Genomic DNA, 63,158 nt, shown 5'->3' with positions numbered 1-63,158 from the left:
TTGATCCGATAATAAAAGCCATTTCAATTGTCTGGTTGATCACATCCGTCAAGGAAACAAAACATACACAAATGTACTCAGTCAAACATATGTCTATCAAGGATACTTAATTAAAGGGACAGCAGAAGTGTCATTTATAAACTGGTTTCCCTTATAAAAAAAGACCAATGATCTGAATGTGTCCTTTATACGGAGGCTGTTCTTAACATATGTTTGTCTTCTTATTAAAGACTCAAAATTTATTAAATCCAGTTATTCATTTATCTACCTGTATTATCAAAGTCACTATTGCTACCTATATACGTATTGTTCTACTAACTGGTTTATTTATTAACGGACAGGTAATTGATGGTGTTTCTCATTAGTATCTTATTTGTCTAAGAAGCGCTTCATCAAAGGCTTCCACGATACACAGCAATTTTAACAAATTTGAGACAATATTGATTTTAATTGACGACAACGACTCATCCACCAATATTGTACGGGCCAGCTGTGAAGCTATGGACGAAGATCGTGTGGTCAAAACCTGTGTCCACCAAAGCTCGTTTACCTTCATTTGTGTTCATTAAAGCCACATCATCTAAAGACGTTTGTGACGGAAGGGACAAGTAAGCTTTAGGGATGTTGTTTCTCAGGCCTACATATGGTTCCCTCGAATACAAATGGTTAGACTTCACCGAAAGAACAGGTTCATAGTGTGTACAAACATTTTGCAGGTAAATGTTCCTGTCCGAGACATGGTCAATGTTGGGTTTGAATTAAAGCAACTTGAGAGAAGGTTTGGCTTATTGTTCCACGTACTGAGAATACACGAATACACGTATACATATATATATAAGTTAAATTCTGAAGAGTCACCTTGACGTGACGAAAGCGCTAGCTGTTGTGTCGTGTTTTTTATTCTTTTTAAGTGCATACTTTTTGTCCGTAAGGTTCACCTTAAACTTTTTAACTTATTTATATATATAAATTACTGGTTATTGCAACGATATCATTGAAAGTAAACCACGCGCTACTTCTGGCATCCTATAGGGCTATTGTCATACTCTTTTACCGTTTGATTTTCAACATGTTCCAAGCTTTCCTTCAGTTGATTGATTACGTAAATGCGATTGTCAACCAACCATTCAAGACATGTCGATGGGAATGGTCTCATTCATTAGATATATACCATTTCTTGAACTTGGTATATGATACATTATATTATGAGACATCTGAAATTTGTCAGATTCTGGTTAGTCGGACACCGTGCCGTCCGGCGAATAAGTGGGTAGCTAAAAAACATACATGTCAACACTTTAGCTGGGTAACGACGAAAGTTAGTCAGGAAACAAGTTTACCTGTATACTAGTTCATATCCGTAGATTATCCTGTTGATCGCCACAGCCAATCGCTGATCCGGAAATTCTGTGTTATTTCGGCCCGTGTGACACATTTGTAATTTCAACGCTGATTGGTTGTTTGGAATAAACGAGCCAATCAGCGTTAAGATTACAAATGTGTTACATGGGTTTTATAATGGACATTTAATTTTTTTTGATAAGCATGTACAGTAGAATTAGTGACGTAAAAATCGTTTCTGTGATTGGCTGATAATTACTATTGACAGTGGAATTAGTGACGTAAAAATCGTATCTGTGATTGGTGGATAATTGCTACTATTGACAATGGTGACATAAAAATCGTATCTGTGATTGGTGGATAATTGCTAGTATTGACAATGGTGACATACAAATCGTATCTGTGATTGGTGGATAATTGCTAGTATTGACAATGGTGACATACAAATCGTATCTGTGATTGGTGGATAATTGCTAGTATTGACAATGGTGACATACAAATCGTATCTGTGATTGGTGGATAATTGCTAGTATTGACAATGGTGACATACAAATCGTATCTGTGATTGGTGGATAATTGCTAGTATTGACAATGGTGACATACAAATCGTATCTGTGATTGGTGGATAATTATAATTGACAGTAGAATTAGAGACGTAGAAATGGTATCTGCGATTACTTGATATATAAATACTATTGACAGTGGAATTAGTGACATCTGTCAATGTATTTAATCAATACACCACTGACGAAATCATGAATATGCAAACTAGTTTTGTTTTATTCTTGATGTATCGTGTTGTAATTTTAGACACAATTTGTGGTAATATGTTTAATATACTTTCAGCAGCATGACATTAACCCTATGGTTTTAAGTGCCTTAAAGATGTATGCTATGGGATGGTTAATCCCAAAACGACCATAAAACATCAGAAAACTTCAGATTATACAAAGGTAGCATCGACCGCATGGATTTATAATGATAATGGGATCATAATGTAATAATGATGTAATAATGATTTAATTGTAGTAATAATGACTTAATGTAATGATAATATTGAAATTATGACGTAATCGTTTTAATAATGTAATCATAGCGTAATCATAATGTAATAATGATGTAATAATAATGTTATTGTAATAATAATGTAACTATAGTGTAATAATAATGTAATAATGATGTAACAATGATGTTATTGTAATAATAATGTAATTAAAGTGTAATAATAATGGAAAAAAGATGTAATATATAATGATGTTATTGTAATAATAATGTATTAATAATGTAACAATATTGAAATAATGATGTAATCCTATCAATTATGAAATCATAGCGTAATCATAATGTAATAATGATGTAATAATGATGTTATTGTAGTAATACTATATTGATGATGTAATAGTAAAGAAATAATGATGTAATCGAATTAATAATGTGATCATACGTAATCATGATATAATAATAATGTTATTGTAGTGATAATGTAATAATAATGAAATAATGATGTAAACGTATTAATAATGTAATCATAGCGTAATCATAATGTAATAATTATGTAATAAAAGTTAAGTCGAGATCACTATCACCGCTATAACATTACTTATGCTTACAGTCATTGTATCTATACACCCCTGTGAAACGGCAATTGCTGATGAAGAGTCACAAAAAACTTTATAATATCATTAAAATCTGTACATATGTTACTCGACAACAACATGCTTGTAATAAATTCATATATAGTCTGTTCAGCAGATAAAGATGACTGGCCTGTAATTCCCTGTGGCTATCACACAGCCGCGTTCGCTTGGGTGTCTACGTTTTATCAACAATCCACATTCTCACCTCGCCAACAAAGATTTAAAGGTCGACACGTGTCATAAACAAGAACGATCTTTCATCGACGTGAGCAGCTGCACACTTCAAGCACATCACAAACGATTGTCAGAATCTGGCTCAATTGTTATAATACAAGGCAAATCACAACGTTTTCACTTTAGATTGGAAACTTCGACGAGAACACTTCGACAGCGTCAGCTTTCGGCTATAAGTACAGAATACCCTGGTTGTGATCCATCCAAGTCATATCAAGGTTTGTAACGATTACGACAGTGTATAGGTAATGATAGAGCATTGGTGATCCAGATTTAAACAGGAAATATAACAATACAACAGATAATTGTAGTATTCGTTCCAAAATTTTGTCCTATTGTTTTGTATTTGTTTGTAGTGATAGGTTTTTGTTTTGTATTTGTTCGTATTTACATATCGCTAATTCCCCAAAAATATATAACAAAAGTTTGCCAATTCAAAACAAAAGAACAAAACCTCGAAAAAAAAATCTCCAATTCCCACAAATACAAAACAAAAAACTATACACCTTTTGTTTTGTATTTGTAGGAATTGACGCCCTTTTGTTTTGTATTTGTAGGAATTGACGACTTTTTGTTTTGTATTTGTAGAAATTGGCGACATTTTGTTTTGTATTTGTAGGAATTGACGCCCTTTTGTTTTGTATTTGTAGAAATTGGCGACCTTTTGTTTTGTATTGGTGGGAATTGACGACCTTTTGTTTTGTATATGTAGGAATTGACGCCCTTTTGTTTTGTATTTGCGGGAATTGGCGACCTTTTGTTTTGTATTTGTAGAAATTGGCGACCTTTTGTTTTGTATTTGCGGGAATTGGCGACCTTTTGTTTTGTATTTGCGAGAATTGGCGACCTTTTGTTTTGTATTTGCGGGAATTGGCGACCTTTTGTTTTGTATTTGTAGGAATTGACGCCCTTTTGTTTTGTGTTTGTGGGAATTTGCGACCTTTTGTTTTGTATTTGTAGAAATTTGCGACCTTTTGTTTTGTATTTGTGGGAATTCGCGACATTTTGTTTTGTATTAGTAGTAATTGGCGACGTTTTGTTTTGTATTAGTAGTAATTGGCGACCTTTTGTTTTGTATTTATAGAAATTGACGACCTTTTGTTTTGTATTTGTGGGCATTTGCGACCTTTTGTTTTGTATTAGTAGTAATTGACGACTTTTTGTTTTGTATTTGTAGGAATTGGCAAACTTTTGTTTTGTGTTTGTGGGAATTGGCGACCTTTTGTTTTGTATTTGCGGGAATTGGCGAACTTTTGTTTTGTATTTGTAGGAATTGGCGACCTTTTGTTTTGTATTTGCGGGAATTGGCGACCTTTTGTTTTGTATTCATAGGAATTGTCAACGTTTTGTTTTGTATTTGTAGAAATTGGCGACCTTTTGTTTTGTATTTACGAGAATTGGCGACCTTTTGTTTTGTATTTGCGGGAATTGGCGACCTTTTGTTTTGTATTTGTAGGAATTGGCGACCTTTTGTTTTGTATTTACGAGAATTGGCGACCTTTTGTTTTGTATTTGCGGGAATTGGCGACCTTTTTGTTTTGTATTTGTAGGAATTGGCGACCTTTTGTTTTGTATTCATAGAAATTGTCAACGTTTTGTTTTGTATTTGTAGGAATTGGCGACCTTTTGTTTTGTATTTGTGGGAATTGGCGACCTTTTGTTTTGTATTTGCGGGAATTGGCGACCTTTTGTTTTGTATTTGTAGAAATTGGCGACCTTTTGTTTTGTATTTGTAGGAATTGACGACTTTTTGTTTTGTATTTGTAGGAATTGGCGACCTTTTGTTTTGTATTTGCGGGAATTGGCGACCTTTTGTTTTGTATTTTTAGAAATTGGCGACCTTTTGTTTTGTATTTGTGGATATTGGCGACCTTTTGTTTTGTATATGTAGGAATTGACGCCCTTTTGTTTTGTGTTTTTGGGAATTTGCGACCTTTTGTTTTGTATTTGTAGGAATTGGCGACCTTTTGTTTTGTATTTGCGGGAATTGGCGACCTTTTGTTTTGTATTTGCGGGAATTGGCGACCTTTTGTTTTGTATTTGTAGGAATTGGCGACCTTTTGTTTTGTATTTGCGGGAATTGGCGACCTTTTGTTTTGTATTTGTAGGAATTGGCGACCTTTTGTTTTGTATTCATAGGAATTGTCAACGTTTTCTTTTATATTTGTAGGAATTAGCAAGCTTTTTTTGCATTTGTAAGAATTCGCGATCTATTGTTCTTTGTTTCATGGCAATTCATATGAACGCTATTTTTTTATGCAACAAGCAACATTCCGTATCCACCAAGGAAAGAAAATACCTAACTTAAAAAAAAAAAAAAATTCCTGCTGATAGTGAATTTCCTATATACAAGTAAACCCATTAAAAATCTTGTTTATAATATGTTATCATCGTCACATTTCGTTATAGCAAATTATCATTAATATGGAGATCAGAAAAGTTCCTGATGCAGATGGAGAAGTCATGGTTTACAAATTCTGGGATGGCGTTCATTTTCCGGGGAAAGTTCCAGGCGATGCCAAAACACATATAGAATATGTCTTGGGGAAAACATACAAACAAGGGGATGTTTTGCTGGCCACGTTCCCAAAAACAGGTATGTGGATATCAGGTACAAAAATGAAGAAATAATGGCAACATGTCAATATGTTATTTATATATTGTGACATTTGCTTACCATACCAATTGAAGAACTTGTGTTACTGATTTTTGAGTAAGTATGCCTATATGAGTACTTTTATAAGAAAAAAAATGTTTGCCGTTTGAAATGCAATAGATCTATGGGAAGTTAGGGATACACTAGATCTATGGGAAGTTAGGGATACACTAGATCTATGGAAGTTAGGAATACAATAGATCTATGGAAGTTAGGAATACAATAGATCTATGGGAAGTTAGAAATTCACTAGATCTATGGAAGTTAGGAATACATTAGATCTATGGGAAGTTAGGAATACAATAGATCTATGGGAAGTTAGGAATACAATAGATCTATGGGAAGTTAGAAATTCACTAGATCTATGGAAGTTAGGGATACAATAGATATATGGAAGTTAGAATCACACTAGATCTATGGGAAGTTAGGGATACACTAGATCTATGGAAGTTAGAAATACACTAGATATATGGAAGTTTGAAATACACTAGATCTATGGGAAGTTAGGGATACACTAGATCTATGGAAGTTAGAAATACACTAGATCTATGGGAAGTTAGGGATACACTAGATCTATGGAAGTTAGAAATACACTAGATCTATGGGAAGTTAGGGATACAATAGATCTATGGAAGTTAGGGATACACTAGATCTATGGGAAGTTAGGAATACAATAGATCTATGGGAAGTTAGGAATACACTAGATCTATGTGAAGTTAGGGATACACTAGATCTATGGGAAGTTAGAATCACACTAGATCTATGGGAAGTTAGAAATACACTAGATCTGTGAGAAGTTAGGGATACACTAGATCTATGGGAAGTTAGGGATACACTAGATCTATGTGAAGTTAGGAATACACTAGATCTATGGGAAGTTAGGAATACAATAGATCTATGTGAAGTTAGGGATACACTAGATCTATGGGAAGTTAGAATCACACTAGATCTATGGGAAGTTAGAAATACACTAGATCTATGGGAAGTTAGGGATACACTAGATCTATGGAAAGTTAGGGATACACTAGATCTATGGGAAGTAAGGAATACAATAGATCTATGGGAAGTTAGAAATACACTAGATCTATGGGAAGTTAGGGATACACTAGATCTATGGAAGTTAGGAATACACTAGATCTATGGAAGTAAAAATTACACTAGATCTATGGAAGTTAGGAATACAATAGATCTATGGGGAGTTAGAAATACAATAGATCTATGGAAGTTAGAAATACACTAGATCTATGGGAAGTTAGGGATACACTGGATCTATTGGAAGTTAGGAATACAATAGATCTATGGGAAGTTAGGAATACAATAGATCTATGGGAAGTTAGGGATACACTAAATCTATGGGAAGTTAGGAATACACTAGATTTATGGGAAGTTAGGAATACACTAGATTAATGGGAAGTTAGGAATACACTAGATCTATGGGAAGTTAGGAATACACTAGATCTATGGAAGTTAGGAGTACACTAGATCTATGGAAGTTAGGAATACACTAGATCTATGGAAGTTAGGGATACACTAGATCTATGGAAGTTAGGAAAACACTAGATCTATGGAAGTTAGGAAAACACTAGATGTATGGGAAGTTAGGAATACACTTGATCTATGGGAAGTAAGAAATACAATAGATCTATGGGAAGTTAGAAATACAATAGATCTATGGGAAGTTAGGGACACACTAGATTTAATGGAAGTTAGGAATACACTAGATCTATGGGAAGTTAGGAATACACTAGATCTATGGAAGTTAAGAGTACACTAGATCTATGGAAGTTAGGAATACACTAGATCTATGGAAGTAAGAAATACAATAGATCTATGGAAGTTAGAAATACACTAGATCTATGGAAGTTAGGAAAACACTAGATCTATGGAAGTTAGGAAAACGCTAGATCTATGGGAAGTTAGGAATACACTTGATCTATGGGAAGTAAGAAATACAATAGATCTATGGGAAGTTAGAAATACAATAGATCTATGGGAAGTTAGGTACACACTAGATTTAATGGAAGTTAGGAATACACTAGATCTATGGGAAGTTAGGAATACACTAGATCTATGGAAGTTAAGAGTACACTAGATCTATGGAAGTTAGGAATACAATAGATCTATGGAAGTAAGAAATACAATAGATCTATGGAAGTTAGGAATACAATAGATCTATGGGAGTTAGGAATACACTAGATCTATGGGAGTTAGAAATACACTAGATCTATGGAAGTTAGAAATTCACTAGATCTATGGGAGTTAGGAATACATTAGATCTATGGAAGTTAGAAATTCACTAGATCTATGGGAGTTAGGAATACACTAGATCTATGGGAGTTAGGAATACACTAGATCTATGGAAGTTAGAAATTCACTAGATCTATGGGAGTTAGAAATACAATAGATCTATGGAAGTTAGAAATTCACTAGATCTATGGGAGTTAGAAATACAATAGATCTATGGAAGTAAGGGATACACTAGATCTATGTGAAGTTAGAAATTCACTAGATCTATGGGAGTTAGAAATACAATAGATCTATGGAAGTTAGGAATACACTAGATCTATGGGAGTTAGGAATACACTAGATCTATGGGAAGTAAGGAATACACTAGATCTATGGGAAGTTAGAAATACACTAGATCTATGGAAGTTAGGGATACACTAGATCTATGGGAAGTTAGGAATACACTAGATCTATGGGAGTTAGGAATACACTAGATCTATGGAAGTTAGGGATACACTAGATCTATGGGAAGTTAGAAATACAATAGATCTATGGAAGTTAGGAATACAATAGATCTATGTGAAGTTAGAAATACACTAGATCTATGGAAGTTAGGAAAACACTAGATCTATGGAAAGTTAGGAATACACTAGATCTATGGGAAGTTAGAAATACAATAGATCTATGGAAGTTAGAAATACACTAGATCTATGGGAAGTTAGAAATACACTAGATCTATGGAAGTTAGGGATACACTAGATCTATGTGAAGTTAGAAATACACTAGATCTATGGAAGTTAGGAAAACACTAGATCTGTGGGAAGTTAGGAATACACTAGATCTATGGGAAGTAAGAAATACAATAGATCTATGGGAAGTTAGAAATACAATAGATCTATGGAAGTTAGGAATACACTAGATCTATGGGAAGTTAGGGACACACTAGATCTATGGGAAGTTAGAAATACACTAGATCTATGGGAAGTTAGGAATACACTAGATCTATGGGAAGTTAGGGATACACTAGATCTATGGGAAGTTAGGGAAACACTAGATCTATGGGAAGTTAGAATCACACTAGATCTATTGGAAGTTAGGAATACAATAGATCTATGGGAAGTTAGAAATACACTAGATCTATGGAAGTTAGGAATACACTAGATCTATGGAAAGTTAGGGATACACTAGATCTATGGAAGTTAGGGATACACTAGATCTATGGGAAGTTAGAAATACACTAGATCTATGGAAGTTAGAAATACACTAGATCTATGGGAAGTAAGAAATACGCTAGATCTATGGGAAGTAAGAGATACACTAGATCTATGGGAAGTTAGGAATACACTAGATCAATGGGAAGTTAGGAATACAATAGATCTATGGGAGTTAGAAATTCACTAGATCTATGGGAAGTTAGGAATACACTAGATCTATGGGAAGTTAGGAATACACTAGATCTATGGGAAGTTAGGAATACAATAGATCTATGGGAAGTTAGAAATTCACTAGATCTATGGGAAGTAAGGAATACACTAGATCTATGGGAAGTTAGGAATACACTAGATCTATGGGAAGTTAGGAATACAATAGATCTATGGGAAGTTAGAAATACACTAGATCTATGGAAGTTAGAAATACAATAGATCTATGGAAGTTAGAAATACACTAGATCTATGGGAAGTAAGAAATGCACTAGATCTATGGGAAGTTAGAAATACACTAGATCTATGGAAGTTAGGGATACAGTAGATCTATGGAAGTTAGAATCACACTAGATCTATGGAAGTAAAAAAATACACTAGTTCTATGGAAGTAAAATACCAACTATTTGTGTTTACAAATTATCTAAGCAAGCAATAAAAATGCCAAGAGGATTGAAAAAAATATTTCCATGACGATATGTCTCTTGTTTTATAGGAACACACTGGACGTTTGAAATATTATATATGTTGCTGACAGGAAAGGCGGAATACTGCCCGAAGTCTCCTGTTTCTTTGGATTACAGCACACAAGAGGAACAAGAGAACTTAGGATCTCCTCGAATATTGGGAACACATTTCTACCCGAAACACGTGCCCCGCGATTTCCTAGAAAAGAGAGGCAAAGCAATCTACGTTTACCGGAACCCAAAGGATACCGCCGTGTCTTACTACTCCTTCATGAAGCGTTTGAATATTCCAGGGATGACCTACAATGGAAAATGGGACGCCTTTATAGACACATACATGCAGGGCACAGGTAAATGACGGACTGGTCCACATAACACCGAACTCATGGTTGTAAGTCTACCCACTCACCATTACCAGATACTTATACAACAAATAAGTTTCTATCATTATTCTGGGTGTCGCTCTATCTTTTTATCTTCGCTGTTTATCTAATATTATATAAATCACTGTATTTTGGTTTCTAAATTTATCACATGAATAAACTTTTTTGAATATAAGATACTGACAAAATGTTAACGATGAAACAGATTATTACGATACGGCAGTTTAGCTGATTTCTGTTTCACAGTGCCGTACAACTCTTGGTGTGAACATGTCAGTGCCTGGGTAGAGTTCAAGAAAGAAAATCCCGACTACCCCATATTGTTGATATCCTACGAAGACATGAAGAAGGTACTTTGTTTATTCTTTAATATTGATTATACATAATCTCCGGTATAAACAACGAGAGGAAAATTTCTTAGTAAACCAACCGCAATTTTATTTTTATATTCAAATATTTAAAACGAAAGCAAAATAAACAAATCATATATTAACTTAAATATTGATAAAGAGAATAAAGAGCATATGATGATTATTACGAGGAATAATCGTCGTCTGCTTCATCCTCTACACCCGCCATATAAATCTAGGTCAAACCCAGAAATACATAACGGCAACCATCCGGCATATCAACTAGCATTGAGCATGCTTAACTGCATGTCACACCAGGAATACTTTCTTGTGGTACTTATCAGACAGCATCTCTGAAAAATCGGTATTGTAAGTTTTTATCAACAGTTGTAATCTACAACGGAGACAGGGATAATGGGAACAGGTATTTGGAATATAATTATTATATATCCTATATGTATAGTGTAATATATATATATATATATATATATATATACATTGTATATAGCTGCGGGTATTTCTGGCTAGGCGATTGGGTGCCGTAGATCGTGAGTTCGAGGCCCGGTCAGGGCACGAGTCAAAAATTTGTCTTCCCTCGTCATTTGTGTTGCTAAGTTATATATATATGTCAAAAAGTTGTCTTCCTTCGTCATTTGTGTTTCTAAGCTATATCTATTTATTAGCACAATGTATCATATACACTATGTGTTGGTGATCCGAAGATAAAGATTTGAATTTCCTGTCGTAGTTGTACCGAGAGAAATATATATAATATATGTACAATTCGTATCCATGTATGTAAATACATTGCGATCCAGGTATTCTATATCATCTTATAGACGACTTCCACAATGATCATGTCAGGGTATCGGGCCGACCATCACTGCGCCATTGAAACGTTCTTTTTTAAGAACGCCGATGTGGCGCAGCGGTATAGGCTGCGGATATTTCTGGCTAGGCGATTGGGTGCCGTAGATCGTGAGTTCGAGGCCCGGTCAGGGCACGAGTCAAAAAGTTGTCTTCCTTCGTCATTTGTGTTTCTAAGCTATATATATAAGTAAAATAAAATAAAAAAAAACTCTCCGTTAGCGCTTTCGTCGCGTCATGGCGACTCTTCAGAATGATTTTATATATATATGGAGCAAAGAAGTAATTAAAACAGTGTGAACAATAAGGCTTGTTAAAATTTTCGAGGCAATCCGCCCCTTTATTAAAACACAAAAAATTACAAATACAATCACATAATATTATATTATTATATATAATTTGTAATCACTATATCAATGACAATCGCTTTATTGACTGACGGGTGCCTTGCTGAAAAATTACACATTTGATTCAGGAAAGAAGACTCCAATTTTGAGGATTTCTAATCGTTTGATATATCGTGTCCATGCCTATTGACAATGGCGACTGTTTGATTGCATTTTGTTTTACATCTTTTGTATGAACCAAAATACATATTTCTGTACCTACATGAACTTACTGTATAATTGGTTAAATTCGTGGTGATCTTATTTTTTCCAAATTCGCGGCTATCAAATATGACGCCAAAATAAATATCCAGCGAGTTGTTGTATACTGCATAATGTTTACAAAACGTGATAGCGAGAACTTCATTTTGTTTTATTATTCTCTTGACTAGGATCTGAGACGAAGTGTCCAGCTGATTTCTGACCATTTAGGGACTGGTCATGACTCTGCTTTGTTGGACGCCATTGCAAGTAAATGCGAGTTCAAGGAAATGTTTAAGGAGAAGACTGAGAACATCTCGGAGACGGATAAAAAGATTTCGCTTGATGGTAGTAACCCTTTCTACAGAAAAGGTACAAATATTTTTCTTCTCTGCATTTTTTGTGATAAATATGCTATTGCAGTCTTTATCTTTACGACAGTAGTCAAAAAAAAAAAAAAAAAAAAAAGGGTGTTCGTATACGTTTTTACCTCATTGAGGTCATTTAAAGGTTGATCTACCCACGAAAGACATACTTTATTGACATAAGGAGGGACATACACACTCAACACCACATACTTTGATATTACGTCATCTGGACTGCATTGTAAGGTAGGGAAGTTTGGCTGTCTAGGGAACCTGTCCGTGTTTTGGTTTGTTTTTGTTTAACGTCCTATTAACAGCCAGGGTCATTTAAGGACGTGCCAGGGCTTTGGAGGTGGAGGAAAGCCGGAGTACCCGGAGAAAAACCACCGGCCTACAGTCAGTACCTGGCAACTGGCCCACGTAGGTTTCGAACTCGCAACCCAGAGGTGGAGGACTAGTAATAAAGTGTCAGGGACACCACACCTTAACCACTCGGCACCGCGGCGCCACCTGTCGGTGAAAAAGATTCTTCAGGATATAGCATGTATCGTTAAAGTAGAGGGTATCGACACATCAGAATAATCCACGTTGCCACTATTTCATTGGGGTTATTTTTTTTTTGGGGGGGGGGGGGGGGGGTTTACATTAGATAAGGATATGAAACATTCGTAATGTCATCGAATTCGATACACATTGTTACGAGAAGGTTTAGACTGCAGTATGTAGATACCCTGAGCAAATGATCATTATAAGATATTAAAAGCATGTGGAATTATTTAAAATACGTTACAGAATTTTAAAAATATTTTTAAATATTGTTATAATTTATATTACCTGGCCGACTGTGACGTAGTAATTTATATTTCAGGCGATGTCGGGGACTGGAAGAATTGGTTCACGGTTGCGCAGAACGAACGGTTTGACATGACGATGAAGAAGGAGGTGGACAAGATAGACCTTCCTGTTGAATACACGTTGACGTGAAAGTGATACCATATGAAGCATGGATAAAATGGCGAATGAATTGTTCATACTAGTGGTACCAACCGGAAGTGAAGTGAACTTTCACGTGAATTGCTCTCCATTTGTCTAATTTTACTTGAATGATAAACAGTTTCTGATGTACATTTGAATGAAGGGTTTGATGGAATTTGATAGAATGAGAATTTTGATATAATATTTCGTCTTAAGCATTGATGTCATTTTTTTTTTAGTTTCATCGGGGTATGAAACAAATTTTGTTTGCAAACTGTATGAATCCGCATAGCGGATTTACAGAAGTTTGGAAACAAAATTTGTTTCATACCCCGATGAAACTAAAAAATAGTTGACATCAACGCTTATAATTAATTTTTGAAAAGGATTTTCTAATTTAAAACATGTTTTATGTACAATTTTACCGGTTTTAAATGGGATTCTTTTTCTCAAATCAATACGCAACGTCAATTGTCGTATTGTGACGTCACATTTTTCGCGCCATTCTCGGAATTTCTTTCATAGAAGAATGAAAAGAATTTTTCGACCAATCACATTTGAGTATTTACCATGAAAACAAAGAAAAATTAATTATAATGTTATGATTATGAAACTTGTGCGACATTGTGATTTAACCTTCAGTGAATAAATCCCCTAAACAAAGCTCTGGAGTCGTTGTGATTTGATTTTGAATCTGTAGTTATGATAGTTCGCTATATCGTAGGTAAATCCTCCCAATACGCCCACTGCATGTGTTTCACAATGTTTGGTCTGCGTATTTTAATGCTATCCCAAACGAGAACTTCATAGTTTTCTGTGACAAGAATAGATTAATTTCGCATGCTTCTAATAACTTATGGGGCCGCGGTGGCCGAGTGGTTAAGGTGTCCCGACACTTTAGCACTAGCCCTCCACCTCTGGGTTGCGAGTTCGAAACCTACGTGGGGCAGTTGCCAGGTACTGACCGTAGCCCGGTGGTTTTTCTCCTGGTACTCCGGCTTTCCTCCACCTCCAAAACCTGGCACGCCCTTAAATGACCCTGGCTGTTAATAGGACGTTAAACAAAAACAAACAAACAAACAAACAAATCTAATAACTTATAACGATGATTTACGCAACACATTTTAAATGTACATATTGCGGTCTAAAATCTTTCGTAACAAGTAGCCCTACCAAGCTGTTAATCTGAGAAAAAACTTCTCAAACGTAATCAGCGATTTTTTCCTGGATAAATCAGCACGATCAGACAACATATAGATGTTGTTTGTTCAACTGCGACGCTTATAATGGCTGCATCCAATCAAAAACGAAAGAATTATGTAACTAAGGAAAAAATGTCCATCTAGCAAACATATTACGAATAAATAATTATTAAGTAGATAATTAAATGATGCATAAATGAGCCTAAAAAAAATTTATTGTAATTTTATTTATCTAAATTTTGTCTCTATAAACTGTAAAAAATTACGCATAATGAAAAAAAATTTCCGAGGTGAACACAGACGCACTTCACAATTAAAGACAAGTTGCGAAATATCATTGTAAATCTTATTATGCCATTGTTTAAATATCAATATATTCTGTGTTTCTTCTTACAATAGAGCGTGTTTTTTAACCTCATTACAATACGACTGCTTTATTTTGTAAATAGAATACAATTAATTATTTGCATTTACTCTTATGGCAATATTTGTCATTATCAAACATACAAAGTGAGATAAAATTTGATGTCGTAGTACGAATATTACTATGAAAATAATAATTGAAATTATTTGTTATTCATCAATGGTAACTGCCTGTTATAATGTACAGCAAAACAATGTCACGGTCCAGTGACCAAGACTCTGTATCCAGACTTACGAGGATGATTGATATGTTGTGAGCCTCGTATTAAAAGGAGGTGCTCAATGATGCTCTTTTTAAGTCTTACTATTTTCTGACTATATAGGGCCGTGTACCCCAAGACTTGTCTCCTTTGGTTAGTTTATATCGACGAGGTAGCACTCTAAATTGAACAAGACCAGCGACTTTTGCAAAATGAACAAAGTTGGTATAAGAGCAGTGATCCAATATTTGCATAAAAAAGGTTTAATACCTAAGGATATCCATAATGATATGGTAGCAACACTAGGGAAAGATGCCCCTTCATATGCTACAGTGTAAAGGTCGGTGGCGGAGTTTAAGCGCGGCCGACAGAGCCTTGAGGATGACCCCCCCCCCCCCCCCGTCCTGGAAGGCCTGTAAATGTTGCAACCCTAGAATTGGTCAATAAACTTCATGATATTGTTATGACAGACAGATGAGTCACAGAAGGATATATAGGCAGTAGAGTTGGCATTTTACAGGAAAGAGTACATTCCATTTTTACCGAGGATCTTGCAATGAGCCTGATGGGTACTAAGACCAGGCGCACATTATGGCGTGCTAATCTTAACCGTTTTGAGGTAGATCTACCAACTTTCTTCAGAGATTTATCACTATGGATGAAACATGGGTCCAACACTTTACCCCCGAGGCCAAACAACAATCAAAACAATGGAAGCACCCTAGCTCTCCCCCGCCAAAGAAGGCACAGACTGGGAAGCTTATTTCCTCGGTTTTCTGGGATACAGACGGTATTCTGCTGATAGAATATCTCCAAAATGGACAAACAACCAATGGCACATACTATGCTACACTTCTGAGGCATTTACGGAAAACGATGAAACTTAAGCTCCGCGAAAAGCTCACAAAAGGTGTGTTATACAATCAGGACAATGCTCATGTTCACAAGTCTGTCACTACCATTGCTGCCATTCACAGTTGTGGCTTTAAATTGATTGAACATCCGTCTTATTCACCCGATCTCGCTCCATCAGACTTTTATCTATGTACATGTATTTCCAAAACTGAAAACAGCTATTTCAGGCACCCACTTTCAGTCCGATGACGACGTCATACACACAGTGGAGGACTTTCTGAACGGCCAAGAAAAGGAGTTATATAAAAGTGCCATTGAGGCCCTTAAACACCGCTGGAAAAAGTGCATAGATACTGAAAGGGATTATGCTGAAAAATAATACAATATGTCCGGCAAAATTCAAATCCTTCAATATGAGTCTCACAACATATCAATCAGCCCTCGTAGCTTAAAACAATTTGCGTCGTTATCATTACAATAAAATTTGTTGGGTGGCAGGCTATTGTCCACCAACCTGATAGCTACGACTTCATTGCACAAATCCAACACCTGAACATATAACCATATACTTATGTTCGGAGAAACAAATAATGCCAAAATACAGACACAAACTCAGGTAGTACTTTATTGATAACTAAAATAATAAGTTATTACAATACTTCCACCAGCATTCTTGGATTACATAGAAATTTTACTTACTTGTTACAATTCCATGCTATAAAAAAAATATTCGCATTAAGAAATACTGACCATGAACTGAATAGACGATTTCACAATCACGGATAATAAATACATTTGATAACTTTAATCTAATCTTCTACATTTGAGAATGATAATGGACAAACTAGGCTGGATAACAGAAATATTAACAATAACCCAGATATCAAAGAATAGATCAATCTAGAGTAAACCGTTAGCTCATTTAGATTGTTTTGAGGTACTGATATTAACTTCACGATTCTCTTTTAACTTTCTGAAAAGAAATACGTTAAAATGTTTTCCAATATGCACATACACATCTCAATGGTGAACTGTCAACGGTGAAACAAAAATATAATAAAATATTAAGATAAAAGTCAGGTCAGTCGCAACTTAGTTTAACACAGATTTAATGTTACACCACGTAGTCAATCTAAATTGTCACCTCATCAGTAAATATTTAAAGATAATCATGTGATATAAACTAGAACGCCTTTACATAGGGTGAACAAGTGAACACCGCTGACACATCACAAAGGAGGTCGGTATCAAGTATGTGAACTGTAATGCAGTTTTTTTACTTTTGTTAAAAAGAATATAAATATTATGAACAGCTAGCTATTTGGGTTGATTCTAGATTGAAACATATAACTTTTTAATCAATATTCTAACGAATGCATTTGACCCAGATTTAGCAGAAACCACGAAGAAGACAGTCGTCCATACGAAGCTGGAAGGCTTCTCTGAGGTTTTTTCCCATGGTCATGACCTTGTTTGATTTTCTCTCAGTTATACAACTGGAAAACGAACAATAAACAAAGCATAAACAATACTTTTATTTACAAAGTTTAACATAATGCAAATGTATGTATACATTATGATATATTTTCCATTTTATGTCGTTATTGGACTGTTGTGTCAACAATTCATAGCAATATTACAACAATGTTTATTTGTTTGCTTGGTTAATCGCCCTGTGAACAGTCAGGGATAATACGAGGCGGCGTCTCCTTGTAGTAGTCGGTGACTACCTCAATGAACAACATACGATAGGCTCGTCGCAAGCCGTCAAAACAAAAAGAGCAAGTGTCAAACAGGCAGGGAGCGTCGAACCAGGCACCATGGATCTTCGTCTGAGATAACTTGGCCGTCGCTGTAACCCTCTGTGGTATCCAGGCCACTGTTGACATAAAAAAGCTTAAATTAACACGTCAGTCTAGCTCTATCTAAGGCTAAAATTGTGCTAAAACTATGTCGTTTTCCTTTCCCCTCTGATCTCAGAATTATGTGTATTATGGCGTTTTGAAAAATAAAAGATCTAATACAGGGCTTTCAACTTTTGCTAAAGCTGCACATAAACAACAGCCAGATATCCTGGAAAGAGTATGACTATTAAGTACAGTGAGCAGTAATAAACAATTGCCAGTCTTCCGATGTGAAATTGTTTCATTGGTTTAATGATTTATTGGTACAGTCAGGATACCAGACTTCGTTGCCATGGAGATAAGAACGGTTACTGATGCAGATGGAAAAATTATGGAATTTAAATTCTGGGATGGCGTTCATTTTCCCGGAAAAGTTCCAGGCGATGTCAAAGAGCATATAAAATATGTCATGAATAAGAAGTATAAACTGGGAGATGTTTTGCTGGCCACTCTTCCTAAATCGGGTATGTAGACATAAGGAAAAGAAAGAAATTGTACAATTACGTAAAAACAAAATACAATCCGAATAATGGCAACGTAAAGCTGTTTCATTCTTCTCGGACTCCTCGCTGATGTAGGAGCAAAAAGTGTACAAACCCAAAAGGGATAAAGGGAAGTTGGAGAACTGGGGAAACAATTGAAATCCATAATTCTACGTCTATACAAATGTTACAAAATATTGAAGAGGGGGTGAGGGATGGGAATATACAGCCTTTAAGATCAATATTAAAATCAATAATTTGATCTGACAGCACTCATAATCATACAATTGATTTATATTATGTAGAATATATATACGTTTTATTTGATGTTAACTTGAGGATAAAAACGCATACCTATTACAGATTTATGTCACTTTCCACACCTGACGGGAACCCACTGGACACTTGAAATATTACATATGTTGCGGAAAGGGAAAGCGGAGTACTTTCGGGAAGTTCCGATCACTTTGGATTTTAGCACTCCAGAAGAACAAGACAAAGTAGAATCGCCCCGACTAGTGGGTACACACTTTTGCCCAGAACACCGGATTTCCTACAAAACAGGGACAAAATCATCTACGTTTACCGAAATCCAAAGGATACAGCAGTATCATACTACGCCTTCGTAAAGCGTCTGAAGATGCAGGGAGTCGTATACGACGGATCATGGGGAGCCTTCATTGACAAATACATGCAGGGTACAGGTAACTATCAGTAACAAGCTGACCTGTCATACAAATATCATGAAGTTCAGTAACGTACATGTAGGTACCTTTAGGTAACACACTGATGTATCATAAAAGATAGTACGACATTCATTCACTTAAAATCTTTAAGTACACAATTGACCTATCATAAAAAATAAAACGAAATTCATTTATCTACATTTAGGTACCTATAAGTAACAAACTGATCTATCATTTAGTGTGGTCAGGGCGCACAGTGGTAACACGCTTGTCTTTCACCTAGGCGGCCGGGGTTCGACTCCCCGATCAGACGTGAAAAGGTATGGGGTCATCTGCCCGATCACACGGGCTTTCCCCATGTACTCTGGTTTCCTCCAACACTAAGACCCCCTCGCGCGCTTCCATCCGGGCAAACAAGAATGATAAATATAAGTAAATATAACTTGTTTCGAAATTGTTGTAAAATGAATAAAGTATTCTTTTACATATATCGTTTAAAAACAGCTTAAGATTCATTAACCTGTACGTTCTTGTCCTTAATAGAATGTCATTACACAGAAATTCCCGTTTATCCAACTGTAAGTTTTAAATTTTTGAAGGGGATGCCCTGGCCGTCTTTCTGCATTTTCTCCAAATTCTTATCTAATATTACTGCCAAAAAAGAGACAATCTCCATGCTCAACTGTTGTTGTTATTCTCCTCTCCGTTTAGTCGTAAACCTATCATACAGATACTACAGTTGTATATCAGATAAGGTATGGCATTAATCAGATACAGATAAAGTCTTCAAAAAATAAAATAAATAAATAAATATATACACTGTATATCAGAGATGTTTTGACCTGACAAAAACAGAACGTCATTTCAAGTGAAATTAATTCCAAAATAATATTCCTTTTAGCCTTTATATTGCGTTAAAGAGAATTTATGACATGCTAGTAACCCTTTGATTTGGACTGCATTTTAGACGTCATAGTTGATGTTATGATTTTACTATATCTGAAAAATTATGTTTAAATAAATCAAAATCCTCATGTTCGGATGTTGCAGTGGCATACAACTCCTGGTGTGAACATGTCAGTGCCTGGTTAGATTTCAAGAAGGAAAACCCCGACTACCCCATACTGTTAATATCCTACGAAGATATGAAGAAGGTAATATTTATAATATGTTTATTCAGATAGTTAGCCCTGATTGTGTATACAGTGTGCTTTGGAAGTGATCAATCATGGATTCTAATACCTGTTACTGTTATGCATCGATGATTATAATCACTCTTGTGCGCGTAGTGATTTGTGCTTATAAAAGACGTGACTTAACCGCATCACACACTGAAAATGCATAGCAGTCTCTATAAAACTCCTCAAAGAAATAAAGTGCTAAGGTAAAGACCGACGGAATACAGATGTTTTATTTCATTGGGTCTTAATAAACGAAACATATTAGTATATGCTATTGAAGCACATGTATGCATGGGGAATGTTGAAAGTTTGAGGTTGAAACAGCCGGAAGTTCCAAGAAAGTTATTTTTAAATGCAAAAAACAGTACATGTTAACGTTACTATGAGTTGGACGAAAACCTGTAAGATTTTAAAAAAATCTTTGATTTGTTTTCACTCGGATAATTATATGTTTGCTACCACCCACGATACAGTGATAATATATACAGTTCGGTTTATGGTTTCTTTGGTAAATTTTGTTAATTTTTTTATTGCAAACTCAGTAATGTTGTAGCCATTTGTTTTTGATAAATTAGTCTTGACAGAATAACATATATACCTTCTCTTGACTAGGATCTGAGACGAAGTGTCCAGCTGATTTCTGACCATTTAGGGACTGGTCATGACTCTGCTTTGTTGGACGCCATTGCAACTAAATGCGAGTTCAAAGAAATGTTTAAGGAGAAGACTGAGAACATGACGGAGTCGCACAAACAAATGTCGCTAGACGGTAGCAACCCTTTCTACAGAAAAGGTAAAAGTATCACTTGTTTTTATATTTTTGTCATCTGGCGAATGCCTCATGACACGTCATCGGCAAAAAAAAAAAAAGAAAAAATAATCAGCGGTTTACGAAATTCTGCTTCTAATCTGAGGGCAAAACCATGGTTTCAATTTTTGCAGGCAACATCACATTTTTGTACACACCTACACTGAATAGAAAGCAACATCACATTTATGTACAAACCTACACTGAATAGAAAGCAACATCACATTTCTGTACACACCAAAACTGAGTAGAAAACAACATCACATTTCTGTACACACCAATACTGGGGTAAAATTTTAAAACCAAATAAGGAGGCCTGCGCGAACCACTAAGATTATATGGGTAGTTTGTATGGATAGCTGATAAATAATACTATAGATTAAGCACCTATCTGTTTGTCAGAGCTCACACTTACTCTGGTATTGCAGGCGATGTCGGTGACTGGAAGAATTGGTTCACGGTTGCCCAGAACGAACAATTTGATATGACGATGAAGAAGGAGGTGGACAAAATAGACCTCCCTGTTGAATACACTTTGACGTGAAATTAACATCATCAAAATGATTAATAAAACCGAAATCTGTAGGGCTCGTTTAATTTCTGATATCGAAGTAATTATGATTTAGCAACTGTTTGATAACCACTCCAATGTACATTGACTACAGTTTTGCGTCATCACTCTGTACATGTTAATGAGCTCCTCCAGGAAAAGTCATTTAAGCATTGAGGTTGATTTTTTTTTTCTTTTTCATCGGGGTATGAAAAGAATTTTTTTTTTTGCAAACTGTATGAATCCGGGTAGCGGATTCTTACAAAGTTTGCAAAAAAAAATTCTCCGATTCTCCGATGAAAATAAAAAAAAAATCAACCTCAATGCTTATAATTAATTTCAGGTAATTGCTTTTTCTAATTCAAAACATTTTTTATGTACAATTTTACGGGTTTTATTTGGGATTCTTTTTCTCAAATCAATACGAAACGTCAATTGTCGTATTGTGACGTCACATTTTTCGCGCCATTCTCCGAATTTCTTTCATAGAAGAATGAAAAGAATTTTTCGACCAATCACATTTGAGCATTTACCATGAAAACAAAGAAAAATTAATTATAGCGATATAAATCCATCTGCTATTATATTGTTCACAATGACACTGTTAGCTTCTGCAACGTATTGACGTCCATGTTTCTTGTTGTCTTCAGGAATACCAAATTTAATTGATTAACAGTTAAACTGAGCAAAATTGTGTTGCCATACGAGATTTGTTGCATGACGTGTCATGCCAAAAATGCCCTTATATGCAAACCGGAAGTTCATTCAAAGGGTAGATGTCAAATGATCCTCGTGACCAGGTTAGGACAGCAATAAACGGGGAATTTTTAACGTCTTTGTGCCAGTTTTATTTGGCTTTTTATTGTAGGTTGATGAAGTAAATACTTTACATGTAATATGAATATTTAATGGTATGCTGTCATCAATCAATAGATACGATTAGTTAATCAATAAATGTTTTGTCACCCTCTGTGAGGGTGGCCTTATGGCCTTATTCATTCAACATAGTTGTTGAGTTGTTTCTTATTAGTATGTAGTTACATTGGGAAGATTTCTGGGAGTTACTTGAAGACAACACCAATGGTAGAACACGTATCTAAACACTAGGTAACGGAATCGGTTGGATGAAAGAACGGAATTTCGATAAAATATTTGAATGTTTGGTTGGATTTCCTGCCCTCGATACAAATTACTTATCTGATTGACATAGGAAATGGAAAGATGTTGTAAGCGTTATCAATCACAGAAGGATAAGTCAGGAATGTAACATATCCTTGTCGTTCATAAACCATTGTGTTAAAATCAGTATGTATATTGTAATAAAGTAGCTATTGTTTCGATGAAAATCCTGTACAGCTCTTAAAGACATTGTCAAAATGTTGATATTATTATCCGCAATACGCAGAAGAGAAAGACAAATTGAATTAATTGTGTCAATGATCATTTTGTGTATACTAAATTATGAAAGAAATTGTAATTGTGAACCCACATATTTAACTAAAATAAAATACTAATATAATTCTCTGACGAAAGTAATATAAGTATTTTGTACCGGGATTATCCCCATAGTATGATACACACCCGGATTATACATTTTAAATCTTGTTCCAAAGGTTTTTGTTGAAGAAATGACTAACAACTGGTAACATGTTAATTATTGAACCATGTCTACTTTTGATACAATACATATTATAAATTAAAAACAGTGTTATTATATATACAAAAATATATATACAAATGCTTCACAAAGCATTCTCTTCCATAACATATACAAGTGTTGATTGCATTCAGTTCGTGATTATTAAACATCAAAACAGTAATTTTATAACAGTACTATTGTAGACTTTTGATTTCGGTATATATATGGGTTTATTTACCTGAAAAAGTATCATCCTCGGACTTCGTTCTCGGTCGATATTTCTTTTCGTGTTAATAAAACAATTTATCGACCTTATCACAAGGCTATAATAGTTCATGTCTAGCTGCGATAGTTGTAACATATGCCAAGCGTACATTGGAAGTTGACACATTGAAATCACACGATCATGATTCAGCGTCAAGTGCCGACTTATTTACTGATAAAACAGATGTATTTGTAACTTACAATGCCCGAGTTAGGCTAGATATTAAGACATACTATTGACTTTCTCCATGCCGAGCTGTCGCATGGAGTTTTACAATCTAACGTGTGAAGAAATAATCACTTCATTCGCCTTATGGATTCATAACCGTCCACAAGGAAATCGACATCGCCCGTCCTCGCCTTTGGTCCGAAAAGGATATTTTCATTGTCCATACTCGCCTTGGTCTGAAGAGGCTTTCTTCGTCGTCCTATTTTGCCTTGTTCACAGTTCGTCTAGGTAGTCTTCGTTATCAACGAAGAGATAGACATCTTCGTCGCTTGAGGTTAAAAGAAACTTTACGTCATCGTTTTCAACAAAAGATGGTATGTATACATCACATCGCTTTTTAGGATATTCAAAATAATTATTTAATAGAAGGATGACACAGCTACAGTTTAATTCATTCTGGCTATAATGTAACTCTCAGTTAGTTTAGGGAATGTGCTGATAACATGTGTGTCTCCATCCTCTGACAGTGCATGGGTAGACACTGCTGGGAGAGTTCAGTCCCCGAGGTTGGTGTAGCCTGCCGGTCACGTTTTGCTTCATTTGAACATTGATACGGTTGAGATAAAATACATGTAATTGGTGTTAATTCGAAATCTAATTTTGGAAATTATGAAATAAAGGTACTTATTGGCTATTTCACCTCCCAATCTAGATTCTGATATTTCTTTATGCTTATTTTAGTTGCCTTTTAGGTGTAAGTATTTCTAGCCCTTAGCATCTCTGCCGAGTCCTAGAAGGACGAACCAGCTGTATGATGTCCCCGATATCGCTGACGAGTCCTGTAAGGACTAAACAGCTGTATGCTACCCTTAGCATCACTGACGAGTTCTAGAAGGACGAACCAGCTGTATGATGTCCCCGATATTTCTGACACAAATTACTTACTGATGCAAATTTGATTCCCCAACATTTTAAAATTCGAGATAGGTCAATATGTGTTAAAGCCATGCGATTTTCACTCATCAAATATTATTTGTAATGTGGCCCTTAGAACATTAGTCAGTAAGATTGGTGACGTCACTATAGCGATCACGTGACTATTTGGCTGTATATTCCCATATCAAGTATACTCTATGTGACAGGTTGGAAGGATGCGAAGTAAACACAAATTGTATATACTAGTCACGCTTTTTTCTTCTTTTCTGATGAACAGATTAAATCGATAGACGTGGAATTTGAGTATTTTAACAATGTCAGTGGTATGTGATATGGCTCTGACTAGACGGGCCAGGTGTTACGGCTGGTATTGATCCTCTAACAACAGGATAAGCTCTCAGTCTCCAACTCGTTACAGGTCCATTTACAGTGTTACGTATTTTATGGAATTTTGAAAGATTTGAAATGGTGGTACGTTTGTCATGGTACATATTCTTTTGTATAACACAAGGATTAATGGAGATTCATGTCGATGAACCTGCAATTGTTAGGTAGTATACTTAGTGTACCTCTGTAATACCCTCAGTTTATTATGATACTAAAATTTCAATTAAATACCCTTTGGAGCTCAGATACTTAACTTACTAACTAGGTACAACTTTAATTATGATACAAGCATAACTTTTGGTTCGAAACTAGATGTAGTGTCTATTTCACTGAACAACATCATGAAAGTTTCTTCCGTGTTCCTGAAAATGCGAATATATGCCTTTAATTTCCATTATACAGCGGGAATGTATAAGTGTCCATGTTGGTCAAGCCGGTGTTCAGATGGGCAATGCCTGTTGGGAATTGTACTGCCTGGAGCATGGTATCCAGCCTGATGGTCAGATGCCCTCAGATAAAACCATTGGCGGGGGAGACGACTCCTTCAACACATTCTTTGCTGAAACCGGTGCCGGAAAACACGTCCCCCGGGCTCTCTTTGCTGATCTCGAGCCAAACGTAGTCGGTAAGTGATGCAGACCTAGTTAACAATTCCGGCCCTTAGTCACCCTCCGGTCTACTCCTTATCTCCAATGTAGTAGGTAACGCCCTGTGATTTCTCTACGTCTTCTACTTTGTGAAATATTTAATATATCTTATCTCTCCGTTGAAAACCCTGATATGATTTTTTTTTGTTGCATTTCTTTGCTCTCCAGTCTGCTATTTCTTTCTTTCTTTATTCTGTTATTGTCTTATTCACGTCGATTTTCAAATAGCCCTGCTGCTGGTTATTCCAAGGACTATTTCTTTCTTTCTTTGCTTTCTTATTGTCTGCTCTAGTTTTTTTTAATACACCAATGGTATTAGTTGTTCGTGAAACAAATTAGAAAATAAAAAAATAAAATCAACAAAAACAATTAACATGACAAAAGAATTATGTTGTTTTTTATTTGTCTCGTAATGCATCCTTTTTTGTAATTCCGTGTTTAGACCCACAATAGATATTCAATGTTATGTTGTGAAAATATCATAATCCTTCTCGTTCGGGTACACCAGGAACTGTACTTTACTTGAGGTTAAAGCTGTGCCTAGAGTTGATGTTGTATTTTTGTTAACCGACACTGATGGTTTATCTCCAGATGAAGTTCGTACCGGAACGTTCCGTCAACTGTTCCATCCCCAACAGCTGATCACGGGTAAAGAGGACGCTGCGAACAACTACGCCCGGGGCCACTACACGGTCGGCAAGGAATACATTGACCAGGTTCTAGACCGGATCCGGAAACTCACAGATCAGTGTGAAGGTCTGCAAGGATTTCTACTGTTTCACAGCTTTGGTGGAGGAACAGGGTCGGGATTTGGTTCGCTTTTGATGGAACGCCTTAGTGTGGACTACGGAAAGAAATCCAAACTTGAGTTTGCCGTTTACCCTGCCCCCCGTATATCGACCGCGGTGGTGGAGCCCTACAACTCCATCCTTACGACACACACAACGCTAGAACATACCGACTGTGCCTTTATGGTCGATAACGAGGCTATCTACGACATATGTAAACGTAACCTAGACATCGAACGTCCAACTTATACAAATCTTAACCGTCTGATAGGGCAGATCGTCAGCTCAATCACCGCCTCTCTTCGATTTGATGGTGCTTTGAACGTTGACCTGACAGAGTTCCAGACCAACCTGGTGCCTTATCCACGTATCCACTTCCCTCTGGCAACCTACGCTCCTGTCATATCCGCCGAGAAAGCCTACCACGAGCAACTCACAGTCGCGGAAATCACCAATGCGTGCTTTGAACCGGCTAACCAGCTGGTGAAGTGTGACCCCCGTCAGGGTCGCTACATGGCCTGCTGTGTCCTCTACCGAGGGGACGTTGTACCTAAGGACGTCAACGTCGCCATCGCTTCCATAAAGACGAGAAGATCAATCCAGTTCGTCGACTGGTGTCCAACAGGCTTCAAGGTCGGCATCAACTACCAGCCTCCAACCGTGGTTCCGGGAGGAGACTTGGCCAAGGTCGAACGTGCCGTGTGCATGTTGAGCAACACCACCGCCATCGCCGATGCCTGGGCTCGCCTTGATCACAAGTTTGATCTGATGTACGCCAAGCGTGCTTTTGTTCATTGGTACGTCGGGGAGGGTATGGAGGAGGGAGAGTTCCACGAAGCCCGAGAGGATCTGGCCGCACTGGAAAAGGATTACGAGGAAGTCGGGGCGGACTCCTATGATGAAAACACGATTGACGAGGAAGACGAGTATTAATAGGGATATTTCTTTAATATGAATGTCATCTTTTATTTTGTCCTCTATTACCCAATGATAACGCTATAACGTTTGCTTATTCAAGGAAATACTACGTAAAATCACAATACAATATCTACATTGTGCTAGTTGCTTACTTGTGCCCTGTTGGATATGAAAACCGAGATCTCTCAGATAGCATCACCGATAAATACCCCTGAATCTGATCATAGCGTCTGTGCTGTCTTTATCAAAAATATATTTTGAGAAAAAAATAATGATTGACTGATAGGGTATCTTCAGGAACAGTATGTCGTATACTGTGACTTCTTGTTATGATTTCAAACGTGTATAATAACTAGTAGTGTTTACAAGGTAGAAATTAAAATATCAGCAATTCTTTCAGTAATTCAGCAATGCATTATTGATGTATGTGTAGCAAGCAATTCGTATTTCTGTTGCAACCCTACCAATGGCAGCGTTCTGGAAAGGAAATCGCAATGTTCAAGACTTGGCATGTAATAAACATTTTTTGATTGACATTTTTTTGTAGATTTTATGAACAACTAGTTTTATTTTAATCTTTAATTAAGTCTACTAAAATTTCGAAACAGGTCATATTTATGAGGGCTGTTATGAGCCTCATATTGAAGGATTTGAATTTTGCCGAAGATATTGTTTTATTTTTCAACATAATCCCCTTCAGTATCTATACACTTTTGCCAGCAGTGCTTCAGGGTATCAGTGCCACTTTTATAGAACTCAATTTCTTGACTGTTCTTTATATCAATTGAAATTGTCTAATTCTTTTAAATCACATAGTATTTTAACAGAATTAGACCATTTCAATTGATATAATGTACAAATTCTATAAGAAAATCTCACTCATAGTTGTAATTTATTAAAATCTAAAAATGGATAAATTTGAGATACGGCCCTTTACTTCTAAGCACTCAATGTTGGAGATACGTCCTTGTTCTTCTAAACAATTGACATGATCTCGTCGTGAAAAATTTATGTTAGTGACGGTACAACATACAAGGGCAAAGACAGGTACGAACATATGTATTGTGGACATGGGTACACTTTACTACACAAATATCGAGAGGCGTGTGTGTCGAAAGTCAGTATTAGCAACAACTGTTTCCATTTTTGCCCATCCCAGTTACACCTTGATTTATCAAAAGTCAGTGTTAATTGCAAGCCTTTTCATCCCTCCATGCCCCTACGCTGTGTTCCTGTCTTTCCTATATTACCACGAACTCGGCGATACCAAGAGAAGTGACACAGAATTGAACAACCTCCAGGAGGTCAAGTATGACAAAGAACAGGGAGGTCATCTTCACTGGATTGTACACAACCTACTTGGTATCAGTTTTGAGATGGTTGGGAACACACGAACGGCTTTGACGGAATACGGAATTCCCTAGGTGATCAAACAACATTTAAATCCTGCAAGAGAGAGAATAGAACGGTTGCAATAGTCACAACAAAAATAACATCCTCAATATAAAGAATAATGATGTACAAAATCATCACCAAAGGTCATTAAACGAGACATATTTTCTGTAAGAATGACCATTTGTCGATGTTCATTAGATGATAAAAACAATCCTGATCAAGTATTTACTGTAATACGTACAAATAACGGGCATATAAGAATATGGTAACATCAACAATTGCAATCAATATATCGGCAAAATTCTTACTAAATTAGAAAAACAACCGTACTCACACGGTATTTTTTTATTCGTCAAAGGTAAAGATATAATGCACACAGCATCAAGAAAAAATAGAAAGTTCCTGGTGCAATTATATAATTTTTCGGCCGTTTTGGTAACTGAAACCTACAAGGTATATGTAAAATGACACCAACTATGTCCGGATATTGTGAAAATCATTGGATGTGGGTATATTGTGAAATTAATATTTTTGGGTATATTTTATCATAGCGTCTCGATTGTGAATGTTGATGTACAAATGCATTACCAAAGTCATTAAATCGAGACATATTTGTTGTATACTACTTTTGGAGGAATGGTCACACTTTTCTTTTCAGAACTATCCTGATTAAGTATTTACTGTGTGACGCCTAACGGACGGGGAACATTCAAATCAGGATGTTGGTGACATTATGGATGAAAATTTAAAACAAAATAATATCATTTCGCCTATAGACATACTGCCAAGAATATTCAGAGAAAATTATATGCCTGATGCAGTTTAATGTTATTCGGCCTACACTGAATATTATACTGAATTTATCTCTAAATGTGGAAGTCGCCTTTTTTACGTATACGGTAGTATGCCCGCAGTTGGCAACGAATGTTTCCTATGGTTAGCGCGTTAGCTCACTTTACTGATGAGAAGCCAAGAGGGGGTGGCATATCTATGTGAATCCTCGCTCACTTTACTGATGAGAAGCCAAGAGGGGCGGTATATATATGTGAACCCTCGCTCACTTTGCTGATCAGAAGCCAAGAGGGGGTGGTATATCTATGTGAACCATTACTCACTTTACTGATGACAAGCCAAGAGGGAGTGGCATATCTTTGTGAACCCTCGCTCACTTTGCTGATTAGAAGCCAAGAGGGGGCGGTATATATATGTGAACCCTCGCTCACTTTGCTGACTAGAAGCCAAGAGGGGGCGGTATATATATGTGAACCCTCGCCCACTTTGCTGATCAGAAGCCAAGAGGGGGTGGTATATCTATGTTAACCCTCGCTCACTTTACTGATGAGAAGCCAAGAGGGGATAGTATATCTATGTGAACCCTCGCTCACTTTACTGATGACAAGCCAAGAGGGGGTAGTATATCTATGTTAACCCTCGCTCACTTAACTGATGAGAAGCCAAGAGGGGTGGTATATATATGTGAACCCTCGCTCACTTTACTGATGAGAAGCCAAGAGGGGGTGGTATATCTATATGAACCCTCGCTCACTTTACTGATGATAGGCCAAGAGGGGGTTGGGGTTGGGGGGGGGGGGGGGGGGGCTTGGTATATCTATGTGAACCATTACTCACTTTACTGGTAAGAAGCCAAGAGGGAGTGGCATATCTTTGTGAACCCTCGCTCACTTTACTGATGAGAAGCCAAGAGGGGGTGGTATATCTATTTGAACCATTACTCACTTTACTGATTTTCTCCATACTTTGTATATATGATCATTGCTTAATTTGTTGACAATGATAATTGGTTATTTAAGCTTAATTCAATCAATTTTTCGGGAAAAATATTCCTTTTGAGATACCTATAGTTATTTCGGAGTTACACGCCCAATTTAAACTAGATTTTTCAAGGATTTCGACCTATTTCTCTGACAGATAATGGATTGAAAATAAGAAATGACTGCTAACTAATTTTAAATAAGACTAAAGGTTACACACTTTATCTCTATAGGCACTCACCAAAGCATGGGTTTGAGATTATCTGTGCATTCTATCATGCTCCGCCTCTGGATTACACTTCTATCCTAATCCGTCCGTACAATTTGTATGCAACGTTCTGTCTGATAAGCTGTCATTTTATTTCATCCTTGAATAAATATTTGTTAGAAAACATGGAACATGTTAATGTAGAGGTAAAGGATGCGATCTTATATCCTTTCTGAGAATACAGTCCTGGAAAATCTAAATCATCAAAGCGCACTGATGATTTACCACTATGCAATGCCATTTTTGTGTGTTTTATGGATAAAAGGACATCAAAATTGTTTATCATTATTGTTGTTGTTCTTTATTTACATCTGATAAACAAAAACAGAAGGTTCATACAGCATCAGTATTTCTACTCGCGGACTTAGCAATACAAGTCTTAATCCGTGTTTCTACAGTATCATGTCAACACATATTTTAACTTGTTTCCGAATCCCATTCAGATTATGATTGTATGATTGTGTATTGTACATGTATGAATTGAAAGAATAACATTATTATTACATATTGATAACACAGGAATTACGCAATTTTTAACTTCAGAAAGACTGAATACATATCTACAAGTATCTACTTATAATTTAATTTTGTATGAAACACGCATTTTCATTGGCTGAAATAATTTTGTTATACCTCCATAACAAAATTTTTGACGTTGCGAAATGTAACGTCATTTTTGATGACGTTGCGTAATAATTTATCACAGAAAAGAGTTCGCCAAAGAAAGTGAAATATCTTGGTGTGTATAAGACGAAATTAAATTATAAGGATTAACATTAATTATTTTTTCTGTTATACAGTCATAACATAAAAACTGGAGTGTATTCTCTTCATAAACCGCTTCGCGGTTTATTTAGAGTACACTCCATTTTTTCTGTTATGACTGTATAACAGAAAAAATAATTTATGTAAATCCTTAAAAATTGTGTGAAGTTTTAGGGTGTCTTCCTGTGCGTATGATATCAATACAATTATGTATGTGGAAATGTAATGTATCTAATTATGTTAAAAATAATTAAGGCGATTATTAAACTTAAATGTTTAGTGAATATCTATCGGATTGTTGTCTACGTTGATATTGATTTTTAATTTTGTTCTGTAAAAATTAATGTAAAGAATCATTTTGGAATGAAAACAGTGCATTCTGCTGAAACGAATAAACTAAACAAAATCAATGGCATAGAGTCAAATGTAAAAGTATTTGAACAACTTGAATTGAATAAACAATTACATACTCGCAAGGTCCTAATGAATCGCCAACTCAGTCAATCGCCGACTTTCTAAAATATTTTAGTGTTGAATGGGTGTAAAAAACAACTGATAATAGAAAAAGAAAACAGGAATAGCTTTAGATTAAGTTTCTTCCTGGATACCATCTGTAATATATTCGTAATACTGAGAGGCAGTAATGGGTTAAAGAAATTGGACAAGCATGGCGAGCTCCATACGGCTTCCAAATATTGTATCTAAGAGAGATGTTGATAGTTAACTGTATGTAGGCGGTAACAAGTCGTTAAAACTATGCCTTGATGAAAAGATAACTGTTACTGTTGGTCAAAAGTACCCATGACCTACGATCCCCCTCACCCCTCATCCCCCCCCCCCCCCCCCCCCCTCCCCAAAAAAAGAAAAAAAAACAGAAAAGAAACGGAGTACAAAAAAATATCCAACGTGAAGAAAACCCTCGTCATTGTAACAAAAATCCCGGCAATAAAACATTGTATAATGTCCTAACAATTACCTGGTCCAGGATAATCGAATTCAGAGGCGTTACCACAATAACGACCATTGGCACATCTCTTGCCATATATTTTTTATTTTTTTTTTTGGTTTGAAAAAGCCACGGTAGAAGCTCAAATACGATACTTTTCCCATATCCAGTTGGCAAAACAGCGATTGTATCGTTTCCGTTATATAAAGCTTGTAGCGTTTCTACTTGTTTTTCTTTCAAACAAAATTAATTCTCATTTTTGACATTGCAAATTTTAAGTCCACTTCAAAATTCTGGCGACAGGTATAGTCCACGGTAATTTGGTCATCGTCCGGCGAATCACCTGAATCCATCATTTCAATGTGTATTCTTAGGGTGAGGACAAAACCCGGAATGCACTCAGGCGTGAAGAGATTTTTCATAATATTTTGTATTTATTAGGACATATCTCCGTTATTACTGAATGGATTTTTGTTCGGACACCAGCAGTAAAAGGGTTGATTTATCCCCTTTAAAATGGTATAAGTAATATTTAACAGTATCAAAAATTAGAAGTGAAAGTGGTGGCCGGAATGAACCCATATGGAATAAAAATGTCAATATTTACAACTGTTTTCGTTAAAATAAATACCCATATCTCAAATATTACTGAACAGATTTTTGTTCGGGAACCACACAAAAACGGAGAATTTAGTACTCTTTCATATGATATAAACTGTTTGAATACATGTTCGATATTACTTTCAAAAGTGGTGGCCGGAATGAATTGATGTGGTGTGAAAAAATAGCAAAATCGTCAAAGTTACATGTAAATTTCCATCTTTATTGGTCCATAACTCTTTTATTACTTAACCGATTTCTGTTCGGAACACACTCTGGACAAGATAATTTTATAGGCTTTAAGCTGATATAACTTTTATTAATATTCATTACAAATTCGGTGCAAAAGTGGTGGCCGGAATGAACCTAGTTGAAATTCACGGACGCCATTTTGAACAAAAGTTGAATGTAAAAGCAACACAAGCTACATGCTAGTTCTTTAGTACAAGGGAAGTAACTCGAGCAAGGAAAAATTACCTGTAGAACTTTTAGCCATTCTGTTAGAATGTTACCAGGCTCTGCGACGTGGACGCAGTTCTACTTAAGAGCCCATTATTATTATTATTATTTTTTTTATTTTTTTTTTATTCTTTTATTTTCATAGAGTCAGTTTATTTTTGCTTTATTGTTTTATTTAAATGAATTTAATTTTTTTATTGTAATCTTTTTATTCTATTTTTGTTTCATTGTTCTTCAGACTCTGTAAGATTTGCACACTCTTTATGTTTCCACGTTTTGCAATGTACCCTACCTGTTCTCCAGTCACAGCCAATCATTTCATCCATCCAATCTGGAAACCCACAAGAACAACTACAATTTATTGTGATACTGTTATCACTTGCCTTTTTTAGTTGTGATGCTATTTTAACGAACTGTGGAAACGGCATGAAATAACCTTTATCTAAACACCAAATTAAGTGATCCCGCATTTGATTTTCAATGAAATTAGTTTTTTGTTTGAATGAATTACCTTTAAAACAAAATTCTACCATATTAGCTATTGCAAAAAGCCCACAATCGTAGCCATTATTTTGATCCTGTACATCTAAAATTTTGACTGGGATACTACTTTTATTATTACCGTAAATACTACAAAGCTGAAGTTCGATTGACGGAGTATTAACTGTATGATTTTCTTTTGATGCTAAACTGTCTAGAATGGATATATCCCCATTACTTGTTTGAAAACTTGTAACCCAGTGGTCTCTTCCATTATGGTGAATTTGAACAGAAGGTGAAACTACAGATTGAAAAGCTATTTGGTTTTTCCATTTGCATTTATTTGAATCATATACTGGAGCTAAGTTTGTCAACTGAAAACCATTCAAACCAGGAAATTGTTTAGACATTATTGATTGTACTTCATTTATAATATCAGAACAAATCCATTCTTTATTGGAAATTTTAAGTTTATGGCTTTCATTTAAGTTATTTACCCATGGGTTTTGTAGCGACTCTGTGCTATCAGCGACTTTACGTTTTTTAACAAGTTGTACATTATCTTCGCTAATATTACATGTATCAGAATCTTCTCACTGAAATCTTAATTTCTTTTTGGAACACGTGGTTTCCTTTTTTACAGGACTTAAAGTTTCCTTTTTAATAGATTGATTTGTAGGAGTCTTTATTTGTTGAATAGGAGTTTTTGATGGACCTAGATTTTTCGTAGATTTTGGCGTTTTAGGTGGCGTACTATCTACCATTATTGTATCATTATCTTGATTAAGAGTAACCGAATCAGGTGCCGCAATTACATCCCTATCATAATCGTTACATCTTGGTTTTTTTCTGCCTGATTTTTTATCGTTTCTTTTTAAACTGTTTTTAGATAACTGTTTTAAACTAACGGTTCTGTTACTGTCTACAATTTCATCCCCCATTTTCATCCTAGCAGCCATGATATGGTAACAAGTTCCAGTAGACGGACATTGACAAGTTTCCTTTGGATATAATGTAACTGCATATTTAGAATTGTTGTTCCCACATACAACGAACGCTTTTTGATTTTCAACAAAAGTGACACCATTATTTTCTAAAACTAATCTAGCTAAACATACCTGAGACAGATTTTTATTTGATGGTTGACTTTTATTTTCTAAACCTTCTTGAATATTATCAGTTATTTGTTGTTTGTCGGTTTTGAGATCGTTTGATATGTCTACTTCTTTAGATTCACTAACTTTACTAACATTAGGTTCTTGAACTGATTGACTGTCTTGGACTGGATTATCTTATAAGTAGTATATAATTGGCTTCCTAGTTAACAGTCATCGGCCAGCGTAAGCTCATCTAAAGATTATTTTTATATTCATCAAGGTGTGAACGAGCCGCCCGTTACCTGGTCATGGTGACCGGTGTAACGTATAGGCCTATATAGTATGTTGTTTTAGTATAGACGTAGTGTGGTATCGGCTTGGACATACTCGTAAAATGGCGTCCGTGAATTTCAACTAGGTTCATTCCGGCCACCACTTTTGCATAGAATTTGTAATGAATATTAATAAAAGTTATATCAGCTTAAAGCCTATAAAATTATCTTGTCCAGAGTGTGTTCCGAACAGAAATCTTACACTTACACTTACCTCCGAGCCTACGTTCGCAGACGGAGGCGAGGTGTTCCGATTGACTGTCAGCCCTGATTACCAAAACAAGCCTGACTGGTTCACTAATAATCATTCCCTCAGACGTGATGGTAAGTGTTATGACATCGTACTGATATTATAAATTCTTGTTGACTATATCACAATCTGCTGCATCAATTGTTGTAGTACTCCTATTAGCAAAAGCAAAGATGTGTTTGACATTACATCACGGGTATATACGCTGTATATAGAAGTATGACTGTGTTGTATGCTATTTTCGTTCAATGCGGTCACAAGAGCTACTGTGATCCTGTCCAGTGACTTCCCACGATTTTTGTTGTTTTTTTGTTTGTTTTTTTTTTTTATGTTTTTTTGTTTTTGTTTTTGTTTTTTTGTATATAATGTCTATTCTCTTTAGTTATTTGTTCTTTGCTTATACTTTCGTTTTATTGATATATTAACTGTCCCCATGAGTAACCTACTTTCAGAATATAAAAGGAATTACTTGTCATTGTCGTTTACAGATTCCTATCATGATCATGTTTCTCTATTTTTAGATATGGGATACCTGTATACTTGGTGTGGGGAGGGCGGATAGTGACATTATTTTACATTTCAGTTGATATTCACTGAGTTCATCTCCGTGCAATACACATCATTCTGCAATAGTGATTCTTTGTTTTTACCCTGTTGTGACGTCTATTCAAATCATGGTCCACATCGTTATAGTAATGCCTTAATTATATCTCTGTTTGTCACATCAATATATGTATATGTTCTTTGAGGAATAAAACTGATGATATCTCACCTCAATGGCTATCTCTGACACAGGCGCTTGCATAGAAAATGTGATTTTCAAAAAAAAAATATTTGACAGTGGTATGTGTAATTTGTTAAGCTCAAGGCCGGAAACTCCGCCACGAGCGAAACGGCAGACCACTACACTTCAATCGACTAAAAAATACTTTTATTCAAACTGACATGGCGCACACTATATGCCACCGTCATCAGAAAACATTCATCTTTAACCTACCGTGCCACTCAATACGAATTGTTACATCCAAAACACAATAATCCTTGAAAACATCGCCGAATTCCTCGCTCAGAACGCCATTTTTCAAACGGCTCCCTCAGCCTGTCCAGATGATCGTCAGTCGTCAGGTGTACTTTTGGGGGTCATCTCCGCATGCATTTTGTCCGGAAAATGCTTCGGCTCGCTGAAGAGTTTCGTCTAATTTACGATTATTTGAAGAGTTTCGTCGATGAACGATGATTTATAATCATAAATTATTCATTATTTTGAACGTTAGAGTACCATGCACCGTATTGGAAAGGGGGGGGGGGGGGGGGGTCCAGTAATTTAGTGGTAATGCGAGCGCCATTGGCGGGAGCCGAATTTTTTTTGGCGAGGGGTCTGGGGGCCAAATGAAATGAACAAATGATTATAGCAAATTTTGCAATCTTTCGAGAATAAGATTTTCGATAAGTTGAAGAGGGGGGGGGGGGGGGGGGGGGGGCATAAATTGATTCACACAGAACGTCACTATCGTATCGTTTCTAAATAATTAACGGTTTTTAAGGCTATAAAAAATTTTTCCTCATCCGAAAAGGGGGGGGGGGGGGGGGGGGCCTGACCCCCTGGACCCCTCCCTCCCCTTCTGAATCCGCTAGTACACAGGAAAAGCAAAAGAAGTCAAGAATACCTATTCTGCAATCACATTCACGTAGTAGGCGTAGGCATTTTATACATGAAATTAAAAAAAAAATGGTAAAAGGGAAATGGATTCGCATACTTTTGTCACAAAGGTAGAACAAAATGCTTATTTATTGATTTACTTTTGTCAGTTTACTGAAATCTGGACAAACAAAAAGAAAAGTGAATCACGAATAAGACTGTCATCAGGTTACTGGAACGTATACATGTGTACCAACACTACTTACTTCAGACCTGTTCATTTATTTTTGCACATTTTACAAATATCATGTCGTCGTCAAATACGAAAATCATACTTCAGACCTGCCAAACAATTTGTACGTTGTGATCGATGATCCATCATCAATTTATTTTCATTTCCCACAATGTTAGATTTAATGTTTGCCAGAATTTCTTCGAGTTCAATCCAAATTTTATGAGTACATACAAGACTCGGGACTTGCCTATAGATCTATCACTGTATGATTATCGAAATATTGAGGAGGAGTTCCTTCAGTCATTTTGTTTTAAACCCCTTTTTATTCAAATTTTCGAAACAGAATTACTTTTTACTTGATTTCGATTTTAATACACTCGACATCAGTTTTCCCCTTAGTGTCTACAATCAGGGGCGGACACAAGATTTTCAATTAGGAGGCGTGCGAAATTAAGGGGGGGGGGGGGGGGGGGGGGGGGGGGTCCGCGGGTCAAATAGTTTAACACATTGTAAAGTATTCTTTGTAATACTGATTATACATTAATTACACTTTGCATCGCTCGCATATATAAAAGTTAAGTTATTGATGAATTACCTGATTAATGGATTGTGATAGCATCAAACGCTACTCTAATAATAATCAAGCTGGCTGAAGTGCTTATAGAATTATGAAACTGAATTGAAATGAGAAAGAAAGGAGAATACAATGTACTTAGGGGCAGTAGTAGTTATTTTGTGTCAACGCCAGACTTTTATAGTATTTTAGGGCAAACGCCAGAATACCCAGAACAACCTCTTATTCTTACCGGTATTGTGTGTCGTCTATATATTTTTTAACTAGTCATGTAGGGGGTCCATTTTTTTTAAATTGAAGATAGGCATAGCCTTAAATAGATGGCAAGTACAATAAAAAAATCAAAATATCAAACAACTATCAGCTATTACCCCATCCAAATTTTATCTTCGAAAAATTTCAACTGATACTGCTTGTTCATGGTATACGTATGATGTCCCGGCCCTGTCTTGAACAAGTTATTGAGCACCGTTATATGCAATCTTTTTGATTGAAAACGAAGTTCAACAACTACCGAAATGATGCAGTTGAAGAAAAGGAAAAGACGATCTCATCACTGCATGGCCTTAAAACATGCTATCTTATTAGTCCGTGATATCGCAAACGACGTCCTGTGCATGCACCTGTAAAATAAAGTATGCCGAGATGACCCCAAAAAGTGCACCTGGTGACAGGCGAATATATATTCGCATGACCTTTCAACCCCGTATGTAAATGAAGAATCTGGACAGGCTGAGGGAGCCGTTTGAAAAATGGCGTTCTGAGTGAGGAATTCGGCGATGTTTTCACGGATTATTGTGTTTTGGATGTAACAATTCGTATTGAGTGACACGGTAGGTTAAAGATGAATGTTTCCTGATGACGGTGGCATATAGTGTGCACCGTATCAGTTTGAATAAATGTGTTTTTAGTCGATTGAAGTGAGATGGAGTGTCGTTTCGCTCGTGGCGGAGTTTCCGGCCTTCTGTATTACACAGTACACATGTCACTGATATCATTTTTTTAATTCTCATTTTCTATGCAAGCGCCTGTGATCTCTGACACTGACATTTCACTCGAAAGTAATTACTAAGTACGTTTGTGGTGATGTTTTGATTTACTGCAAACAGAATCTAATTGATAAACGAAGATAAAATCTTACTGACGAACTTTAATTAATCTGCATTGAATTTATGTAACCCAACCTTCTTGGATATATCTAAAGACACCAACATTCTATTATTGATTACGAGAACAAACTCCATACAAATGATGATATTGTTGTGAATCTACATGACGAGCTAACTTCTCTAAACAGGATGGATATATCAGATCTTACCAAAAGTGATGTTCGGTCGTGTGTGACCATAATAAGAGTAATCTACACCTGGTCAAGTTTATATACGGTGTATTAACCTACCTATACTAGCGTGGTATTATACTACATTCGCCATTGTCGGCGTGATGTACCTTATATACTGTCTTCGGTCATGTTTCACAATATTAGTGTCATCAGTAAACAGGTAATAATTGTACTTAGTGAAATCTATTTATAGCTTCACGGTTGTGTGATAGTTACAGGCTAGTTCACGGTTAGCTGTGCTCATAACAGGGTTGTTTGAAAGCAGATTGTGATCACTTCTTCTATTGTCATCGCTTTATCAACCAAGGAACCATCTAACGAACTCCATCTCTGCTCCTGATGACTCTTTTTTCAATGGATGTCTTTGATTTTTCTATCCTGGTAATGACTAGACATGTTTCTAACAAACTGCATCAAACTAATGTGTTTATATTTTATTTCATATGCATACTACAAACTTAAACTTGGGTGCATTTTCATTTATTTTATCTATAACAAGAGGACTGCACAGAAACGTGAATAGACATTTGGTCTGTACAGTTCACCTAGGTACACTGCCATATCCCCCCTTTTTTCTTTCCTTTAAACAAAATTACCTCATTTTTCCTATTCATAAAATTAACCATTCAATATATGTCCTGTTTAACATGTTTATTTGATGATTATTTTTGTAATTTGCTCTCCTTATTTTCAAACCAATGCTAATATGTCTATGATCATAAACTTATAGAGTAAACTGAATCAACAACTGGAAACACAACCATGTAAAATTCTTACTTTATGAAAGAATATGTTAGATTTATTGGTACCAATCAAGAGTTATGATTAAATTCCGATCTATTACATAGTCTGTGAGTAATAGAAGAAAGCTCACCAAGAAAAGTTAATAAGAAATTATTGTTCGTCAAATGAGTCCTAGTATTAGAACTTAGTAAATATAAAGAACATTCATGACCTCCTTTAAGATGTTCCCGAGATAAAATATGATAACCTTAATCTTGAGTTGTCTGTTAAAGTAACAACAAAAAGCTAAGAAATAAGATAGAAATGTAAACAAATTTCAAATTGGCTTGCCCCTAACCTTTACTAAACTATGGTAATTATAACTATTGTTTCCCAAACCTTCCTAATATCTCATATTCGCATATCTAAATATATATTTCTGACCTGCGCACATACGAACGTTTCTCGTTATAATTAGTATTTTCTTGATATATATCCCGTTTTCTCATTTTGAAATTATACCCAGTCTTTGACAAAGATAAAAATGGCGGATGATGCTGATGAAGCAGAAGAAGTTTTTCTTTCCGGAACACCTGGTCTACTTATCTTTCATTTTTAATGGACTTTCATGTAAATAGAGATTATGTTCTTATTTGTCCTCGCTTTATTAAGTTTGAATTAGAGTATTGGTTTTTATTTCTACATCATTATTCTCTTATTGTCTTTGTAGAAATTACTAGAAGTTCAATAAAGAAGTCATGGCTGAGCTCTTGAAACAAAATTTGGAAAACTTCCATTCAACTTTCGAATTTGATACAATTTATCTGGATAAGGACCGAGTCAAAATCATAATTAATAAGCTAGATGATGACCGGGAAAACACAACAAAGACTGAAGACGAAGATATAAAGATAACTAACTTTCTGTCATTTTTGTATTTTCTGTTAAATGAGAACAAACATTCCATAAAACTTGTTGAAGAATCACTTCAGAAGGATCCTGATAATATAATAGCCAACGCAAACAAAGCCAGAATTCTACTGGAGAATGGGGAAATTTCTGATGTCGAAGAAATTATATCAAAACTTCAAGATTTAGAAAAGCGAAACGACTATGGCAAAAGAAAATGTTATGCCGAAGCGGATCTTGCGTACGCGTATTCAAGGTCGGGTCCTTGGTACCAGCAAAAGGCGGTAGATCTGTACAATGACATTGTAGACGCATATCCAGAAGAATATGCATGGCAGTTTGGACTGGGTTTGACGTTACTCAGACAGACTCATCACTTTCATTCACAGGCAGATGTCGGAAACGAGAAGATAATGGTAGATGCCACTGAGAGGTTGCTAGCTGCCACGAAATCTGACGATCCCATTCTACGTGCGAATTCATATGCTAGACTTGGAAGAGCCGTATATAATATTTGGAAAAGAAAACATAGCGATCTACCAACAGAAATAAAAAAGTTGACGGAAAATGAATGCTTTGAAAAAGCATTGAAAATATGTCCAGAAGAACCATCTGTGCTACAGATTTGTGGTCAGTATGCGCGGTACAGAAAGGAACTAGACAAATCCGAAAAACTCCTCCGGAAATCACTTGGAATCAAACCAACGCCTCAGGGATACCACCATCTTGCTCTTACATTAAAAAGAAAGGTAGACATGAGTGGAGGATTCATCCATTATTCTAAGTCTGACGTAAAGATAGCCAACTGATAAGGTCACCACTAAAGGTTAAAGTTCATCCCAGGAACACATTTCTTCAGGAGGCTATAAAACTGATCGATGAAGCAGAAAAACTAGACTCCTATACTTTAAATATGCAGTACGATAAGGGCATTATATACCGAATGTTAGGCGAAACTGCAAATGCTTTGGAGGTTTTCAAAAATATAGTTTCTAAAAGAAAATTCCTTCCCACCAAAACCCTCATGACCAATGTATATGAACAGCTTGGACTTTGTCTTCTAGAACTGAGTGATTTAAAAGGAATGCCGACAGATATAAAGAAGAAATACAAAAAAGATGGTCAATCTCATCTTTCTCACGCCCTTCAAATTCAATCAGAAATAGTAGCAAACGATCCACCGTTCAAATTTGGGTGGAATTCCTATTCGACACTCAAAGAACTGTTGAGTGATGAAAGTGAAGGGAAGCCAAAACAACTGGCCGTTCTACACATGCTCATGGCGGATCACAGAGATTCAATCGCCATTTATAAGGAAATAAATGAGAAAGACAAAATGGAGCCAGACGACTGCAAGAACATGCTGGAATGCTACATGAAAGTTGGCCAGTTTGAGGAATGTGTTACCCTTTTAAGTTCATGGGAGTGTACAACAATTTTTGCGAAGCTTCCAGAGTCTTTGATCTTTGATGTGTATATCAATGGCGCCTTTCACGCCTACTCCACGGATAACGCACAACTAGCCTACAAACACTTCAGACGAGCATTTAAAGTGTACGACATGTTCAACAAAGTCACTTACATGCCAGAGGTTGACGAAGAGGATGAAACTAAAGATATACTAATATTACACTCTTGTTCACAAGACTGGAGATGCACATTTCCAGGAAGCCTAGGAACTATTCTAGAAGACTGCACGGAATTACGGTATACCATCAACACTGACGACGTGCTCGGGAATGCAATCACTACGGAATCCATGGTTTCCATGATGAAGAAGATACCTTGTATCATTATCATGACCCACGACAGTGCAGACAAATATGACCAACTCTATGTCAACCAGGCTATAAAGTTGAGATCAGAGAAAAGCGGACCTAAAGTTTTGGTAGTGTCAGACGACAAATGCAATGTACCTGATGTTGCCAGAACAATGTCTTTCATTCCGATGGCTCCTCCGTTAGAGGGAATTACCATCCGGACGCCTCCACCGTTAGAGGGCGATATGCGAAAGAAAGTCCAGACACCAGATCAGGTATCAGAGAAGCATAAAGAATGGATGAAAGACTTCATCTATCTTCTGAAATAATATTTAAGTATCAACACCATCAGTACTGTTTTACGTGATCGAATGCGTCACCAAATGCTTTATTGATAAACAGTTTGTTTCACGTCGTCATTTGCTACAGCACTGAATAGTTTCGTATCATCATTTACATCACTAATAACAGTTCCGCGTCATCACCTGTTACACGTGAGTTGTATTTGTCATACCTTTTTTCCATCAATGAACAGTTTCGTTGTATTAGTTTCATAAAAGAAAACTTCGCTTCGTCGTTTGTTTCCCGTTGGAACAGCATCCAGCCATCACTAGTTTCATCAGTTTCGCGTCATCACCTGTATTACCAGTGAATAGTTTATTTTCGAGTGTTTGATCTATAAACAGTTTCGCTCCATCGCTTGTTAGAGTGGTTAATGATCCCATCACTTCTTTCACCAAAGAACAGTTTCGCGAAATGTTGTTTAAGGCAAATTAATTCTGGAACTAAACCTGATAAATACTTTATTGCAATCTTATGTAAGTTAGTAATTTAAGTCTTCTCATATCCGGCAAAGAGTAATTATGAAAGATTGAAAAAAAACTTATATGACATTGCGATTTTATTTTCACATGGTCACTTGATACGACAATGAGGTTATATTACAACCGGGTCATCCGATATGACCTTTAGATTACCTTACCAACGGGTCAACTGATATCATCTTGGAATTACCTGATCACTTGGTCATCTGAAATGGTCTTTGGATTACCTTACAACCTGGTCACCTGTTATTACATTGGAATGACCTTACCACAGGGTCATCCGATATGACCATTGGATGACGTTTCCACCTGGTCACCTGGTATGACATTGGAATGACCTTGCCATAGGGTCATCCGATATGATATTTGGATAACCTTATCACTTGGTCATCTGAAATGTTCTTGGGATTACCTGACACAGAATCACCGCATATGACCTTAGGATCACCTTACCAACGGATCATCTGTTGTCAACTTGGGATCACCTAACCGCCGGATCATGTTATCACCTTTACCTAATTCATCATGTCTGGCGAAAAGTATACAGTGATAAAGAGTTGAATTTCTGAGGACAAGGAACAAGAGATGGAGATTAACTGGCATAATCTTAATGTTACTTTAATGTAACATGGGTCCAACGTGTTTTAATGTTTCAAAAACATCTAGTGTCCCGATGTTATAAGCCAATAGTGTCTTGGATCAAATTTTATCACGTGTGTTCAATTGAATGACCTTGAACCGATTTCAAGATCGTGGAGGTCAAATGTGTCCAAAGATTTCAACGATTTTGCCTCATTAATTAGATTATTGCTATCATGTCAGGTGCATTCTGGGATGAAAGTCTGTCAGATTTGCTGGAACCTTATATAACTTTCAATGTACTGGGGTAAAAAGATTTTTAAACAACTTTTATTACTGAAAGATAGTTTCAAGATCATTACATGTAATTTTAACTAATAAAGTAAAGACTTTTATACGAAAGAATAAAATAACTAAAAAGTTTAAGAAATATCCTTCCAGTAAAAGATATAAATTGGTATTCATATGGGTATTGCTAAGTGTTTGTTATACAATATCATAAATATGTGTTATAAATTAATTTTAGCTTGAACATATCGTATTTATGTGTATCAACATCGTAATAAGCAAAACGTGTATGGGACTATATTTTGTATTGCCTTGGCGACGAGAATAGCTGACTGTCTGCTGTTCCGCTACCGTGCACACATGAAATGTAAGATAAGTATAACAATGTTACAAAATGACGCACATACGTCACACCGTTGCGACCAAATTTTGCAATCTGGCGGCGAAGTTTTAAATTTGGTTAACGTAAATGTAAGGATCACTTCATTTGCACGAGGTTCACTTCCCTTCATCAGTCCATGCAAGCAACAAAGTTGACAATCAATCCTTAGATATAATACAATACAATGCAATTCATTACAATACAATACAATATGATGGTATCCAGGTCAACAATACGGGAGTTATGTTCCGTACAGACAAAGTGATGCTATTCGTGTCCACAATACAGGAGCTATGTCCTGGTGCTTCTAAAAGGGCAAAATACTTTTATAGCGTATTCGAAAGCTAAGGGTCGTAGGTTCGATCCACTGAGGAACACCGATATCACCCGACTTCCTGTAAAATTTGGTTCCGTGACCATGTGACGTCAGTGGAATTGCCAACGTAACGGTTGGTATTCATCCACTTTGTGGTATTACAGCTGAGGGTGATACCATATACACTGTACTGATATTTATTGTTATGAATTTAGCTTTAATTTAACATTTGATATTCTTACAAATATTCGTCTTACACGATAATAATAACACTATATATAAATAAGTATATGTATTCATGTGATATATACGAAAATAATGTATGATGTGTGAAAACATGGGGTGCCATTTTACTTTGTATTACCAATTAGTGACATCACTTAGTCGTTAAAGTGATATGACTTCTTCAAAACGTGATATCACTTGTTCAAAAAGGGATAACTTTAAGATAGATGTTGGTTATATAAGCTATTCAAATGTTGACAAAGTGATATCACTTAGACGTTTAAGTGATATAACTTATTTATCAAGTGATAATATTTATATTAATATTGATTATATAAGCTATTCCAATGTTGAAAAAGTGATTTTACTTACACGTTATAGTGATATCATTTAACTGTTTGAATAAGTGATATCACCTTGACTTTAAGTGATATCATTTAAACGATTAGGTTATATCACATAAACGATTAACTGATATAACAAACTATATTTGCCGAGTGATATCATTTAAGTTTTGTTAAAAATCTTTCAGCCGATCCCCCCCCCCCCCCCCCCCCCCCCTCCCTAGTTTGAAACTTAGAATCAGACATCCTCGAGATCAACAATATTTATAATTTTTAATATTCTGGAGATAGGGGGCGAGTCTATTGCATAGCCTCAACTAACTAAAACATTTGCAGGGCACCAAGAGGGGTAATATTCTGTTTAAGCATGCGCAGTGTTCTGCTTACGAGCGGGAATATATGCATTTGTCATTTTTCATTGTTTTGCATTGACTTAGGTATTCACAAAAAAATGGATGCAGACGCTATAAAGGGAAAGGTCTTAGTCTGATGATATATTTTAGAAAAATATTACACCTGATGATATTAACTGTTTTTCTTATTGTTAAACTTGACATGAATAAATGAAACACTTACAGCAAGCCAACAAATCTTATTTTCTTTCAGTATATAATTACCATACCACACATAATTATATATTTCATTTTTTTAGGTATTTTTCAGACATGGTATTTATTTTGGATTTTTTAAAGCAAAATAATCTATCAGACCAATTATCTTTGTCTTCCGATTTTTTTATCCTTCATAGCCTGCATAATTAACTTAAAATAAAATGAACATGAAACAGGTAGGTTTAGGTTACCATCTTGATGTATGAATACAACTACCAAGGCGAAAAATTGACACAGCATTTTAACAAGATGAATGTGTTTATATTTGGAAAAGATATTAAAAGAACTATCACAGCCATTACATAATATATATTGAATTACTCGAACAGGGTGCTGATGTCTGTACAAGGTACAGGTGACAGTCATTAAGTGTCCACACACTCCATAAACACTTTAGTATCTGTCACCACTTACCGACCTTTCAGAAACTGGACTCCAGAGAAAAGGAAATATTTCTAAGTGTTTTCGTTAGATATTTTCTAATATTATCATTTATATGAGTACTTGACTCTAGAAAAGGAAACATTTTGAAGAGTTTACTTTAAATACTTAAATTTTTAAAACATTTAGTATAATCTCGTATACATCTCGGCCTATTAGTTCACACTGTATAAAGATGTGTGTTACTCAGTAATGTGTCTCGTAGGTATGTAGTATAACAGATATTCCACTATTTCTATGCGCATATGATATAATAACAAATCATGAAGTGCAATAATATCTGAATCTGTCTACTTCAAGTTAAACATCGTTAAAACGATTACATTCCCTCCATGATAACACTATGTTAAGAAGACATACCTCAACATTACAATTAGCAAAGTGATCTAACATTATGGGGATGTATTTATTTAGTTGTGTGAGAGTAATCAGTATCCAGGACCATAACTTTTCAAAGAAATAAGTCTAATATTTAATATATCACCGTGATGTCATACAAAATACACTTGATATTGTGACGTCAGACGGAATGACGTCATTTTGTGACCACTTTACGAACATTGTTGTAATACTTAATCATGGACAAACTTTATTAGAACACCTGATCAGGGACTCACTTAACCTTGAAACATGATCAATGACTCACGATAATATAATACATGATCAATGACTCACGATAATATGATACATGATCAATGACTCACGATAATATAATACATGATCAATGACTCACGATAATATAATACATGATCAATGACTCACGATAATATAATACATGATCAATGACTCACGATAATATAATACATGATCAATGACTCACGATAATATAATACATGATCAATGACTCACGATAATATAATACATGATCAGGGACTCACTATAATATAATACATGATCAGGGACTCACTATAATATAATACATGATCAGGGACTCACTATAATATAATACATGATCAGGGACTCACTATAATATTATACATGATCAGGGACTCACTATAATATAATACATGATCATGGACTCACTATAATTTAATACATGATCAATGACTCACGATAATATAATACATGATCAATGACTCACGATAATATAATACATGATCAGGGACTCACTATAATATAATACATGATCAGGGACTCACTATAATATAATACATGAACAGGGACTCACTATAATATTATACATGATCAGGGACTCACTATAATATTATACATGATCAATGACTCACGATAATATAATACATGATCAATGACTCACGATAATATAATACATGATCAGGGACTCACTATAATATAATACATGATCAGGGACTCACTATAATATAATACATGATCAGGGACTCACTATAATATAATAGATGATCAGGGACTCACTATAATATAATACATGTTCGAGTATCAATCTATCATAATGCATTATCAAGGGTTCACTATGATATATACCAGGGGCTTACTTAAGAAATAATTAACGATGATTCGTGTATTGTTGCAGGATATACAACGAGGACGAGGATTTTTTGCAATTAAATTCATAACGAAGGCCTGAGTTATTAATTAAAATGGCAAAATATCCGAGTCCGAGTTTTATATCCTGCAACAATACACAAATCAAAGCTGATTATTTCTATTCTACCATGTACTGTTAAGTTCAGAGATCTATCTCTTCCTACTAGAAAAACGGCAAAGAAACCCCGGGAAATATGTCGCTACATGGCTGTTACAAGTCACAGGAAACGATAAGGCGTACGTGCTAATGAATATTCAAAAGCTGACGTCAGTCCCAAGCCAGTTGACGGTAACATTACGAGAACTTTCGGGGATGTCGGCCAGCAATTCATGTAGAAATGCTCTCCAAAGGTTTCCTCTTGAAATTGACCTTACAACATATTGATCGGCAACGTCTGCTCTGATGGATAGAAATTCATCTGGCAAATTTCTCCGTTGTAAATTACACGGTCTCCGACGTTCAAACGTTTTTGCGCCGCCATGTTTGTTTACAAATGCACGATTTTGCAGGGGAAAGAATGTAACCGCCGTGACTCACGAGCGTGTATTATTGACACGAGAGTGTATAATTGGCAAAAAATTCACGGTTTTAAACCAATAAAAACTGGCGTTGCATAGCAAACGTGGAAGAATATTGTATTATACATGATCGGACACTCACTATAGTATAATACATGATCAGATCTCACTATGATATAATACATGATCAGGGACACTGTAATATAATACATGATCAGGGACTCACTATAATATAATACATGATCAGGGACTCACTATAATATAATACATAATCAGGGCCTCACTATAATATAATACATGATCAGGGGCTCACACTAATATAATACATGATCAGGGACTCACTATAATATAATACATGATCAGGGAATCACTATAATATAATACATGATCAGGGACCCACTATAGTATAATACATGATCAGGGACTCTCTAAAATATAATACATGATCAGGGACTCATTATAACATGACAATGACTCACTGGACTCTTATATACATGATCAGGGACTCACTATTATATAATACATGATCAGGGACTCACTATAATATAATACATGATCAGGGACTCACTATAATATAATACATGATCAGGGACTCACTATAATATAATACATGATCAAGGGACTCACTATGATATAATACATGATCAGGGACTCAATACAATATAATACATGATCAGGGACTCACTATAATATAATACATGATCAGGGACTCACTATATTATAATACATGATCAGGGACTCACTATAATATAATACATGATCAGGGACTCACTATATTATAATACATGATCAGGGACTCACTATAATATAATACATGATCAGGGACTCACTATAATATATAACATGATCAAGGGACTCACTATAATATAATACATGATCAGGGACTCACTATAATATAATACATGATCATGGACTCACTATAATATAATACATGATCAGGGACTCACTATAATATAATACATGATCAGGGACTCACTATGATATAATACATGATCAGGGACTCACTATAATATAATACATGATCAGGGGCACACGATACTATAATACATGATCAGGGACTCACTATGATATAATACATGATCAGGGACTCATTATAATATAATACATGATCAGGGACTCACTATAATATAATACATGATCAGGGACTCACTATAATATAATACATGAACAGGGACTCACTATAATATTATACATGATCAGGGACTCACTATAATATTATACATGATCAATGACTCACGATAATATAATACATGATCAATGACTCACGATAATATAATACATGATCAGGGACTCACCATAATATAATACATGATCAGGGACTCACTATAATATAATAGATGATCAGGGACTCACTATAATATAATACATGTTCGAGTATCAATCTATCATAATGCATTATCAAGGGTTCACTATGATATATACCAGGGGCTTACTTAAGAAATAATTAACGATGATTCGTGTATTGTTGCAGGATATACAACGAGGACGAGGATATTTTGCAATTAAATTCATAACGAAGGCCTGAGTTATTAATTAAAATGGCAAAATATCCGAGTCCGAGTTTTATATCCTGCAACAATACACAAATCAAAGCTGATTATTTCTATTCTACCATGTACTGTTAAGTTCAGAGATCTATCTCTTCCTACTAGAAAAACGGCAAAGAAACCCCGGGAAATATGTCGCTACATGGCTGTTACAAGTCACAGGAAACGATAAGGCGTACGTGCTAATGAATATTCAAAAGCTGACGTCAGTCCCAAGCCAGTTGACGGTAACATTACGAGAACTTTCGGGGATGTCGGCCAGCAATTCATGTAGAAATGCTCTCCAAAGGTTTCCTCTTGAAATTGACCTTACAACATATTGATCGGCAAAGTCTGCTCTGGTGGATAGAAATTCATCTGGCAAATTTCTCCGTTGTAAATTACACGGTCTCCGACGTTCAAACGTTTTTGCGCCGCCATGTTTGTTTACAAATGCACGATTTTGGAGGGGAAAGAATGTAACCGCCGTGACTCACGAGCGTGTATTATTGACACGAGAGTGTATAATTGGCAAAAAATTCACGGTTTTAAACCAATAAAAACTGGCGTTGCATAGCAAACGTGGAAGAATAGTGTATTATACATGATCGGACACTCACTATAGTATAATACATGATCAGATCTCAGTATGATATAATACATGATCAGGGACACTGTAATATAAAACATGATCAGGGGCTCACTATAATATAATACATGATCAGGGACTCACTATAATATAATACATGATCAGGGACTCACTTTAATATAATACATGATCAGGGACCCACTATAGTATAATACATGATCAGGGACTCTCTAAAATATAATACATGATCAGGGACTCATTATAATATAATACATGATCAGGGGTTCACTATAATATAATACATGATCAGGGACTCATTGTTATATAATACATGATCAGGGACTCACTATAATATAATACATGATAAGGGACTAATTGTTATATAATACATGATCAGGGACTCTCTATATTATAATACATGATCAGGGACTCACTATAATATAATACATGATCAGGGGCTCACCATAATAATATTATACATGATCAGGGACTCACTATAATATAATACATGATCAGGGCCTCACTATAATATAATACATGATCAGGGACCCACTATAATATAAAACATGATCAGGCACTCACTATAATATAATACATGATTAGGGACTCACTATAATATAATATATGATCAAGGACTCACTATAATATAATACATGATCAGGTACTCACTATAATATAATACATGATCAGAGACTCACTATAATATAATACATGATAAGGGACTCACTATAATATAATACTTGATCAGGGGCTCACTATAATATAATACATGATCAGGGGCACACGATACTATTATACATGATCAGGGACTCACTTTGATATAATACATGATCAGGGACTCATTATAATATAATACATGGTCAGGGACTCACTGTAATATAATACATAATCAGGACTCGCTATAATACAATACATGGTCAGGAACTCACTATAATATAATACATGATCAGGGACTCACTATAATATAATACATGATATGGGGTTCACTATAATATAATACATGATCAGGGACTAACTGTTATATAATACATGATCAGGGACTCTCTATATTATAATACATGATCAGGGACTCACTATAATATAATACATGATCAGGGGCTCACCATAATAATATAATACATGATCAGGGACTCACTATAATATAATACATGATCAGGGCCTCACTATAATATAATACATGATCAGGGACCCACTATAATATAAAACATGATCAGGGACTCACTATGATATAATACATGATTAGGGACTCACTATAATAGAATATATGAGCAGGGGCTCACTATAATATAATACATAATCAGGGCCTCACTATAATTTAATACATAATTAGGGCCTATCTATAATATAATACATGATCAGGGACTCACTATAATATAATACATGATCAGTGACTCACTATAGTATAATACATGATCAGGGATTCTCTATAATATAATACATGATAAGGGACTCACTATAATATAATACTTGATCAGGGGCTCACTATAATATAATACATGATCAGGGGCACACGATACTATTATACATGATCAGGGACTCACTTTAATATAATACATGATCAGGGACTCACTATAATATAAACATGATCAGGGACTCACTTTAATATAATACATGATCAGGGACTCACTATAATATAATACATAATCAAGGACTCACTATAATATAATACATGGTCAGGGACTCACTATAATATAATACATAATCAGGGCCTCTCTATAATATAATACATGATCAGGGACTCACTATAATATAATACATGATCAGGGACTCATTGTTATATAATACATGATCAGGGACTCACTATAATATAATACATGATCAGGGACTCTCTATAATATAATACATGATCAGGGACTCACTATAATATAATACTTGATCAGGGGCTCACTATAATATAATACATGATCAGGGGCACACGATACTATTATACATGATCAGGGACTCACTATAATATAATACATGATCAGGGACTCAATATATCGTTATACATGATTACTATAAGAACTACGGATGATTTCCCATAGACGATAATGTTAACGTTTACCACTGTCCTGCTTAAATGGAGTTTTCAACACTGGTCCACTAGCCATAATCTTGAAGACTGTCATTTCGGAAACCTGTAAATAGAATGATTAAAAATATCACCAATTTGAATTTTTTTTTATATGGGGGCCCCCATCTTGTATTGAATTCAGCACCAAAATTTCACTTAAATTTATAACAAAATACACACTTAATTAACTCCTCCCGACAAAAACAGGCTAGAAAAAAAACTGTTTTTCTATATATTTTACATCTACTTGTATTGGCCAGCCCACACATAAAACTTTGGAAAATTCTCTCACCTAAATATCCAATCAGTAGGCCCCGGTGCATTCACCTTTCTATTAAATCTTCTGCCCAAAAGGGAAAAACTCACAATCTATTTTTGATTTGTTTCTGTGGTCCCTATAATACATGTTTTATACATGGTCTGGAAAAGTTGGGTAAGTGAACATCTTTTCTAAGCGCTCGTCCGCAATCGCTATATAAGGTCATATAAAACATTACGTTAGTGTTCGTGGAGTGATCCGTTCGATCGACGTGTTCACGTGACCACTTGTATTTTGTAAATGTTCTTAAAAAGCGAATGACTCGACCTCCGCACACTAGAGTCAGTGGATACAGTGACCGCACGTTGGTTATAACTGTTTACCAGGGCTCAGTCAGAATAATTGACATTTTTATCTCATTTCCACAAAGCTGCTGGAACCAATCATAAGACAGAAGAATTCGTGCGAAATTTGAAAAAACAAAATGGTGAAGCACACATAGGAACAGAAACCAAAATGGTGAAATAAACACCCGGTCAACAACCAAAGTGGTGAAACATACATCCTGATAACAACAAAAATGGTGAAATAAACATCCGGATAATAATCAGAATGGTGAAATATACATCCTGATAACAACAAAAATGGTGAAATAAACATTCAGACAACTTTACTGATGAAATATGCATCCGGACAACAAACAAGCTGGTGAAATATACATCCTGACAACAGCAAAATGGTGAAATATACATCATGACAACAACACAAATTGTGAAATAAACATCATGACAACAAACAAGCTGGTGAAATTAACATCCGGACAGCAAAGAAGCTGGTGACATGTACATCATTACTTTGATCTTTCTTAGCGCATTCCGGTAAGTTTGAACTATTTCTAATGTAGATCGATGGGGACGTCCATTTTATAGATATATAATTAGTTTGACCCTGTCTCGCCCTGTGGATATCGGGTGGAACAAAAAAAATAAAAAAATTCTCATTCTAACCCAGAAATGTTGGAATCAACTAATTCAATCGGATTTTCTTGTTACTATAGTACTGTTTGAAAAAAATCACAATATACGTTTGAAACATAATTCAAATTCGTACATACAAAAATGTATGACCGTGATCACAATGTGAAATTATAACAACAAATCCCATTGTGTGACGTCGATCATGACTATATAAACGACATTGTAGTGTTGTCTGCTGTAGAATAATAAAATAACAGGAACATAGTGTCAAGCGTTTTTCCACAGATGGTTGGAGGGGAAAAAATCATTCGCAAAACAAACAGCTAGCCTCGACAAGTTTTTCTCATTTGAAGGCAAACTTCTATAGATTTGATATTGACACCGTACATAATCTTATTTCGTGTTTCATTTCTAGAGATTTGGTATTAATACGGTACAGACACACTTTTATTCGTTTTTTTTTTATTTTCCTTTCTTAGGCACTACAAACCAATAAAACCACAATGTACGTTACAGATAAAAATCAAAGATTAGGTTCCAATGTAAATGATATTTATGAATATTGCGTTCAGTATTATTGATAAAGCAGAAACTGATTGTCAACGAAGATCCGTTGTAAAATGATTTTCCTTTAATTGATCATAGCCAGGCGACAGTTTTCGGCCTTTATCAGTTACTTACGTTGTAAACTGGAAATCGCCGACAGGCTTACCAACTACAGGGAGACGAGAGTTATCCTCATATATATTACACCGTAACACCTTAATCTTGCTTGTACCAAGCACTTTCATCGACATAAGAGTGCATGTTACCAGTGCATAACGTCGTCTTTGACTGGTGGATACAGCGGAACAATAAACACAAAATGTTTCTCAGTAAAAGTGTGCCTTTCTACAAGAATTGTATAGTGAATAAAGTAAGAATTAATATGAATATATTCCGATTTTCATACTTTTCTTTCTTCACTCTTTTCTTTCTTTCTTTCTTTCTTTCCAGCTACATGTTTCTCTATTCCAATAAAGCTTTTATTCAGAACAATTGTGTTTTATTTTATTTCTCAAACTTTGAAACATAAATAAATAAATAAATGAATATATAAATAAATAATTAAACGGGTGTACAACTTCTCATTTTCTCCACTGTAAGTACTTCTTTAATTCATCTTGTCTTCACTTATAACACAATCACATCTTTAGTGCAATGTAGTTTTATCAATATCAAATAGTCCAGCATTCCTAGTTTCTCTATATTTCAGTGATTGCTCCTTTTTATGTGTAAACTGAAAGTAGCATATCTTAACCTGAAGTAGTATTTATCAACTGGATTTTGTATTTATCAATCAGAAGTTGTCCTTGGTTAATATAAAATAATTTTAATCAGGTAAGGATGAAGTTTCAGAGATATAATATAATATCGTATTCATTTTTTTTTTTTTTTTTTTTGGTAAAACTTAAATGTTCAAACGATCGGGAAAAAGACAAATGCTCATGATTTAAAGCTTAGAAAATAAGTTTATTTCATAGATTTTGTATTTGTTGTACAATCTGTTGTTTTTGGCAAGCATTGTCAACTTACTTGAAATAAAGTATATTAACTTGATTTGATATTTTATTCATGTATATTGGATATGTGTCACTGCTTGCAAACAAAATCACTTAAATAGCTCTCGCCAGCATATTTGACAGCACATGAAAACTCAATCAATCTTTCTGGAGAGTTTTATTGCACTGTTATCAGTACTGGTTATAGTATTCTCCGCCAGAAACATTGTCACTTGCCCCTGTGGTAAACTCCTGGTGCTGGATTATCTAGTACAACTTGCCCGCTGACAAGTTAGTTGGTATTTTGTTTCGCGCTCCATTATAAATTCTTTCCGACGTAAACCAATCAAAATTGATTAATGGTATGTATACGCATTAGCCAACCGAATGAATTATTAACAGAAACAAAGCGATATCGTTGATTATTACAATAATTGATGTATATATCTGTTTCAAGTTCATTGCCTGTGATTATTTGTAAATTTTCTTATGTCTTCATAAATCGCGGATTGCCTCGAAAATTTAACAGTTGACTTTATTCATCACATGCACGTATATAATGCTATCGATTTTCAGTCACAATAGGATAACTTTGTTTATCTTTGTTAACTTTGTTTATCTTTGTTAATGTATGGTTATTGTTAGTACTAAACTAATATGTCGTGTCTCTGCTATGTAATTACAGATATATGTAACTAAGATGGCTGATCAGGGTGAGCAGTACGAGAATTCCTGGATTCTTTATCACGTCCTCGATAATTTTATAGGGAGCCGCGAGATTGTTGCTGCAAGCAGAAGGATGACAGTTTTAATGGATCATTTCCTAAATCAATATCAATCGGATTTCGATCAGTTTTCTACAGGAAGTGCAGCAGAAGGAATGAATATGCAAGGTTCGGATAGAGACTTGATGATTACAGATAAAATGTGATAGTATTGTGTCCCGACCCCAGTGATACACCAGACTGCAGGGATAAAACTGTTCTGATAACGGGAGACGCTGATAGCAGACCTGGTTATGTAACTCTGAAAATATGTCATCTCATAGATGGTGTTGACGAATGCTTTTTACAATCTATTGTTCCTGCTGGAAAAGTACATTTCATATCAAGTGAAATGTACAAAGTGTATAGTATTGATAGTCAAAGAGAATTTTATCAACATGCCGTTGATATTAATGGTCCAGCTTCTAGTATGAGGATTGAGCAAATTAATCTGTTGAGAGATTTTGATATGGTGCGCTCATTCCGGTGTTATAATTGGCCAAAAGATGCAGATGAGTGGGTGACCAGGCCCCGTATTCATAACTGGCCAGATCAAACTTTGAAAGATGAGATAGTACAAGGTGGTTGTCATCTTGTCCCTGTGGGAGACAAAACGTCTGCGGACACATTCCTACAATGGAGGATTTCGTTCACAACTGCGGAAAGGAAACTTGTACATTCTTTCACTCATGTACAATTTTTAGTGTACGGACTTCTCAAGTACTTCCTCAAACAAATATCTGAAACATTGAAACAGTTAGTAGGAGATGTAGATATTCTGTCATCCTATATTATGAAAACTGTTTTATTCCATGCAGTAGAAAGCACACCCGATTCGTTTTGGCAAGGAAAGCATATATTTTTCTGTTTCATGTTTTGCTTAAACATTTTGATATCCTTGGGTGAAGACAGGATATTGTCCGAATTACTTCATTAAAGGAAACAATATGTTTCTTGGAAAAGTTCATGGGGAAAATCAAGAAAAGCTCCATCGTTTTCTCGTTGATCTCCATAATAAGAAATGGGGATGCCTTTCCGTTGGAACATTCATACAACCATCCATAGAGAGCGTATATATACAGTGAGGAACGGATCGTTGAAATTTGTTCTACGGCTTTCGACATTATTAGACCTGGAATGGACTATACGTCAAACAATGAATATTTACTTTTTTTCAGAATTGCTACATGCGTCACTGACAATCCTGTCTGAATCAAAGTCAGACATGGATGGATTTGTAGGTTACGCTTCTTCTGTACGGGCTCTGTGTTGTACAGGAATGGAGACATTAGAGAAACATATTGCAGCGACCGGAAATAAAGAGAAGTACAAATCGCTCAGGAAATCCAAGAAACTTCTGGCACCACTTGCCTCAATATGTACAAGTCCAGGAGAGTTAACATTAGCAACATATTACTACCAGACTGGAAATTACAGTAAAGCCCTGGAAATATGTAGAAACACGATTGTGTCATCGAAATTCTATTTCCATCACTTTTCAGAAAGATCTGTCAGTTACAGCCACATACGAAGTTTCCGTGGGCGTGAATATACTCTGCTACAGAAATGCAAGGAGTTTTTCATATTTAATGTCATGTTCACAAAACACACTTCACAGTTCTGCCCATCAAACTTACGTCAGGAAATCAAACAAATCTATGATGGACATAGTCTGGCGATACCCCCACTCCCATTCGCTGTGTTTCTATCTTTCTTGTGTTACCACGAACTCGGTGACACAAGGAGACGCGATGAGGCATTGATTCATCTTGGCATGGTGAAGCATGACGTGAATCAGGGGGTTGGCCATCACTGGATTGTACACAATCTCCTGGGTATATGTTATGAGATGGTTGGAGACAAATTAAGATCTCTAAAAGAATACAGAGACTCTCTTACTGTTAGAGTGTTTGGTCAATATCTGAACCCTGCCAAGGAAAGGATAGAACGGCTACAACACTTCAAGACATACCAAACCAGTACAAGGGAAAGCCATACTGAGACTGAAATACCATGGGGCATCAAAGTACTCTGCATTATAAACTGTGTATCAAAAAGGGACATGGGAAGTTTCAGATGAAGGTATTACCGGGATTAACGATATCTTATTGATATCATATTAATTAATTAATGCATACACTGTTTGAAAACAACACTTACATTAGAATATGTCATAACTACACCCATTGCACAATTGTTATGGTATCTGATTAACTTGGTAACAGTGTATTCTTGTTTTTGTGTACACATCGCGTTTATAAACACTTTAAAATCCTTTTATTGATCGTTTTTGAACTGTGGTGATTCTGATTACACCATTCTATCGTCTGTCAATCCAAATTATCAGCACTTGCAACCTTTTTCTGGGTTTTTTTTTGGGGTGCTCAGCTTTGTCTAAACTGGGTGAGGCAGATGCTGTCAAAGAAAGATTAATAACCAGGGGTTTGAGTAGTATGAAATAAAAATTTGGTTATCGTGAAATACGAAAGGAAGTGAGATATCACATTGATTGTGAGGTATTAACCAAATCTGCCCTGCCTGTCAGTGATCCTAGATATGATAACAAATCTGTAAGACAAAAAGGTTTAGTTTCTTTCCTTAATCGTAGCCATTTGGATGGAAAGGTCGCGACATCAATTGTCGAAGCCTTTGGTACAGGGGTAGGTCAGTGTCACTCGGTACGAATATTGTCACCAGCAGAACTAAACAAATAGACATATATAGTGTATGGTTTAGTTTAAAGAGATGTATGACTACAGATTGATGGGAATTGATCGGAAAGGAAGAGAGATAATTAATACTCTCTAGAGAATGCGAAAGAAGGGGAGATAACCAGTAATTTATAGAGGTGTGAAAGAAAGGGAGATAACCAGTAATCCAAAGAGATGGGCAAGAAATGGAGACAACAAGTCTATTGAAGGGTGAAAATAAGGGAGATAACCAGTAATCCATAGAGGTGTGAACGTAAGGAAGATAACCAGTAATCCATAGAGGGGTGAAAATAAGGGAGATAACCAGTAATCCATAGAGGTGTGAACGTAAGGAAGATAAACAGTAATCCATAGAGACGAGAAAATAAGGGAGATAACCAGTAACCCATAGAGGTGTGAAAATAAGGGAGATAAACAGTATTCCATAGAGGGGTGAAAATAAGGGAGATAAGCAGTTATCCATAGAGGGGTGAAAATAAGGGAGGTAACCAGTAATCCATAGAGGGGTGAAAATAAGGGAGATAACCAGTAATCCATATAGGTGTGAAAGTAAGGGAGATAAACAGTATTCCATAGAGGTGTGAAAGTAAGGGAGAGAGTAAGGGAGTGACCAGGATTCTGTTCAAGGTATTAATTGCAATCATAGAATGTCTTTCGATATTGTTTATATACTTCGTGTGGAAAACTGGATATTTAATAAAATCGTATTTAATGGATTCAAATCATACAGATTATATACATGTACAGTGAATATGCATGTATATAGTGAACATACATGTACAGTGAACATAATGTACAGTGAACATACTTGTACAGTGGACATACATGTATAGTGAACATACATGTTTAGTGAATATACACGTACACTGAACATGCATTGACAGTAATATACATGTACAGTGAACATACATGTACAGTGAACATACATGTACAGTGAACATACATGTACAGATAACATACATGTACAGTGAACATACATGTACAGTGAACATATAGTGAACATACATGTACAGTGAACATACATGTACAGTGAACATACATGTACAGTGAACATACATGTACAGATAACATACATGTACAGTGAACATACATGTACAGTAATATACATGTACAGTGAACATACATGTACAGTGATCATACATGTACAGTGAACAAACAGTTGCTTTTAATTATCATTATTTATGTTGTTTGATGTGATGAATGCCGTACAGACCTATATATATGTTTGATTTTTTCTTTGCAATTAAATTGAATTGATTAAGGGTCATCTATATAGCAGAATAGTGTTGAATTTCAAACACGAATAAATACCTTAAGATTTGCACAAAAAACCGTCATGTAATATACCAAAATGTTTGTTTGGACATGTAGCTTCTTACAATCACCAATAATATGCTATAGATGCTACCAGTTTCTTCTGTAGAGTAACTTTGTGGTAAGATTTGGCATGGAATAATTCTAAGTCACGCAAATGATCAAACCTGAAAAATAGCCATGCTGTTATGTTCACAAGTGTCTATAGCACAGGGTAGGAGCATTTGTTTGACCGGATTTTACTGTATGTACGTATAAACACTTATTTTGTTTTGACCTTGAAATGCAAATGGCAGCTGAGAATAATATTACACAAATATGGCTTAAAGGAGGCATTTCAGTTAATAACAAAACTCCTATATCGTACTTTTAAGACAATTCATCATAGTAACATGAAACATTTGAATGTCAATTTGTTAAAATGGTGAGTTTGCAGCCTTTTTCAGAAATAGGCATATTTTACCCCAAACTCAACGGTTGAACATTTTTTCATAAAAGCAGTCTTCTTGCCACTTCAAGAATACTTTATATTGTCTAATAAGAGCATTTTTGATGTTTTAAATACCTCCTTATATGCCATATTTGTGTGATATCATTCACGACCACCATTTGCAATTCAAGGTCAAAATAAAAACAGAGTTTTTACATATAATAACATCAAAGCTGGTCAAACCAATGCTCCTATTTTGTGCTTTAGACACTTGTGAGCAAAACGACATGGCAAGTTTGTGTAATATATGGGATGCAAATGAGTTAATTATGTCCCCCTGAAACATGCATTTTTCTTACGTTTTGTTGAAATTTACAAACAGCTTAACAAATTACATGTCAACAGCAAGTCCCACGGTTTGCAATGATACAAACTAAAAGTCCATCATGTTACTTCTGTGACATTGCACCATAATAGGGATCTATAGGCCTGTAAGATATCAATGTTTTGACTAGATTTGCTGTTTAAAGGCCCCTTAAGAGAGTTTCACACGTGTTGTTTCCTTTAATTTTCTGGTGAAAAAAAAAAAAAAAAAAAACATTCGGTACATCATTCGTTCCAAATTAATTTTAGGGCGTTTCAAATTAATTTTGAAGTGGTCCTATCACGCTCAGAAGTCAGCATTGGCTTAATGAGATTTTTGAAAATGTTTTCCTTATTCTCTCTTTACAATGTATCTGAGTTCGGCATTTGGTCAATTCGGTAACTCGAAAAAGAAAAAGTTGTCATCTGCACACGAATGATCATCTTTGACCGCCATTCCTTTAAGAGTACACAATGGAGTTGACACTCATTCGCGGTGACAAGAACAAGGTAAGTAACTCAAACATACAATCGACACAAGACAATTTCACGTTTTTATTTCCCCCTTTCTGATAGTGTCACTAACTTTTCAAGAAATAGACAAGCACAAAAATACCCGATACATATGTAGCGGTAAATGCAAATTGCAGATATGCAGTTAAAAACGAAACAAAGTTAAGATTGAATATAAGCTGAATCTTTTCAAATGATACATTGATAAAATTAAATTACTGATTAAAAATGATTCAAACTGATATAATTCTGTTATCCGTGCTGAAACGCATTATATCGTTAATTTATTTCACCAGCAGTTTTACATTATAACTACCAGCATTTAAACTATGCCGTTTATCTTTTTAAAAGATATTTCTTGTTGTTGTTATTTCGGGGTTTTGTTATATACCAGAAAGAAACCAGAGAGAGTTAATGGTGCCCGAATCAGAAGGAAAGGGGAAACCATGGAGAGGATAATAAGGGTTCACGAATCTGTAGGAACTGTCACATAAGTCGCCTCCGACATACAGCCACGTTTTATAAAGGGTTTAAATTTACAATGGTTCAAAATACACGTCTCTGAAACAACAGGATTCTTTACTATACATTTAGGAATGTAAACGTGTGTGTTCCACAAGGCTCTGTTCTATAACCATTTTTATTTTGATAATTTACATCCACGTATGAAATCAAAAAGAGATCAAAGAGGATAATTTCGTTTTCTGGAATATTACAAAATGAGATGGGCAAAGCTATCATTATTTTGATGATTTACATAAAATCCCTGTGTAACAAGCGAAATCAAGTCTATTTGCTGACGATATCGATACTTTTCTTTAGGAACTAGTTGGCAATAACTAATATGAAAATGAACAAGAATCAACTAACAATTTGAGAATTGTAAACACATGAGTTAATTGATATTATCAATTCAATCAACTTAGAAACAAAGAATCCGCATTTTTCTTGATAATTGTTTTTGACATTTGAAGTAATCGATATTTCTTGAG

At 35.5% G+C, this 63,158-nt stretch overlaps 3 protein-coding genes across 4 annotated transcripts; all 3 read left to right on the top strand.

The window, feature by feature from the left end:
- The first annotated feature begins 3,226 nt into the window (after positions 1-3,226).
- On the top strand, positions 3,227-14,176 carry LOC117337941 (sulfotransferase family cytosolic 1B member 1-like). The gene is made up of 6 exons (XM_033899100.1): positions 3,227-3,430; positions 5,622-5,808; positions 10,012-10,332; positions 10,612-10,715; positions 12,361-12,541; positions 13,403-14,176. Exons 2-6 carry the CDS (start codon positions 5,637-5,639, stop codon positions 13,516-13,518), a joined length of 894 nt encoding a protein of 297 aa, XP_033754991.1. The 5' UTR covers positions 3,227-3,430; positions 5,622-5,636; the 3' UTR covers positions 13,519-14,176.
- Positions 14,177-19,215: 5,039 nt separating this feature from the next.
- On the top strand, positions 19,216-21,794 carry LOC117337767 (sulfotransferase family cytosolic 1B member 1-like). Its single transcript, XM_033898878.1, has 4 exons — positions 19,216-19,279; positions 20,312-20,415; positions 21,055-21,235; positions 21,679-21,794. The coding sequence occupies exons 1-4, from the start codon at positions 19,216-19,218 to the stop codon at positions 21,792-21,794; spliced, it is 465 nt and encodes a 154-aa protein (XP_033754769.1).
- Positions 21,795-23,948: 2,154 nt separating this feature from the next.
- LOC117338048 (tubulin alpha chain-like) lies at positions 23,949-28,207 on the top strand. 2 transcript variants are annotated; one of them, XM_033899213.1, is made up of 3 exons: positions 23,949-24,246; positions 25,598-25,820; positions 26,434-28,207. In XM_033899213.1, the coding sequence occupies exons 1-3, from the start codon at positions 24,244-24,246 to the stop codon at positions 27,561-27,563; spliced, it is 1,356 nt and encodes a 451-aa protein (XP_033755104.1). In that variant the 5' UTR covers positions 23,949-24,243; the 3' UTR covers positions 27,564-28,207. The 2 variants fall into 2 exon arrangements, with proteins under 2 accessions (XP_033755104.1, XP_033755103.1); XM_033899212.1 differs by lacking the exon at positions 23,949-24,246 and adding an exon at positions 25,232-25,279.
- Positions 28,208-63,158: the final 34,951 nt, after the last annotated feature.

Source organism: Pecten maximus, chromosome 11 (assembly GCF_902652985.1).
Source record: "Pecten maximus chromosome 11, xPecMax1.1, whole genome shotgun sequence".
NCBI classification, from domain to species: Eukaryota; Metazoa; Mollusca; class Bivalvia; order Pectinida; family Pectinidae; genus Pecten; species Pecten maximus.
This window is presented reverse-complemented; position numbering and strand designations above follow the sequence as displayed.

Bases quoted from the DNA above. Each gene is read 5' to 3' on its own strand.
- LOC117337941 (XM_033899100.1), top strand. From the start codon at position 5,637: ATGGAGATCAGAAAAGTTCCTGATGCAGATGGAGAAGTCATGGTTTAC. The intron at 5,809-10,011 runs GTATGTGGATAT...CTTGTTTTATAG, and splicing joins GGCCACGTTCCCAAAAACAG to GAACACACTGGACGTTTGAA. The intron at 10,333-10,611 runs GTAAATGACGGA...TCTGTTTCACAG, and splicing joins CACATACATGCAGGGCACAG to TGCCGTACAACTCTTGGTGT.
- LOC117337767 (XM_033898878.1), top strand. From the start codon at position 19,216: ATGCAGGGAGTCGTATACGACGGATCATGGGGAGCCTTCATTGACAAA. The intron at 19,280-20,311 runs GTAACTATCAGT...CGGATGTTGCAG, and splicing joins CAAATACATGCAGGGTACAG to TGGCATACAACTCCTGGTGT. The intron at 21,236-21,678 runs GTAAAAGTATCA...CTGGTATTGCAG, and splicing joins CAACCCTTTCTACAGAAAAG to GCGATGTCGGTGACTGGAAG.
- LOC117338048 (XM_033899212.1), top strand. The intron at 25,821-26,433 runs GTAAGTGATGCA...GTTTATCTCCAG, and splicing joins TCTCGAGCCAAACGTAGTCG to ATGAAGTTCGTACCGGAACG.